This window comes from Melanaphis sacchari, unplaced genomic scaffold (assembly GCF_002803265.2).
Source record: "Melanaphis sacchari strain LSU unplaced genomic scaffold, SCAv2.0 Contig0_pilon_pilon, whole genome shotgun sequence".
Lineage (NCBI taxonomy): Eukaryota > Metazoa > Arthropoda > Insecta > Hemiptera > Aphididae > Melanaphis > Melanaphis sacchari.
In genome coordinates, this window is record NW_020270366.1 from 10,804,135 (window position 1) to 10,876,223 (window position 72,089).

Genomic DNA, 72,089 nt, shown 5'->3' on the forward strand with positions numbered 1-72,089 from the left:
TATATTTCCTACATTAAGAGAATCGTTTTCCCGCCATAAGTGCATTACACATGTTATCATGAATTATTAACTAATTAATTTGTTTACAAACACGGATAAAACGAGAGAAAATCGATTACACACATAATATGTACTCACTCATTCACTTATATCTAGAGAGATAAAGTGGTATCATCATATCAATTTATTATCACGAGTGGATAATCTGTTTTACCTGAATGCAGTTATTATAATTACGATTCTTAAATACAAATTTTAAATGATTGGTAATCACGATTTATTTTTGTAAACGAATGACGTCATATATTTAATAAAAACGTGCATAAATATTAAATCAGAAAATACTCGTGAAATCACCGTGATATGGAATACCCGAATACTACATAATTATTGGCGGATTAAAAAATATACATTTGATGAACATAAAATATTTAGAATATTTAGTATCTACAACATTTTGTATGTTTCTATATTTATTTAAAAATCATTTTAATCAATTAAAAAACAAATTGCACGCCAATTCATCTTAAATTCGAGATTTAAAGACAATGTTGTGTGGAGCCGGACTGAGGGTTATGCCAAACTCTCCATCCATGATAATGTTAATTTCTTTTTCGGATAGACCGTCTTCTGTAGAAACATTGAAATTATGAATTATATTTGCACCGAACAAATAGAGTATCCAGTAGGAAAGCGTGTCTCCAACACAAGCTCTTTTACCTGAAAACATTATTACATAATATTGACTACTTTGGTACAATCGTTTTAAAAAAAAATTAACGTTTCTTATTATCAATTACTAACCGGCTTGAAATGGCATGAACGCTTTGTTGTTTATCATATTTCCTTCGTCGTCCAAAAATCTTTTGGGTCGAAATATTTGAGGGTCCGTCCAATACTTTTCGTTGTGGTGCATTGCCCACTGTAATGGTAAAACCATGGTCCCTTTTGGTATGCGGTATCCCGAAATTGTAATTTCTCTGTTGACCGATCGAGGTATTCCAGATGGAGCTACCGGCCGTAATCGCATCGTTTCGAACACACAAGCTTTTAGCAATGGAATTTTTTCAATGTGTTCTAAATCTATTATTCCGCTATTGATGCACATCGAATCCAACAGTTTTTGTAAGTCATTCTAAAAATGTTTTATTTCATCAAAATGATATCAATAAAACGTTATGAGTGATTTTTTTATTAGCTTATCTTTTACACATGTTTAAGTTCAAATACAACCGTGATACTTTATTATACGCATAATTATATCTCTTAAATTTTAAATAATTATCAACATTTACTTTAAATTATTATTGTTATACTTCAAGATATTTTGAAAGTTATTTTTATTTTAGTACTCCTAAAAAATCTGTCTATCAGAGTATCATTAAAATATATTTATGTAATATTAAATATTGAAAACGATCATATATAAAAATTGTTTTATTAAATTTAATAACATTAATTATATTATAATTGGATACCATAATTCATTATATTTACATAAGTACCAGTGTAGTTAACCTACAAGTAACAGTTCATAATAATAAGCAGATGAGGTTAATGATTATACCTGTATTTTATTATTTTCTTTGCATTTTTTACGACAAAATATATAATCCATACCTATTTATAAAAAAGTTAGGCAAGTTTGTACGTTCTGTTGTTTATTAAGTGATGAGTGTGTCACTATTGTGGGTATATTATATTTAAATTCAATGATATCTCATTGTATACAAAAAACGAATATCAGTAGAGGTCAGAGACCGTTTGTTAACTTATTTATAAGTATTCAAAGTATATTTTGTAATATATTTTTTTTTTTATATACTTGTTAATTTATTTTACTTATAGTAATATGGTAGGTAGATGTGATATAAATTTTTTTGATAATTTAATTAGTATTAAATATTTTAATAACAAATCAACTTATAAAACTTAAAATGTAATAATATTTTTCTGTAAATACCGTAAAACAGTAAAAATAGACCCATAATATAAATAGATAATATCTTAAAATAAATCAATCATGTTATTGCATGTTCCTATTCAAATTTATAATATAATATTCGTGAAAAATTTAAGTTTTCACGAATAATATTTTTAAATTATATAAAAAAAAGTAGTTAATATATCGTTATTTATTGTTTGAATAAGTAATTTCATCTCAATTGTAAATTACTTTAATAGAAATTATTGAGATTTAACGGTTTTAGTTTGAAATACTTGTGAAGAATTTTATATTAAATTTTCAAAACTTAGATACGAAGTGAATTTAACGAATTTCGAAAATCTTCTAACTTTAATGCATATAAAAAAAAATATTGTGCCTATATATTTTTAATATTTTTATACATATACTTGTATAAGAAGAATTTATGTGGAATTGTGTGTTACATTTTCAAAAATGTAAGCAAATAATTTCTTTTAAAATTGACATTTATAAAAAAAAAAACAATTGAAAATTTTAATTATCTACAAATAGTTCAAAATATTTTGAAAATTATATCGTACTTAGAAAATGAAAATATAAATACTCGGTGAAAATTTTAAATTTCTGTAACTATTTGTTTTTGAATTATAATAAAATAAAGAAACCAATTCAATCAAAATTTGTTTAGTGTAAAAATTCTTATTTTTTCTAGTTTTTTTTTTTTGACTATAAAAAAATACTAATTTAATTTTGACTTCATTAATGTACAAACTAGATCTATTTTTTTTTATTCAAAACCACCCTCAAAGTTGAAAATTGAAGCATTTTATTGACAACTTATCATATACATTATACTCAAATAAAAAAAAAACATATTATTGTAAAATCAATACATTTATTGATTCGTCAGAATTAAAAAATAAAGTATTTATATAAGTTCATTACAATATACATTATACATAGTATAGTATAATACTTAAATCAATTATATTAAAAATATGCAATTTTTACCTGAATTTCTTTATTTAAAGCCATGTAAAGAAGAAACCATCTAAGGGTATTGACGGTAGTTTCTACACCAGCACCAAAAAGATCAGACAGAAGAAAACAACATTGTTTTTCGGTAAAGAAATGAGAATCCTTATTGTTTATTCTTTTTGTCATTTCTTTCATGAACATGGCCATCAGATCGTCACAATCATTAATTTCGTTTCCACGTTTCTCCATCAATGTTTTATATATGCAATGCGTATTTTTTACTCCCTCGATTACTTCAAAAACAGTATTTCTGTATTTAGGTATTATCCTAAGAAAATTACATCAACAAAATATTGTTTAACACATTTTTATACAGATATTACATAAATAATGATATTCATTTCTAACTTTAATATTGGCAAAACACTCAATGGAGTAGCTATGGCAAATTTTTTGGATCCATCTTCAGCCAAATTTCGTAAATAAATCCAATTAGGATCATCTTCTGGCCACGCTTTACCCAACACTATTAGATTTATGAAATCTCCTACTTGTACTAAAAAAAACGTCCCTGTGTCAATTGGACATTTATTCAACTGTCGTAATTTCTAAAAAAATATATATATATAATAAATAATTAATTAAATTTAAAAAAATATAATTGGTTTAAATAATTTATAATTATCTCTGTCTTAAGTGTTACCGAAATTGTAGAAGACACAGCGTTGGTAATAAGTAGTTGTAAGTGATTTTTCTTGTCTCCGAACTTAGACACGCCGATTACCTTAAGCCAATTGCACACAAATTTTCGCTGTTCTTTCCAAAGAGGTCCACGTGTAAATATTAGCCCTATACATTATTTAATTGTATCTACTTTAAAAAATGGCTTATAAAAACTATGATAACTACAGTGGAGCGTCGATGATCTATTTGTAAAATATCCGCTTTACGATTTTTAAAAAAAAAAATACATATTAATTATATATTTTTAAATTTATGATAAATTTTATGATTAATTTATAAACATAATTTTAACAATATATTTATTATAGTTATTTTATCATATTATACTTATATATTAATTTTATTTTTAATTATATAAAACATTTAAATTTTTGTTCTTTGTATATTTTTAATTATTGTTTGATTGTTCGCAATCCCCTCTCCCCTAGTCTCATTTAGTGCGAATAATTGAAGATCCTCTGTATATTTTAGTAAATAATTAAATACTATTCAACTTGGTACAGGCCATAGATGTTATAGATACCTACCATGTTCTTGCATGATTTCGTTGATAACTTCGAAGTTAGTACGATCTGCTAGTTCTTCCTTCGCTAATGCCATTCTAACCAGTGTCGGATCCGACATGACAACTGCAAAATGTTTCCCCATTTGAATACTGTAAATCGATCCATACTTACAAGCTAGTGCTGTCAACGTTTTGTAAGGTTCTGCAGGATTTAGCCACGGCAGATAACCGAGGATTGGAAGGCCCCAAGGGCCTGGGGGTAAATTTCTGTTAGAATGCCATAGATAACCAGCATACAACGCACCAAATAATATTACACCAATGATCCAAAACATGATTTAAGTTCCTTTAACACGAGTCAATAGATACATTATTATAGTACAATAACAGTTATTAGTTATCTAGAAAGTTATAATTTAAGGTTAGTAAAAATGTTCAGCTCTGTATATAATATAGTACCTAATGGTAAATTCTAACAACCTACGAGGAAATGATAAATAGCAATTAATTAAACTAGAAAACCTTTAACACTTAATAATGTTTATTTATTAAGATAAATAAATAAAATGTTTAGAATCTGTAAAATTGAGAATATAATAAAATTTAACGTAGAATTAAAATATCAAATTAATGGTGCGTGTAGAAGGATCACTGGATAGCCATACGTATTTATAGTTTCATAGATTCTTTTTATACTTATTTCGTAAGACACATCAGTTACGTCGATTGACATATACTGTTATTTACCATAAATCATAATATATTATACACTATACAGTAATAAATTAATGATCTTAGATTCTGGGCTCAAAAAGTATCGTGAATACATGTTCGGTATGGATTAAAACGTTACCCTTGTATTTTATAAATGTTTATAGTGGTTTTCTCATAAGCGTATATTATAAGTATGAACTATCGAAAAATACGCGGTTGATTAAGGTATATTTCGTAATTATTGTTATTATTTCTTATTAATAAATCCGTTGGATCCAAAAAAAAAATGTAAAAATTGTATTGAATAACATTGTTTAAATTAATATTTTAACTATAATTGTGCATTATTAAGTATAATAATAACTAATAGAATTAATAAATAGGTTTAACAACTGTAAAAATAGTGTAAATTGAAATTTACATTTTTTTTTTCATTTAAATTTTTCTAATTATATATTTTTTACATAGCCCTATACAAATAATTCAATCATCAATTTTCGTTAAGGAATTATAGTAATTATGACGTAACACTAATCGCCTGTATGACGAAAAATGTCAGAAGAATGATAGTATGTCACAAACATGGTTCATAACCTACACGTTTGTGAGTATAGATTTTTCCTATATTTGACCTCAACAGATAGCCTACATGATGATATATCTTACCTATATATTATCTGTGGTCGAATGAGATGATTTATGTTAAATGTATCATTATTGCTTTCAAATATAGAATTGATTAATAATATAATTATAAAAAAATACAAGCGTAAATCTTGCGGGGTAGTAACATTTGATACTAGGGCAGTAGCTACACACGTAAATACTGCTATCCACCTGATTCCTGCTGCAGTATGTCACACATAGTTTTTTTTTTTCATTTATTTTAATGTGCACAACTTAAACGTATTCTATTCACGACACATTTTGACCTTTTATTTATTTGTATATAGTTTTTTTTTTTTACCTTCCCCGTGTTTTGATCGCGTCCCGTTTAAAAAACTGGTTATAAAGTGGAGCATATTTATTATAATATTATTATCTGATTATGTCCCAAATGCGGGTGAATGAAAAAAAAATGTACACAAATTATACAGAATATGCCGCAGCGGGTACGGTACGGGAGAAAAAAACAGATTTCAAACGGTATATTTATACGATATCAAAACGACATAATATCATATAGAAAACGCAAAAAAATGTAAACACTAAACACTGGAGTTCGGAATATTCAAATGTTAGCATTCCTTGTTGTGGACGCAACGGTAGGTAACGCTCTACATATATATATTATATATACATACATATATTTTGTTTAACCGAATTTTAGGTATAATATTTTAAATTATTCTAAAATCTGACATAGAAAACAACAAAGTAAGTTTTTAACATAAAATATATAATTCAAAAATATAATAAAAATATTTGTACATATATTATGTAAAACTAAGTTATTGTTTTGTAAATTTTAAAATTGTATTATTATAAAGGTACACCGTACGAATTTTTAATATCATCCTAGGTACTTAAAATCGGTTTAATATAGCCGAATATACATATTTCTGTTAAATAAACTATAATACTAAATATATCTACAACGTGATTCACAAAAATGCAACATACGATACATTTTAATCTTTAATAAGATTATAGTATTTAGAATATTCAAATATGTTTATGGACCATACTTTTAGTACTGTATTATATTATATTTTTAACTTTTTATATTTTAAACTTATTATTCAAATGTGATCCACTTTTTTTATTACAAATATATTTTTAGATTTTTTTTTTGAAAATGTTGGTTCATATGAATCAAAAATTGAACAATTTATATAAAGTAGTGAGTTAATATATATTATATGTATTAATTAATAACTATTTCATGTAATTGAATATTTTTTACAAATTTTAAAACTTGGATAAAATAATATTATATAGTAATTACTGTCATTTTTAAATTATAATTAGCTTAAATTTATTATTTAATAGAAGATAACTCTTAATAATTACTGTTTAATAACTTAAAAATTATTCGTTAGCATTTTGATTTAAATATTATTTTACTGTCAATATTGGTAATGACTAGGCAATATCAGTAATTCCAGTGAGGGTACAGGGATGGATTTTGAAGGACCGAAAGACCAAGATTGACACACTGCAAGAGTTCACACTGCGCACATATGTAATTCATTTTGTTTTCATAGAAATATTTAATCTAAAAATTCAATTGTATAAGTTATCAAATAAATTAAAAACATGCGAGTAAGTTATAAAATCAATATTTATTAATTTATAACACTTTGATTCTGTGCATCTTTAATAAAGTAAGAGAGCGCAAATGTTGGATTTTAATTCATGTTTAAATATGTATAAGTTATGTATTTGTGCGGTGTGAACATTTAAATAAATCCCTCCAAAATTTTCACTTTAAGTCTATCCCTGAGTAAATAATAGTCATTTTAAATAGTAAAAAATATATAAGTAACTAATATAAGGTTAGTGAATGTCATTCATTGAAATTTATTTATTTCTTAAGCTTATCATCAACTTACAACTCATAAAGCTTGATATTACTTTTTGATTAATTATTTTCCATATTTTTGAGGTGAAAAAAGACTGAAGTTATGTTCGAATTAGAAAAAACGGATTTTGAAAACTAATGGGTAGAATTTTAGGGATGATCGTGTATAAATACATACAATACTAAATATTTGCGAAAGAAAAAATTTGGAAAGAAGTGTTTTTTGATATGTAAAGATTGGGCTGGACTAGTTGAAGACATGTGTCCATTGCATTCTTCTAACTTAATTTTTAATTTTACATTTAAACTAAAAGCATACAAATCATAAAAGTTGTCATGTAAATACTGAAATATATATTAATTTAATGCTAAATATTTGTCACAAAAAAAAAAACAATAATAAATTGCAATTTGATCAGATTATGTATACATATTTAAAGTGTTTAAAAGTTACCTCTATGAAAATAAATAAAATAATATACTTTAAAATTAAAAGTAGGATCTATTAAATATTAATTTTAATAATAATGTACAAGTAATTATAATAGTTATAAGTTAAAAAATTGTTCGTTTGAATTTTTGTTTAATCAGGTTTTTTTCAGTTTATTTAAACGCACAATACTCGTATTCTAATAAATAAATTAAATATTGATAACTTTTAATATTAATTTTATACATTTTATATATAGTGTAAATATAATATATTATTTACAATATGTCAACATTGTCTAACCGAATTTAATATAATATAACTTTAAAAATGTAGGTATATATATATTTAAAAAAAAAAATGTATTTCCTTAACAATTTACAACTAAAAAGAGGGGTTTTCATACTTCGAACACAAAGTTTATTTTATTATACGATATAATGTGTAAGCACTACGTAGTACATATACTTAAATATTCTGAAAATAAAAAATTAAATAAATTCATTATCAATGAAAAACATGGATACTCGCTCTTCTGTATGGTATATTTCGAGTAGATCACTATAATGGATATGTTAAATTTGAATTATACTTTTGAACCAAAAGCGATGACCGGAATGATTTTGTCCGTAAAATATCGTGCGTGTTAATATTATTTCTATATTAGATTTCAAAGTGGAATATTTTCATCAATATCGAAAATTACTTATTTATCCACTGTCACAAAAACAAACAAATCATGTTCAAATGCATATAAAATCACCGAACCATCTGTGATCCGTATGCGGGTGTCATTGATGTATAGAAACATTTTGACTAAATAATAAACTTCCCGTAGACTTAAACACTTTTAACTCCGTAACTAGATCCAACTGGTCACTAGAAACCTCATTTAAGATTGAAGCACTTTTTACTGCTCTATAACGCTATGATAGACAATAAAAAAAAAAAAAATTATAATGATATCAATGTAAAACTAATATTCATAATATGTACATTCATTCTCTCTACTCATAGAACCTAATCATGGGGGGGGGGGGTAAGCATCTTTTTGAATCATGCTATGTATAAAAAATCTTAACATATTCATTTAGTTTTTATTTAATCATAATAATCTTTTTTTCGAACGACATTTTAATATTTAGTATATTATTACTGATACTGCAGAATTACTTGTTTAATAATAGTTATGTATATAATGCAAACAATACGTAATTTTTAATATTTATTACTCTATTAATATTTTATATTGGATTGATACTAGACACTAATTCGACAGAGTTTATTTCAATGTATTTGTAAATACTCAAGTTAAATCTATAGAACAACAACAACAAAAAAAAAATGTTTATTGAAAACTTACCCGTCAGTAAACAGTGTTTTTTGATTGCAGTCAATGTATTGTAACGCGTACAGACAGTAGGCACTAAACTACAACATAAACCTTATTGTTGACGACGATTATCCGTACTGTAGAAAATATGACGATGTGTTGATGTTAATCTGATTATCTGAATTTATGACGGTATTGTGTCTGGTGCCTGCGCCGTCTATAATAATATATTGTGTATTGTCAAAATACAATGGTTTTACGAAAGAAAAAACACATTTTAAACGCGTGAAAAAAAGCAGAAAAACTACGAGCGGCCATCGAATTATTTTTATTTCATATCGACATTGATAATTATTGTGTATTTGTTTCAAAATTATTTGTCGGTATACAAACTGCATAAAAAGACCATGATGAAAATAATGTACAAAGTATGTAAGCACACTGTGGATTTCACTTTTAAAGATTCGTCGCCGCTATAGGAAAAAAAAAGAAAATATATTTCATAAAATTTGTTGTACACATTTATTTGACCAAATCAGATTCATAAATTTCACATTCTAAATACCCATTCTATTTGTAAATTATCATTTGTATGAATATCTAATGTACGAATACATTGTGGTTGTGGCGTTAAGCGCATGATGGAGTCAATTCGTAATACAATGGATTTTTGTCGAATTGAATAAAAAAAAAATTACGCATTATACATACAAATAGCATACATAACAATATTGCTATAAAAAATAGTCTAAAAAATAAATCTTTTAAATTGTTTACTCGTGAATTGTTTAATAGACAAAAATTATAAACATCATGTATTCACGTATTATTCATTTTGTGTCATGTAGTTCACCTCGAAACTTGAGAATAAGCCTAATCATGATAATAATTTAATATTTGTAGTGTTAATTTGTTGTTATTATTGTAATTACGAAGAGTTGATATTTTGCCAATAAACGTTTTTCAGAAATTTATTACCTCGATAAAAAAATAATTGTTAGTATAATAATTTAAGTATTAGAATTAATAACTAAAATCGTGGACCGGATTATATACTAAAAAATATTAATATTATCTATAGCTTATTAAATCATTTACTATTTATATTCAAACAATAATATTCTTCAATATTTAATAGCAAAGCTATTTCGTATTGTATAAAATATATTTTATACATATACGAGTATATTATGATTATAATATGTTATTTTAGTTTCAAAATAAAAATCGTATTTTTTTTCTTTCATACCTAGTGGAGGAGTCACCCAGAGTTCTATGAACTTTTAAACTGATTCAAAATTGTTCAATGGGAACAGACGTCGTGAACAATAAAACCTTGAAGACACATTAATGAGACGATAAGGTCGTCTGCAGGACGTAGTCTCGTCTACCACAGGTAAGATCCGGTTTTACTTTCATTGATGTAAACAAGTCCTATATTATGTACGAAGGGTCTGCAATTCCAAGAAATCTGATGCAAACACGTTTATACTCATTGGGGTGAATAGTCTATAAGGAATTCGGTATTGTTCCTACGTGCTATAAGACGAAAAAAAGGTTCGCTCCCCCAATGAGTGATTGGAATGTCGACGTTTTCAAAGAGTCATTTATTCAAATATTCCCATTATATATTATTATATACACCTGTTATACCTATTAATTGTTGAACCCACAGAATAATAGAGAATCGTTTTATTAACTATATAAGGGTAAATTCCAAGTGGTAGACTGTAGCCACACTCATAAATATATATATTATATATTGTTGAAAATAATTCAAAAGAGAAAAACATAATTATTTTTTCGGTTAATACAAAATTAATTGTATTAAAAAATTATATTTGTGGCTAGGTGTATCGACCATTTATACCGTGAATAATTTTTAGTATTAACAGTTGTGCATAAGACAGTGTTAATTAATGGAATATTAACTGATGTAACCTTATTAATAAATAATAATTAAAAAAGACATTTTTAATTTATTCGGATTTCAGTATACGTAATACATAAATAGTGTTAATTTAAAATTCAAAACATTTAATATCTACAGGTTAAAATAAAATCGCTTTAAAAACAAGAAAAAATTAACTTTTTTGTTAACTTTAATAAAAAGTAATACATTTTTACCAGTTTTTAGGTCATTTTTGCATTTTTTTTGTATTTTTAGGTCATTAAAATCCTAGCTCTAGTATTAACGTTTCTTTTAGATGAACTAAATTATGAAAAAAATAAAACAAAATTTTCGACACAAGTACATTTTCTAAAAAAAATAAATAGTGAATTTTAATGATCTACGAACTTGGTTGCTAATATTTCAAAACGCGTCCAAATCAAAAATCATTCAAATTTCTTAAGTGCCGTTAACTGTTACATATATAGGTACTTTAAATAAAGTCTGTCAAGATCACTATATTTAATTAAGCGGGATTTATAGCTACGTCGTCCATTGCGCGTGCTTATTTGTATCGAGTTGTGTCAAAAAGTTGAGGTCTAACTCTGGAAATATCTGGTTAGATTATGATAAGCTATAGGTAAATGATTACAGCGATGTCATATGATTACATCAGCCAATCAGAAAACGATAAAAGACACACAGACACGAGAAACGACGTAATTGTAAACCCGGCTTTATAGTATGTAATATTCACGGTAAAACTGTAAGAGTGATAAGCTGGTTACAGTGATATTTTCCTTTGTGGCTAGTCTTGGGAAAACGTCGTCGCCGTTCATAAGTGCATATTGTTTATTTTAAATAATTTAATATTGTTTTGCAGACCTAAATTATGATAATATTCTGGGGAAACGAGTCTATGTAATAAATTAATTAATAACGTCTATTCGTACGCATTATCACCTATATTACAGTCGCTCTGACGAGACCTGTTGCCTGTTTTCCGAGGATTACTGCGTGACCGAGGTTGTCATGCAAGGTAAGAGTGTAAACGCTCTTTAATCACTTGATATAATATATTTTAATATTATCATTCACAATCTCGAACACTTCTACGACTGTTTTTTTACTTCATATAAATTATAATTCAACCTACATTTTATTTTATCTTAAATTGATAGGTTAGTAAAATCTTGGTGAATCTTCGGCAGAATAGTTGCGTTAATAAGGGTTGAATTTTTGGTGGAGTCATTTATACGGTGCATCCGAATGGCATGGCAAAAAAATAAACATAAATTTGAATGTCCAAATTGCGTGCTAACTCTTAGAGGGGTCTATCTAAATTGCATGTCGTGTACCCACAAGTTGATCTTTTATTATCATGCATTTATGTGCACAACTTAAACTTTATTTTTGATTACGCACGAATAGAAACTGATTAGTTTCAAGATTGAAATATTTTTATATCCGAGTAAACATTTTACCGAATTATAGAAGATGACATTGTGAATATTAAATAAAACGATTGTAGTTTAAGGTAATCAAGTGAATGTATTTTAAATTTAACATTTATAATTTCAAATAAATAATAATATTATAACATTTAGTGGAGTTTTTGACAATACACAATAAGGTATATATATATTTTTTTTAAGTTAAACATAAACAAAATCTTATGCGGAAGCCACTAAAAATCAAAACTCATTCGAAGAACACAAAATTGTCAACACTCTCAGGTTTTATATCAAATTTAAACTTACTAATTAGTCCTTCTCTCATCAGTCTTAAATTTATTCACAGTTAATAGAAGTATTCCATAACCTTATCGACCAGATAACTTCCATTAAATTTAAGCACAGTTATGTACACTGTACAGTTATCACTTATCATCTATTAATGTACTACCTTATTTCTCTTCCTTTTATCATTATATTATTTTAAATTATCTATACCTAACCAACTACGACTTAGCATAACTAACATAACATTGTGTTTTGTAAAATTGTATAATTGCTTAAACTCGTAATAGCATGTGATATGCTGACACATCTAAATTTATTAAATAAAAAAATAAAATATATACGTATGCTCTCTGTATCTGCTGTCGGAGTAGGTTATCGTTTTCTTTTTAGTGCCCTGAGAATCATTTTAATTTAGTTATTTCTTCGAAATTGTATCTCCAGGAATTGTATAATCTATTCTTAGTTTTTACAAACATAGTATAATAATGATAATTATACAATTTTTATACTCCACTTAACATTTTATATTTGATTAAATTGATCTTAAAAATAAGAGGGTATAACTATTTATATAATTTCCTGTATTAATAAAATATTGATAATGACCTAATAAAATATATATATATGTTGTTATGAGCCTCCAATAATAAAAATTAAATAATATTTAAGGGCATTGTTAGTAAATGATAATTCAATTAATTTCAGTAACAATTAGTATGTATAATATTGAAAAACTAGAGAAATACTATATTATAATACTAGCTATACAGTTATTATACTTAGTAATTAATATAAACTTAAGTAGATATTTAAACTAAATTTTAGGGAATAAATTACTTAAAAAATAAGGTAAGCAAGTGAGTACCGCTCTGCTGTTCATCAGGTGTCGAATGGGTCACTACTATGGGTGTGATAAATTTAAATTAAATGATATATCATTCAATAAAAACGATTTTGAGCAAATGTGGTCTATCGGTGCATATCAATTAATAAATTTCTTATTCATGGTATGTTTTTTTATATATGAAGCTGGCGAAGTAATTTATTTTACGTTTATAATAATACTGTAGAAGGATATAATTATTTCCAAAAATATTTCATTTATTTTGCTATTAATTTTCAAGTATTTTAATAATATATATTTTTTCTATATTTGATCAACTTAAAAAACTCAAAATGTAATAACATCTTTCTGTAAATACCTACCGTAAAACAGTAAAAATAGATTCATAGTATAAAAAAATATAAAATATAAAATTTTCATAGCGTATAATATAATTCATAATAATATAATATACTTTTAAGTTTTAAGTTGTTCCCATGAATGTTTTTAAAATAAAAAAAAAATGTAATAATATCGTTTTTTATTGTTAAATAAGTTATCATAATACTTCTTTACTGAAGCAATAGTAGAATAATATTGCTTTTATTGCACTTACTATTTTTTTTATTGTATTCTACTATAGTGTATATTCTATACACACTAGAATAGATAAATAATTAGAGTATTTTCAATTAAACATGATCTGTATAATATACGAGTACTGAGTAGGGCATAATTATATATACGTGAACTTATATCGTTGAAAATACATTCACAACAGTTCAAAGATTGCCATCTAAAATAATTATCGTATATTGTATGTATTATATTATGTATATATATTATTTATTGTATATATAATATAATTTTCAGCATTAAAACTTGATCACTGTAAATATTCTATTTAAAACGAACATTAGAAATAACAGAAACACCAATATGATATTAAAATTACCTCATAATATGACCAAGTCTTATTGCTTGATTTATAGATACGTCAGCACGAATCTTATTAGCCCGTGTAAGAAGACTGCATGATAGATATTTTGTTGTGTTTGGTAAAAAAAAAAATGTTATTATTTATTAGTAAAAGCTCCGATTTTTCCGCCTAAGATTATTTTTCTTTAAATAGTTAATTTCACCTTGTTAATATGTTTTATAAGTAAGATAAACAATTTATGCATACTTCTCAACCACCCCTAAATTTTTCAATTGTATAAACATGCGTTTAACATATCGATACAGTGTACTGAATATTTCAACATTTTCATATATAAGACGTGATGTAACTACCATTTTTCGTTTTACGAATATTTTATAAATTCGCTTACGCGTGATCGAAACCACGTGTTTGTATACAATGATGATGATATAAGTTAAATCATTAAACTATGAGTAATACAATACAAAATTCCATGAAAAAAAACATCCGAAATGCTATTAATTCAATGCTTTAATTGTTATGGACATTCACGAAATAAACAAATTTGTAAAACGTCACTTTTAACCTTGTCTCTAAATTTATACTCCTAGTTCAATCGCCGTATATGCTAATATAATTATATTCATGGTCAATGGTTCAAGTCCGGTCATTTTTTTACGGTATTTACAGACGAATTAATTGTAGTATTTAATCCAAGTATGCACTGTAGTGTTACACAATATTTGTGTAAACGTGCACGTGTCTATTTTCACGCTAGAAGATTCATTTAAGATATTTTAATGATTTATAGGTCAGTATAGTTTTTTACCTGTATCATATAATATGACGCGTGGTATCACAACTAATTTAAACTACCTATCTAGAACATAGAGGTATTCCAATATCATGAGTAACCATGTGCTCAGGAGTCGTGACGGGGTTTTGTTATATTATGGTAAATACTTCATTCATATATTTTAATAATAATAAAAATAATAATCACAATAATAATAATAATAATAACAACACTAATAATAATATAGTTCGTTAACATATATTTTAAATATATGTAAATATATTATTGAAAACATAAGTATCAAAGACGTTTTAGAACCATATATCATACGAATTTTTCTCATTTAAACGTTTAAGTTACGAGTTGTTATTCTTACATAAAAAAAAAAAAAAAAAAAAAAAATGAAAAACGTTAATAAGTAAGTATATTGAATTATTTACCACATATCAATAACTATTGAAATCGGAAAAAAGTAATAATAATATTTGAGCAATTATTACATAGATAGTCATTTTTGGAACGCATTTATTAAGTTTCGAAAAAAATAGAAAACATATTATCATTTTTGTAAATATAATATTTTTAATAAAATATTAAGTTTTATTATTTTAATAGCTATTGTTAAAAACTTTATTCATTGAGATTTTGAATTTAAACCACACACCGCTAGCTGCAGTGTATAATTTTATGTGAAGTTTTAAAAAATATTTAAGTTATGTGATGTTATTTTGAATAAAGTTTAGCAGAAAAATAATTCACAAGAATTCATTTGAGACATACATCAATAGATACAACAAGATCAGGCGTGTAAAATGCTCAATTTACGCGTGATTCATCAAGGGTTGGCCTCAAATTTGCGGCTTGCAGACACCAGAATCATTAAAAAATTAAGTGAAAATAAAGAGAGAAAAAATAATTATAGTTTTTATTTTATGATGTAGTTATGTTTGAGAAAAATTATATGTTTACCAATTTTTAAAATTGAAAAAGAATTTAATACATTTTTATTTTTAAGAATAAATTAAAATTACTCAGAGGACACCCTAACGATGGTCAAACAATTTTCATTATTTATCAAAATTGGTTTGTTTTTCATTTTTATTTTATTAAATCATGTATAAAAATACGTTATTCACATATAAGCATTTATGATTAGTTGTTTTGTTTAGGAAATTTCAATTCTCTAATTATAAATCTATTTATTTTAAATAATAGCCTTTACTATGTAGTAGAGTAGGGCGTTTTTCGAATACAATTTTACTTAGATGATTATTTATATAACATTTTTATTTGAATAATTATAAAAAATGATTTGAATTATCTAGTTAAAATTGTACACAGTTCTGTTATGTTGTTATGTCCTTATTACATTATATATTCCACGTAAGTATTAATTGATATTTTGATATTTTTTGTTTTATTTTAGAAGTATGATTTCCAACAATTTTTACTTTGAAAACGTAAAATTATCTAAATTGTTGTATTTTTAGATTCCAGAGTATTATCACATACACACATTTTTACTGACAAGTATGCTTTTTTTGATTTCTATCTTATAACTACCTAGTTGTTGGTAAAGATATGTGTTTTTTTTAAACAATTTTTTGGGGATGAAAGTATTTTTACTAAAAAAAAAAATTATTTAACCGTAGAATCTGTTAAGTTATACTAAATATTTATTTTTAGATGTTGTACAATATTATATATGGAGGAAACGCTAGAAGAGGACTTTAATAAAAGTAGAGTAAAAGTTTTCAAGCCTTAACCTTTAATATATTTTCATAATTATAAAATTCTAGATAATCTTTTTTGTTTATAAATATTTAATAATTTTCTTTTAAATGACCATCATTCATTGAACACAACAATACTTATTTAATGTCGTCTGTTATACATTAAAACCTTTGATAATTTATAGCTGAACTATTATGCATCATATATGGTAAATTAGCTCATAATTTAAGGATTTATAAATTTATAATTTATTTTTATACAAGTGATAACAATATAAATGTTGGTGACTTTTACAATGACTTAACATTGTTTGCCATTAATAAGTTTCTTGTTTCTTTTTTATTAGGAATAACATTTCTGTGAACAACTTTTAGGCCTTATAACCTAATTCAAATGGAAACCGAGCTATGTACCTACTTAAAATATATTTTATTCGAGCCTGCAATAGTCTTACAGAATATAATGGTAATCGACAACTATGTGTAGTAAATATTTTACGTTAGTTTGTACGTCATCAATTTTAAATGGATAATACATTTTAAATTAATCTTTATTTTATTTTTTTATTCATATTGTTTCATTTTTTTTTTTAAATTTCTTATGCTGATTTAGAGAGTTTTCTCAATTTATATGCGTATTACTATTTAACTTTTTTTATTTACGAAACAATTATTTTCAATTGAAAGTAAAAAGAATTTTTTTTCAAGGTCAGGTATTATATATTATTTTTGCGATACTTTTAACATATTCAGAATAATATATTATGAGATAATAATATCAGACGCATATACAGTTCATGGACGATATATACAGTCGAGACGTAGAACGGAATCCCATTCAGACCTTGGGCACATTAATTACGTCGCATACTTTTGATCATCTGACATTATGTATACCAAAGAGGCCTTAATATATATATACTATCGAAATGTAAAATTGTATCCAATTTTTCAATACCTACGCAGTTTAATAATAAAGGTATTTGTACACAAATCATTTTTCATTTATAGAGGTTTTCATTATTTTTTATACGACTATATATATATAATTGTAAAAAATATGTTGAGTATATTATGAAGATTTGCCCTCGTTTGAGCCTCAAACAGGTACCTAACGAAAATATTTTTAAAATATACTTACGTATTAAACCACTGACGTAAGGTCTTTGGCGGTATTCCATTATAATATATTAACCATGGGTTACCGACATAAACGTATCGTATAAATATGTATTTCATGTAGGTATATTGTGTTATGTAAGTATTAGATAAATACGATTTTAGTTATCAAAGGTTAACCCATTTTCTTTGGATATTAATGAATACTGAAATTGCATGTAAATAAACAACATAGGGGTATTCTCTGTCCACACATTTACATAACTACACGATAAACGATATTAAACATGAATAAATTTAACTACGTTCTCAATTTTAACACGAAAATTTACAAAATATGCAATATTTAAAATAGTAAGTTATTAATATCAAAATTCTTTAAAAAAACCTAATATTTTTATTGTAAATTTTTTCGATATCTAAAAATGTATGTACTTACTTAAAAATTACGCTTAAACTACTAAGAACTTTTCCAACGTTTTACACAAATTATAAATTTAATGCAAAATTAAAATATTGACTACCTACTTTCAAAGAAAATTATAAATCAGGTAAAAAAACATTCCAGTAATCAAACTAACAGATATTAATGTATAGAGGTACAGTTTTTTTTTTGTTTTTTTTTTAATAAAACTAATTAACAAATTAAAAAATAGCCAATAGTATATCACGTACTTAAGTCACGTACTTACGTACTGATATATCACATCAACAAAAATCTAGATAATGTAAATTGTATTCCAGAATCTTGTACGAATCATCTATAATATGTGAACTATTCCAATAAGTTAAAACTAATTTGCTTGTGAGACAAAATTAGGCGCTACTAAAAAATGTACACAACAACGTCACTATAAAATTATTTACTCAGCTTTAAATTTTTTGTATACATTTTATTTATAACTGTATAATTTAAAATTTTTTATAAAATTAAATAATTATGAAAATATGTTTTTTAAGATATTAACACGTATGCTTCAAATATTTTTTAATTATCCGTTGACTCTTGTGAATCATGAACCATTAATTCCTATAAATTCCGATACTTGTATTATTATTACCATCAGTGAACTATTTAGGTATACCAATAATAATTGTTGACATCACTATTGTTAGGTTGATATCAAAATAATCATTTTAACGGAATAAATGTGTGTTGTAGGAGTAAAGTATAATTTTTTTATATCGCAGAATATTGTGGTTTTACACTATAATTCAATAATTACAGTAGGTAAATATATTTTGGTATATAATGCTTTATAATATAAATGTTGATTGCCAAAAAGTTTTTGATTAATTAGTTATTTCCTTAAACTGTATAGGTTTATGTCTGTATCATAGACTACTTTAGTATTGGACTTGAGAATTTATATTTAAATAATTGTTGAATTGAAGGAAATCTACTGTGGAAATTAAAGTTCCTGGTTTCCATACTTGATTTACAAGTCTTAATTAAGTACAACAAAAATTACAATATTTCTTTCGAACCTGTCATAATTAATATAAAATTATTTAACATAGTTATATTTAAACTGAAATATATATTATTATACATTGATATAGTTAAGTATTATTACGTAACATAATATAATGAATTTGTAATTATAAAAAAAGAATTAAGTTTTAATGTTTAAGTATAATATATAAAAATGTATAGGTTCATAGATAAAAATCAAAATATAATTTACTTAATACAATAAGTATGATTATAATTTACTATGCAAAAATGACAGTCTTATGATGGGATTGCACAAATAGACGCAATTATAATATACAAACATGTGTATATATAACTATTAAAATACAACTAATTTATTCTTAAAAAAATAAATATGTATCAGAAACTGTATACATTTTTGATGTGCAACAATTTGGCTATCCCTGTTCTATATGAATATTTTTATACGTGTACAAAAAACGTATAAATTGGTTATAATTTGTTACTCATCATTTTAGAAAACAAAAAAATATGTTTATAATAAGCTGATAAAACTTAAAAAAAAATCAATAACTTAGCTTTCATAATATTTACTGGGAAACATCCAAAATTTTAGTAGATATATAATAATTAAAAATTTATTGGAGTAGGTAATGGTTTTATTATCTACCGTATAAATGTCAATTCACTATGAAACATACTTTTGTGTTCTAAACTAGACAACCATGTTGATATAGACCGTGTATATGTATACACCAAGCACAGAATATTAAAATATATTAAATGTATCATATTTATGCTTGAACAATTTGTTATTTTGTTATTATTCAAAAATATTAATTGTAGAAACTTTAAACGTTTCTTGATTCCGTATATTGTCGTTTTCTACATACAATAACATTTAAAAAATATTTAGACAAATTTTATATTATTTATAGGCATTTGACATCTTTGAATATTTAAAAATGTTTATGATCGATTTTAAAACTTCAAAATTCAATAGAACACACCACATAATAGTTGTTCTTATTTCTGATTTAAAAATTTAAAAATTATAAATGCACAATTATTTTTAAGATTTTTCAAATTAAAATGGTATTTAGGTACTTAATCCATTAATCATAAACAATAAGTTAATATAACATCTAGTTATATGATATATGTATATGAAATAATATTATACTTATTATAGTAAATAATATACTACTTGATTAGTTCAAACTATCGGATTACTAATGACAATAATATAATATATAATAAAATATTTTAAGAAATATAGGCTGACAGACTGCCTTATGTCAGAATTATTTTTTTTTTTGTATTCAAAGGTTTATTATTTTATTTTATCTTAACATATTCAATATAGTGATCTACTCAATTACGAGGTATACTCTACATCTTCTATACAATAGAGTGACTTCCTGGATTTAAAATAAAATATTTTCAATGCCTCAGTTTTTTTTTTTTTTTATCACCATCCCAGCCTGCCATGATATTTTGCTTAGGTATTGGTTTTACTAATATTAATAACTTAAACCTATATATTTCATTATATTAAGACAGTTTGACGTCTCTTACTACTTACCAAAACAAAAAATGTTAAAGATGTTCTAAAATATAAATCACATCGTTGTAATAAAATATTATATAAGATCATTAACCTATCCAGTCGCCCAAGAATTTTTCAGTGAAATCCAATAACGATACCAATCCATAAATGCATTGACCCCTGAACTTAAGGCAATAAGGCCGATGACCGTCTGGCGTCTACAAATTACCAAGATGGTAAATATGTAAATTAATGAAAGAAGAACAGGGTTTGAATAACGAACTCAAAAATATATATATATACCTATAGTTGTCCTTGGATGTATGTTGACTTAACCAAGTCGTCTACAACTGTGATTCTTAAATCCAGGAGTATATTTCCCTTGAAAGATGAACGCTAATAACCTCAACATGTATACAGTATATACTAATATAAAGTAGGTAGGTACAGATTTTGTGAAAAACAGTGGTTTATTCTACATATATTTTCACAGTTAACGTTATAACTTTGGATTGGAAACTAAAAAGCTAAAGCGAGAGGAATTTATTATGTATTTATATACTTATAATAATAAATACCATGTTGTTTTTGTAAATACATAATTTAAAATTAATATTTTAGAAATGAAAATTTAAAAGAGTTAAGTATAAGATATGAAAATATTGTAAGCAAATAAAAAATATGAGATTTAAAATAAAACAAAAATATTGTTGTATTATGATAATAAAGGTATAGTAAATTTAAAAGTGTTGTCATATCATCATACAACTTTTCTTCTCAATATATCTAGCTAAAATTACATCGTAACCTTATCACATATATAAAAATTGTTTACCCCCTCCCCCCCAAAAAAAGAAAAAAAAAAGAAAAAGAATAATAGAAAAAAGTACATAGTTTACAGATGCATATACCTGTGTAATCTATTATAATATAATGATTAGAAATACTCAAATACGACCTTTTCAATATTTGAATACATATTATTAATGTGTATTAAAAATTAAAATCATTTGCAGATGCACAAAATAAAAGTATATTAGCTTTTAAAAGTTATATGCTACACAAATGAGTGTTTTTAATAACTTGTTTAGATCTGTGACGTATTAAATAGCTTTTTATAAATATTATAATTGTCCATACGTTTATATTGATCTCAATAAAATTTCATTTTTTAACTAGTAGTGGATGTTTATTTATATGTAGGTTCATTTATTGTCATAAAAAATATAAATATAACAGACAAAATCATAAAATATTGTACTCTTAGTACTTTTTTTGATTTACTAAGAAATTGATTATATTTTATTCAATTAATTTCGTTAAGTATTCTGTATTTTGAATTGGACTGTAGGAAACTGTTATAGGTTAGGTTGCTTATAATATTAATTGTTTAATAGAAAACATTTTTGAGTTTCAAGATGATATTTGGAAGGATATTATAAACAATATTCAATTTTTAATTAAAAGTTTCATTGCAAACGTTTGTTATTTTTTTTTAAATTTCTTGAAGACTATGATCGACAATGTTCCGAAACAATCCACATTATTTAACTAACTAAATATCATTAAACATTATAAAACAATTGTAAAACAATCGTAGCATAAATTCCTGTCAATGGTTCCAAAAGACTTAAAAGGAAGTATTGACGAGAGGTTAATACCAGGTTTCCGCATGACCCTATAGACTATTTGGCTATACAATACTACGTATATGACTGCAAATACTGCAGTTGTGAAAAGTATTCGAATGATATATTATTATATTCAATGTAGGTCATAAGGATTTATCATGTAAATTAAATGGTTAGCTCTTAAATATATTATTATATTTTACATCGCATATAAATATTCATGAACTTTTATAGATATACGAGTATCTACAATCATTAGTTTATTCAAACCTTCGTATACAGAGACATATAGAAAATAATAGTTATAAAAGGGGCGACGGGACGGCACGTCTTGAAGGCTTATTGAGATTCGAGGTAAAAAGAAGGTTAACAACTTATAATTATTGTTTAAGTTGTACGTACAACTTTGTATTCTATGAAAACTAACTTTTACGTTTATTTTATCGATATTTGATCACGTGCGACGATTATATAAATACATCTGATTGGATACTTGGCTTAAAGTAGTAAACAAATATTTTAGTGATATGCCTATTGATCATTTTTCAGTAATTATATATAAGCAATATTTTTATAACACATCAATAAAATGTATGTTTATAAACTTATGCAAATGAAGATACTACAATCTAAACATCCGCCTCTGATATGAGTAATTGACATTGAACTACGTAAAATAATATCCCAATCAAGTAAACATTCAGCCGATGCTTATATAACATGTCATATTGCAAGGTCGAATGTTTTTTAAATTGTTGTTTATATCTAACATTTAATAATATGTAATATTATAAGCTATAGGCATACAGGGTACAACGGTGTTTAAATAACTTAAAGAACTAAAAGTTTATTGATCTTTTTGGATTGTGTTCAAGATCCTTTCCTATTATTTTTTTTTATTCGACCTCTCCTCTTTGGATATATCTACGGACTGCAAAATACAAGAGAAAGGGGTCCTTGAACATTACAAACTTACACTCGACGCACGTAAACATTTATAAACAAATATTAATTTATAACATTATATTATTACGTATTATTATTATTATTGTTTATATTTTTATAATATTACAGTATACTGTATTTATTTAATATATTTTAATTATTTTTTTTTCAAATAATGTTATTCAATTAATATTACTTAACAGTTTTATCACAGAATTTAATTTGCAAATATATTTTTCTTTATTTAATTTTAAATTACTTATTATGTGTAAATTATCCAGCGTTATGATTTATTTGATTATTAAATCGTTAGTATAAAATCAAAATACTTAAAAATATATACTAATATTTAAATTTGCATGTTAAACAATAATTTGTTATGAAACAAGAATACCAAAATCAAAATTAAAGAACATTAATGATTGATAAATTTGTTATCTTCATTATAATTTAAAATGTTAACGGGAAAACACGCATTAAACTTTTGAATTTGTCTGTAACAGTATAATGTAGAATCTTGAATAAAAAATTATTTATTTAAGTTTCATAGTAAATATATATATAATAATATTCAGTTAAATTTTTATATTATTTTCAATATTCAAATATAACTAATTATAAATAAATACAATATTTTATATTTTTTAAAATTACTAGCATGTCATCATACTTTTTGTATTTAAAATTAAATCTAAAAATTGAATTTTATTTAAAAAGGGTAAATTATGATTTTAAAATATTTCACCTATCCCTACAACAAAATATAAATTACAAAACTAATTAAATTAGTCTCTAAATCTTAATAACATATTACATATAAGACTATTAGAATTTAAAAATAAAATTTTATAGTCATAATAAATATAATATTTATAAAATTTGAATGGCACACATGTAAATATATTAAATAATCTTAATAAATTTAAAAATTTAAAAATTTTGAAGGTACTTAGATATTTATTTATTTTCATATTATAATATCATACTATGTTTTGTTTTAAAGAAACCTCGAAGTCTTATAAAAATAAAAGTTTTTAATCATTTTCTGTTTTATATGTTATGATATTATTTAAAGCAGGTGAGTAGACTAAAATAGGTAATTAAAATTTTTATTATATTTCATGAAAAACTCTTAAGTTTGAATAAAAAACCTAATAATGATTGTGTAGTGGTTATAATTTATTTTTATGTATATTTCTAGCTTTAATAATTATTCTTATGTAAACTACTATAACTTGTGATAATAATATTTTAATTAACTAGCAATTTTAATGTTACAGAATTCAACTTCTAAAACATATGACTAGTCTTATGCTATATTGTATCCAATTACGTTTGTCTTATTCATACAATCATACAATACCAATATATAATAGTGTAACAATAACATTAAATCAGATTAAACGTAAATTAATTCTAATTTTATTATACCATTGTACATATTTTGGATTATATATATGTAATTAGATCTAGTAGGTACAATTTATAATAAATATACCCTATGACTATACATTCAGTATATATCTTGAAATTATCAAATACCGACATTATAGAAAACTATTTTTTTTACATATCTATAAGAATGGATCTTGATCTATAATAATTTGTATGAATTTATTTTTACTTAAAATAAAAAGAAACCTAACCTAACCTAACCTAATCTAACCCAAGTGTTATATTTTAGATATCTCCTATATCTATTACATAACGTTAATACTAGTAATACACACACACACACACACACACATGCACATACACTATATATATAATATATAGTGATATAATTTTTAAATTTCATTATACAATATGCCTAATAATTGTATTGTAATGGATATAACAAATATCCCAAAACGAACGACGGAAACGTGCATAACGTAATAATAATAGCAATAGTAATAATAATAATAATAATAGACGCTATGAACCTTGACTCAGTGCCCTTATGGCAGGACGTAAGGAGTGGGGGTGGGGGAGAGCGGCAACGAAAAGAAACAGTTAAAAACACACACACACATTCAAGTCAAATATGTAGATCACACTCACATGACACACGTCGTATACCGATGACTTGAGCGTTATTATAACATTATGTTATCGAGGAGAGGGTTTAACGGGCAAAGAAGGGGGGGAAAGGATACGCGTATGTGTACTGTGTATGCACGTGAGTCGTCGTGTCCTAGTGCACTAAAATACGTGTGCCGCCCGAGTGTTTGTATACGTCGTCGGTCGTGAGCACGGCTATGGTTCAACGACCCCCGGAACACCCAGCGGCGTGCTCGAACTGGACCACTTTCACTGTTTCCGGACGTTGAACCGGCGGCCAGACGAACCACCGGCTATATTATACATATTATTATATTATATACGAGTGCGAGCACACACACACACACACACCCACACACATACATACAAACAAACACACTCCACACACGCATACACCAAAGATCAACGAGCCGCCACTGACGTCTCGTCTCCCAAGAAAACAGGCCCGTTGCCGACCCGCTTCATCGGCAGGTCAAAGAACTCGGCGAGCGAGTGCGCGCACGTACTTAAAATAACGATAATTTTTAATATTGTATTATATACGCGCGACGCGTTTAAATACCGTATAAATATTATATCAATTATCAATACGTCCGTTGTTTTTTTTTTTTTGTCACGCCGTAGCTATAATAGAAAATAACAGAATAAAGTGTGTTATATCTTATATCTTATCGATTAGCCCGTCATATTAGGTGCATTAAAAAAAAAAAAAAAAAATCAGTAGGTATAGGTATATATTATAATTATACAAGAACGTTTCCTGGTATTTCTCTGTACCGTTCTATGTACGAGTCAAAGATTAAACAGTATATCGTCATGATAGGTATTTTAGGTAAATATTATTCAGTTGCATAACTAGAATCATTTTGTATGTATGTGCAGAATGATAACAATATGTATATTTTATAATTTACACAAAGATTAAAAAAATAAACATTTATGATAATTCATATTTATTATTTTTATAATAATAATGTGTCAATGTATAAAGTTTTTCATTTCATATAATTTGAGTATACTTAATAAACTCTAACAATACCTACTTATTGAATCCAGATTTTAAAATCTTTATCATAATATGTTTAGCTGCCTAATAGAAAACGCGTGATATAAAGCTTAAAGGACATATCCTAATCAATATCAAAATAATAAATATCATAAACTAAAAAGTAAAAACGAGTTAACATAGAAAAAAATGCTTTTGGGGGTGAAGTCATAAATCACACATTATTATCCGTAATTGTTCAAACTGATAGGGCGAGATGAAGCTTGAGTTAATGCCTAATGGTGAGAAACTGCAATTTTAGGGTAAATTTGAATGTAGGTGTGATGCGATTTTTAAATTCTCATTTATGTTTTTTGAACATAACGATATCGGAGACTTACCTATAAGTTTTAATAAATGTGAAATTTACTACTTTTATACATACCATGTAGAAAATAATATAAGCTATCGATTAATCAATTTATTATCTATAAAACAATACGTTCTAAAAACAATCGGTATGTACATTTAACGTAAAAATATATTTATTGGATGCGAGCAAATGGAATTTTTCAACATAAGACAATGATATTTTTTATTAAGTCTACAATGGTATTGTTAATCGCGTGGCGATTCAATTGTAGTAACAACCGTATAGTCGGACAGTCATGCATGCATATATTATATAGATGTATAAAATATAAATGTTTAATATCTATATAATATAATATATGAAAACCTTCTAATTCAACGTGACCAAATGAGTCAAATCTAATACATAATCGACAGGTTTATAAATTAAATTCAAATATTTTTAGTTTTGAATACTGAATAGTATAAAATATGGTATTGTATTAATCTTAATTATCATTAATAAATCACAAATCACAATGTAAACGCTTTCGACAAATGATTTCGAGTGGTTTAAAATGAATTTAAGTTGTTTACTATTCGCAAAAAATAAATTGTAATCGAGATATTTTTACAACAAATTAGAATATACCTGTATAGTGTACATGTAGTAAAAAATTAACTTTGTGTTTTGAGCTATGAAATTTAAATTCTTCGTAAAAAACTACTAATTCTGCTCTATATACTAGCTACATTAAATAAAATCTAATAAAATTGTTTCATAATATTTATAAATATTGATACATTGATACATATATTGATATAACATATATTTAATATATTGCATGGTACTAAACAGTGTTGTATTATGTTATTCTCAAGAAAACAAATGATTCGAAGATTTATCATCTTTAAATTCAATTTATCAGCTGCCCGTTCTATTTGTTGAGAGATTATATAGATACTTAAATGTTATATTATATAGATAGGTAAACGATTAATTTGGCAGTAACAGTTGGTATGCATAGGATGTAAGAAATAGTGATTTCTTTAATAGTCATCCTCTCAAAAAGAATAAAATTAAGGTTTTCAAAATAACTTTTTTTTACAAAATTTGAGGCATTATAAAATTATTTATCATGCTGTTAATTACATACGTTTTTTCATAGTATTATAATTTATAAAAATTTAATTTTGAACTATTATTTTATATGTTATACGAGTATTAAAATTAAAATGTTGAACTGATCCGAGATAATAGTGGACATACATTTTGAGGGGAATCTTTATACCACTACACTTCAATTATTATAAAATATCTAAATACTTACTTTTAGGATAAAGGTAATAATTAATTAACTGTTCGTTTGAAATTCGTTTTTCAAACAGTTTAAGTCTTAAGAAAATATTTTGTTTTGGAATTTGAATCAAAAAAATATATGCTCCTTTAAAAGAGTAATAAAAACTTAAAACAATATCGTCATATAATTTTTTTTCAAAAATGTTGTTTTGTAATAATTGCATATCATGTAAAAAAAAAAAAAAATATTTGGGAAAACATGTTTTTACTTGTTTACAGCTTAATTACTTTTTAAATTCAGTATAAATCACGCGAAATATCAATGTCAATATAGCATAATACAGTACATTAATAAATTATAATATGTAAACAATTATAAAATTGCATTTATTTTATATTTATAATAAATAATTTGGATACTTTTAATCTTTATATTTTATAATATACTCGTAAACTAGATGGCAGTAAGTTGACTGTGGGTGGGTATTGCCGAGTATCTTTACAGTCTTTAGCGTTGGCATATTGTCATATTAAACTATAGTTGACGAAAGATATTTTTGCGCTATTGTTAAGAAATATTAATATTATATAAATAGTCCATAATACTCATCTATACTGCATGTACAAACTTCAATTTTGGATGCAGCATGTTATACATAACACATAAGATCTCTAAATTAACCAATTTTCTATTATTTTTTAATGTTTAAACAGCATAAACTATCACAAATAAAATAAAATAAAGATAATAATGTATTTCCTTTAAAAAGTATAATTAAATTACGACTGGGCATATAAGTAATAAAAATAAATAACAGTACTAAGCACAAACAAAGAGTTCAGTAACACGAGTTTATAGTAAAATAGTTGTCTGATTTGCGATAACTTGAATTAATTCATGGAGCTACAAAATAATGTGTATAACATACTCGTGCATGTTTATATACCTATATACAATATACTTATACAAACCATGCATGTACTGATTTGATGTAGAAGTTTTCACGGATTTACTGTTAGCCAAAGATAATAATAATTATTATAATATCATTTTACATCATATAGCGGGTTCTTGTCGTAATAGAGAACACCGTCCATTACCTATCTTAAAACATTTTATTAGAAAAATAATTAATGTTTTTTTATAGACATATGTTAATAATAATTATACACTAAGTAGATAATTTTTAGTAAGTGGTTGTTCTTGATGGCGCTTTGTCATATTCTTTTAAGATATTAAAAAATAGCCTTTCTCAAGGTACCATAATATATCTAAAGTGCTTTATAAAACTTTTTTGAGTAATTAAAAAAAAAATTAATTTAAAATCAAAAAATTTAATTTAAATTCAATAACGCAACGTCCTTGTAAATATAGTAAATATTTAAAATAACTAAGTTTTACAAAGTTAAAATTTACAGAGCTCTGTTCCGTAATGCGATAATTGACGACCGCGGTCTGCCGGCCTAAATATAGTTGAGTACAACATCATATATGTACCAATGTACTATACATCCATATACTATTTTATTATCCTCAATTCACACTCCCATATATGGTAACTATATCTACTAACTTGTACGGCACGTGTAGTTTTCTATAAATAAGTAGAGAACATTTAAGTATCTAATAACTATTATAGGTATAGGTAATAAATATAGTTGTTGTGTTTCACGGGTTTGACAAATCGTGAACAATTTTATAATTGTTAATTTTTTTACGTAAAATTATTAGTTTAATACACGAAAAAAAACCTATAAGTACCTAAAGCAGTGATCTCAAACTCAAATTACCTACGGGCCATATATTTTTTCAAAAAAAATTCGCGGGCCAAATTTTAAGTATCACTTTTATACTTAAACACTAGAAACTAAAGACAAAATGAAGACAAAAATACATACAAAATCCATTTATTTACTTTTTATTACTACAAAATTATCATTGAAAAAATATAATGATCGTTAACTTAAAATAAAATTATAATTAAAATTTAAAAATAGCTTGAATATTTGATAATTTTTATTTTTGAGCTGCAATATTTTCATATTTTTGTTCAAAATGTATTTTTATTGCGGGCCACATAGAAGGGGTTCGCGGGCCACTTGTGGCCCGCGGGCCGTATGTTTGAGACCACTGACCTAAAGTATCTATATATTATTAATGTATAATTTTAGATGTGTCAAAAATAATGTAAGGGCCCAGAGACTTTGTTTTCAAAAAAAATCTCCTTACATATTCCATATAATAACCTATACATAGTCTATACAGGTAGTTACTCTTAAATACCTATAACATTATGGATTTCCTTAATCTATTTCATGTAATCGACTGTAGGATGAGAATATATAGTGTCGTGTTCATAGTTAATACGGTAATTGCCTACATATTATACTATTGTACCTAATCAATACGAGGTTATTGACATTTTTGTAAAAATGCTTTAATAGTCATACAGTATAATATACGTATTATACTATAAAATAAACGGTTAATTATTTATCAATAGAAACTATATTCTTTTGAAATGTATTTATGCTTCTCTAAAAAAGTTTAAGATTTAGGTAGGTACTACACGTATAAAATTATAACAATTAAATTACTCTTAATTTTCCTTATCTGAAACACTTATATAAGAAAATTAAACATTTTTATCAAAACAACTAAGCGTTAGTTTTCTTTTATTTGTGATTTTATTTAAATAGCTCAAACTTAGCCTACTCATCTCAATTTTAAATGCTAATTCATTGAAAAAAAGAATCATTAGATTTATACATTTGATATTAGTTATAATTTATTTATATAATTATTCATACATGTACATAAGCACTTTAAAAAAAGTATTCTGCTATGTATTACAAAATAATAAGTATTGGTGACCATTTAAAAATCAAAATTTTATGTATATACAACAAACATAAAAGGGTGAAATTAATAAGAGCAATAAAAAATGTTAAAATTGTATGGCATTAATATCAAATGATCCATAAATACGTTTTTGAAAATGATTGTAGTAAATAGTAGATAATATTTTACGAAATAATGAAAATATCGTTCAAATGGACGTACAAATCGTAATTATCTCACAGTCATCACTATAAAGAAGGAATTAAAACCATTTTAACGAAACTTAAATAGAATAGAAGTATTGTTATAGTCTCTTCAATTATATGTAGATTTAAAAATAGTGGTTTGACTTAATCGAGATGATATAAAATAGTACGCAGTCATGTATTGTCGGATATTTACACATAAAATACAATTTTCACTTTCAGAGTTAAAAAAAAGAAAATCCCAGCCTTAGTCCTTTATACCACATCATCGATTATACTGTATATTACTGTATGTCCGTATGTCTAATATAGTTATATAATAAAATGTAAGACTGAAGAAAAAGATTTGGGTTTTCAACATCTAATGAAGAAGGTGGATCGTTTTAGATTTTTTACTATTTTGGACTTGAAATAGCGAGATTATATTCTTGCATCAAATTAAGAACTTAAGGGTTAAAAACTTTAACTTCTAAAATATTTAACGCATGGCCCGCAAAAACGTATTATATCTATTGGGTATGACCTAACATATAGCCACATGGGTACCTTTTTAACTAACTATTCAGTATTCAGTGATTTTTTTACGATATTTTCACTCAAGTGAAAAATAATTACAAGGCGTCGTTTACTATTTATAACACACGTGTGTAATTTTTGATCAATAACATTTTAATTAGGTAACGAACGTACGAAACAATAATATTACGGTTTACGTTAATAATGTTATTGCGAATCAAATTAACAAAATTAGCTGCGACATCTAGGTTTGAACGTAAACATTGCGTTTAATTATAAAAAAAAACCACATACTTAGCTTCATATAAGGAAATAAGAATATTTCTCATATTAATATTATGTCTATGAAGAATAATGATTAATTATTTTACAATGATTTAATGTCCAACTGTTATATTCATAGTTGTTTTGTTTTCTTATTAAATGAGAATTTACTGAAACCAACAGAGTGGATAAAACTAGTAGAAACAATTTAACGATATTGGATTTGTGCGAGTAAAAAAAAAACAAAAATAATAATTATTAATTTAACATAAAAATGAATAGTATATTGTCATTATTATTTTATTACATAGATATTATTATTTTATCATTCTAATACCCTATTAGTAAATAACAAATATCATATTATACAGATACAGAATATTATTATGCCGACGGGTCTAATAATTTCAGTATTCAGCTCTATCTATCCATTATTTTAATGTAAACTCAATCGTCTTTATATCAACATCAGTGGGGCATGAACATTGAACATGATAACGAAACTAATAAACAACAATACAATTTATAATGTTTATTACATGATCGTCATGATCATAGCATAATATATTTTTATTATATAATATTACAATTATTTATTACTAATTATATATTTTTCTACCATCTATTTACCTACGGTATAAGCAATTCAACGTCATACAACGCGAAAATAGTCGGTTCTTGGGATATATTAACCTTTTTGTGATCGTTCGTGTTATGACAACAAACGACAAACATAGCAGTTCTATGAAATTGTGGAACTATAGATCATTAGAAAACACTAATATTTTGGGTTCCTACTGGATTTAAATTTATCGTAATTTTTTACAATATTTCAGTTTACAAATTAATCATAAGCATTAATTATGTCTTATTAATTCATATTTAGTAACCAATAATTGTATATTAATGCGATGGAGTTACTTAGTTGTATATATTATGTTATAGTTGGATATAATAAACATTGATTATTCGTGTTAATAATCAATTTTATATTATTGTGCATTTGTAAAGATTATACAACAAGTAAGTATTCTCTTAAATTAATTTGCCTACCTATTTTTATTTACCTCAAATGCCCTCAGTTGATTCGGATGTATATTGTATACCTTACATTATTATTTTCAACAGATACTCAGACATGGATAATCAACTAGATATTATGTTGGAGAATACTAATTCAGAATTTATTACCTTATCGTATGCTGATCACTCATTGGTCTCTCATCCCGAACAATTATCTGTTGAGTGTACAGATATGAGTAAGTATCCAAGTATTTGTATTAAGTGTTGATGATGTACTTAAAACAATAATGTAGACTTGAATGAAAATTAAAAAAAATAAAAAATAAAAAATAATAGTATAGCACGTTACATGTTATCGTTAAAAACTCTTTTGTCTTATATACCTAGTCTTATATTTTATACTACCAGTGCAACAAACATTGTCATATTTTTTATCAAGTTATTTGAATTTTTAGGGTCACTAAACTTGACTGTTAAGTATTTAAAGATTGTGATTGCTAATTTTTATTTTTAACCAAATCTATTATTTATAATTTAAAATTAATAATTATTATCTTAATATTAAAAATAATTTTTTTTTTTTTTGATTTTAGAGGTATAAATAATAATGTTATGTAGTTAAATATTTAATTCTAAAAGTTTACTAATGTAATTTATAATTTATGAAATATTATATTCTTTAGTTTTAGACCCAGTTAATTGTCAAAATATTAGTGCCATGACTCCATTAAACGATTTGTTATTAGGACAAACATTCTTAATAGAGACTAATGAACAACCATTATTTGTAAATGGCACAGAGGTAAAGAATTTTGATTTCAATTTTATCTATTTTTGATATTAATATGGTTTTTTCTTTTACAGTTAATTACTTTCCAACATATTGACTCTAACGGACAAATAAATGATATCCAGACTATTTCAAATAACACCGAATCTGATAAATTGACAATTGAAAATATTAATTTTACTATGGATTCTGATGATCATTTCCAAGAAATTTATTCAGATTGTAATAATTGTATAATAATTTATTATTATTATTTTTATATAGTTTTATTGCAATTTATAATTTTATAGTTAATAAAACCAATTTGGATATGATGAAAACTACTGATGACAGTAGCAACTTGAAAGAACATTTGCAAGTTTCGATCAACACTGATATAACTAGTGGGAACTACAGTTATTCAACTGCTATTAAAATTTTAGATGATGTTGCTAAAAGTCCTGTTGATACTAATGTAAGTTAACTTTTGATAAATTATTTAAGTAGGTATAAATAAATAAATATTATTAATTATTAATTTAAATCATGATGAGTAATTATTATATTTTATTTAGGGTCATTTTGTTTGTGATCTGTGTTTACACGAATTTAACAACTGGAAAAATTATAAGAAACATAAATTAGAACATTTAAATGATAAGCCATTTAAATGTTTAAAATGTTTAAAATCATTTAACTATAATGTAAGTTATAATTATTTGCTATAAATATATTGATATAATTTAAAATTTGTTTATGTATATTATATATATTTACAGAATAACTATTTACTTCACATTGCTTCTCATTCAACAAGCAATTTAAAATGCCCAAAATGTAAAAAAGAATTTAAACGCATAGCTAGCTTTAAGGCTCATTTAAAAATTCATAAAACTGAAGAATTGATTACATGCAGTATTTGTGATAAAATATTTGATAATCAGGTACTTAATTATAGTTGATTTATTCTTATTTATAAATATAATATTCAGTGATTCCTGTTTATTTTAATGGTGAATAATTTGTTTTGAAAGCCTAGACCTATGCCCATAGTAATTAATATTTGATTATACTGGAAATTCATTACACAATGTAATAAACATGTCGTTTTTATTATCAATGTACTATTTTATATTTCTATAGGTTTAATATATACTTTCTTAATTATGATAAAATAATAATAATAAAAACATAAATATTGAAAATTCAAATAATAAATGTTGCTCAATTTGTGGGTTTCACAATATATTTAATAAATTAAATAAAATAGTATAAGTTGTTTGAACTTCAAACTTTGAAGTGGGTTTATTATGTAACTTCCTTCTATAGACCACAGTCCTTACTATATTACAGCTAATAAATTAGTAAATGCTTTATAATTGTATATGTATTGTACTGTGTATATTATATTATATGATGTCATAAAATTACATTTTTATTTTAGTATCGATTGGACATTCACAAAGAAAATTGTATGCAAGAATATATAATTAATCCCCACGAAGAAACATCTGTTGCTTGTATTAAAACATGTACAGTTTGTAATAAGTTTTTTTCAACTTTACCAGAGTATAAAATTCACATCAAGGAACATAGAAAAGTAAGTAGGATTTATTATTTATTGTTTATAATAATTTAATCGATTGCGAGAAAAATAGATTGCAATGAAACAAATAAACTTGTCCATTTTTAAAAGTAAATATTTTCAAAAATACTTAATAATTAAAATAAAGTTTATTTTTATTTTGCTTGTTTGAGATACTGGCATTTTTTATGAATTATATTTCAATAATTAAGTTTATTAAATTAGTAATTTAAATATTGTTGATCAATTAAGTGGTAAAATTTAATTACCAATTATTTATTTTTTATTTTAGTTTGATTCGGTGTTAAAAAAGTATCATAAGGTTACTTCAAAATTAAAAAGGTTACATAAAACTAGTAATAAATTCAAAAGATTTAAATGTGATCATTGTGATTGGTCATTTAATAAGTCAAATCTTTTACGCCGTCATATGAGAACACATACTGGAGAAAAGCCATTTGAAGTTAGTTATTTATCAAATTATTACTATGAGATTGTTATTCTAGTAATATATAGGATTAAAATAAAATTTTTTTATAGTGCTCATTTTGTTCAAGATACTTCACTCAACAAAATTCATTAAATAGACACTTATTGAAACATAAAGGAATACGGCCGTTCAGATGTGAATTCTGTGAAATGAGTTTTTGTCAAAAAGGTCATTAAACAGTATGAATTAATTTATATTTAGCACATTGTTTAGATATGAAATAAAAATTATCATTTAAAATGTTATAGGTCATTTAATTAATCATATGAAAACATGCCATTCTGTTACGAAAGAAGAAACAAGAGTTCATAAATGTGTTTTGTGTTCTTGTGTTTACAATAGTACCAATGCTCTTAATAAACATATGAGTGTTTACCATGGATTGAAAACTAAAGACTTAGATAAAATTGTTGAAAATCATGTATCAAAGAGCTTAGAAACAGCTAATGACGAAACTATACATTTAATTAAAGGTAAAAAAAAAATAGTCATACTTAGATTTTTATTAGAAAATAATTTTTTAGGTGCATACATAAATGCCTTGTGGATATTTTGTTCTTGAAAATTTAATGCAAATCGTAGACAGTTTAAAGAGTTCATTGTTTAAAACTATAACATTTGAGGGTATCATGACCATTTTTGTGTAAAATATTATTTTATCTTGAAAATTGTAAAAGTGATATCCATTACTTTTTAATTAATACATGATTCTTACTTCATAAAGGTTTCTTCATACTGAAAATATTTTAAATTAACTGCATAATAAAAATTCCCCAAGAAAATTTTTTTTCCACATTACTAAAAAAAAGCTATAGAATGCAATATTCCCATTTGTATTTTTCAATGACAGTAATCGAATAAATATTTTTATAATCTTAAATAAACACATAACTATTCTATCTTTTCTTGAGAATTCTTATACTAACTATTATTTTAAATATACTTAGAAGTTCTAAGATTGAATAAAATTTAAAATTTCTGCATCAAATAGAATTAAGCACTTATGGATGATTAATTTTTTGTTTGTAAAAAAACATTTTCCAGTAATCTAATAGTCTTTGTATTATGTTTACATTCTACATTGTATTAAATTATTTTTATGGTTTTTATGTTTAGATCCCTCAAAGTTAGAACAATGGCTTAAAGAAGTAGCTCATGAATTACAAAGTGGTGATAATAATACAGAATTAAAGTAACCTAAAATTTTGAATATATTGATTTAAAAATGTTCTTATATATTTAATATTGCTTATTTTATAGGAATTGCAATGATCCAATTACTACTCAATGTGAATTTGGATTAAATATAATTGAAAGTGAACATTTAGATCAAATTTTGAGCCCAATTTCCAATATAAAAACTAGTGATCACATTGAAATTGAAAACTTGACATATTCTATTGCAGATGGTATTACATTTTTATTAGATGTATACATGTATTATAAAGCCTTGAATTTTAAAATATTAGTATCATTAAAATTTCAATAAAAAATTGGTGATTTGTTTAGTTAATTTTACTATAAAGTTTAAAATAGTAGAAACAATAAACCAATAAATTTAAAAATTGATTGTAAGTGGACGCTTGTGTTTCTGCATGTGTCATTGTTGTTACACTTACCTATACTATGATAATTTTTATGTGGAGAAGAATCTATTTTACTGTTGTTAATATTAAATTAAACTTACTATATAATTCAAAGGTATCAATACTATTATCAAATTGTACATTTTTAAAAATTTAAAATACTCATAACTTGTTTTATCATCGAAATATGGAAAAAGCTTATATAAAGCCTTGGATAATATTCCTACTCTTCATTTTTATTAAGTTTAATTTATTCTAATAAAGTAAAAAGTAAAATGGATTCTTCTGAATGTAAGATTAAAGTAATTAAATAAAGTAGTAAAAAATGATTAATACATAGGTAACATAACATACCTATGTACCTGATTCTTACTATAGTTTATATATAGTTATAACAGAACACAGTTTATATTCTTTTCTATAAATATGATAAGTAAATTTGTTCTAACATAAACTTTATTTTTTCATCAATTACCTCTAAACAATTTGTATATATTCTGAGGTTCAAAATGTTAATGTATAGTGGTCACAAGAGTTATAATACAGTTGCATGTTTCATCATTGCTAAAATTATTAATTAATTATTGATTTGATTTTATAGGTGAAAATTATATTGTTATGAAGGATAATCAAGACCAATCAATAATTGAAAATGCTATTGTCCAAAGCCAAGTATTTATTTTTAAATATTTATAACCTTATACATAGAAAATAGGTGATAATTTAGTAGTAGGCACTTTGAGCATTTTTAACTCAAGATAACTTTAATATTTCGATTATTTGGTTTGTATTAATTATGAAACAAATTCAAGGATAATAAATCAATTTGTATAGTTCTAATCAATAATATTCTAGTATTTATCATTTAATTTTTTTAAAGAATCTGATTGAATTCATTAAAACTTTAGATATAAAAGTATACAGCATATTATTTAAATTTTAAGGTTTATTGTTAAGTAATAACTATTATAATAAGTTAGACGAGTATGATAGAGTTCTATAACTATTTTGTTCAATTACAATTTAGCTATATAATAAATAAAATAATATGTCCTGATTCACGGACTAATTATCTCTTAGCCAGAACTACTAAAGCTACATATATGAAATTTAGTCAGTAGTTTTTGTTTCTAATTTAGGGGATCATTAAGAAAGGGTTTTCCAAAATAATTCATCCCTTTAAAACGTAAAAAGGTGTAAAATGAGGCAAAAATTAAAAATGTTATTTTTTGGTAAAATTTTTTCTTGAACAATGAACATAATATATATTTTATAACAGTCTTTCTAAATTATAATTGTTTTTAACTTATGGCCTGAATTTCATATTTAGTCAAAATCATTTAAATGATTTAAAAAGTTGTAGTTTTAATTTAATGGGGTTTAAAGCAGAGTAGTAAACCTATTGGCGTTATTTAATTTGTCACTAACAATGCTGTGTGAACCAGTGTTCACATATTTTGTTATATAATTTAAAATTTTTATTCTTTGCTGATAATGATAAGTTATTCATATTTTGTGTATTTTTTTTCTGTGGAAACAAATTAATTTAGAATTATTAATATTTTTTAGGGATTAATAGTGTATAATTTATCTTACCTATTAAAATTTTAAGTTTCAATTCCTAAAATAATTTATAGTAGGTTCTTAAATCAATTTTCATTTGTCTATACTAATTTTATATAATTTCTGTTTTCAATTAAAATTTAAACATTTTTCTTTCATATCTGTGTTTTTGATAAAAAAATAATCACTTAGAAAATATTTACTCATCAATTATTTCAATGATTTTGAGTTGTTTAATAATTAATAAGTTAAAAAAAAAAAATCTAAGTTAATATGTTATTGAGAAAAAAAAATCAAATTAATTTTTTAAACATGTTGTATTAAAAATATAATAGAGTAGTTAAAAAAAAAAAAAACACTTATGTCAGGTTGCATAAGACATTTTATTATTCAATGCAATTTAATAGATTAATGATGGGCTACAAAATCATGTTTAAGAGACCGTTAGCTCACTATTGATTCTTTAAATATTTAATGATTATTCATACATAGCATAATGATATTATCTATTAAATGGATATTATTTTGTACATTATGCTTATTTAGTAACATATTATAGTATTCATAACTTTGTGGTTAATATTATATAGTTGTTACCTTTTATGGTAAAAATGTCAAAGATAAAAACAAAATAATGTTGATTTATGAATTACTAATATTACACGTAGAGTACTAACATATACAGTCATAATTAGAAAAATGGAATTTAGTGTTCATTAGTTTTTAATAATATTATGAGTTTTTTTATATTACAGGAAGTGGAACTAGTAACAACTGCTACTGAAAATGGATCAATATCCTTAAATGTTATAAATGAAACCACTAAGAAAGTAGGCAATATATTTATTAAAAATGTACAATTTAAATTTTAGTTGCTAGGTGTTAGTTAATTTATATACTATTAAATGAGTAATATTAACTAAAGAATTATTGATATTACATAATGTAACATATTATACTGTCATAATTTGAGAGATGGGTTTTAATTTCTATTAGCTAATTAGTTCCTAATAAAATTAACTGTAGTAAGAAAATTAAGCATATTGTATAAATGTTGAGTCCTCCCTGTTGTCGAACTTAAATTTCTTATTTAAAGTCTTACTCTTGTAATTTTAACCTTATATACTGAAATATATATTTACCCGATATTAATATAATCTATCTATATTATTATATATATATATTTTTATAAGTATGTTTATATTATGTATTTTTATATTACAGAGTATAGAACCTACTATGACTGTTATTGAAAATGAACCAGTATCATTAAATGTAGTAAAAGAAACCATAATAGAGGTAGTATATTTATTAGATTTTTAAGGTATAAATTAAAATTACTAAGTATTGTTTAATTTTCATACTATGAATACTAATGAATAATGTCAATAAATAAATTATTGATATAACCTGTAATTTATTCAGTCAGAATTAAGAAATAATTTGAATTCTAGTCTATTAGATAATTAACCTTTAATAAAAATTGAGGGTAGTAGGAAAATTTAAAATATTGTAGAAATTTTAAGTCTTCTTCATAGTAGTTAAATTCAAGTTCATTTTATTAATTATTCTTACTCTAAAAAAAAATTTAAAAAGGTACAGTAATTTTTCTAATACACCAAATAAAAATTAAAAATTGACACCTTACCTGTTGAAATATTTATTTATTTGATAATAATAAAATTTTTTGAACCTTTATATATATTTCTTTTTTTTCTTTTTGAAGTAACTATTAATATTACCTTTGTATTTTTGACATTCCAGGAGATGGGACCTGAAATAAGTGCTACTGAAAATGAATCAGTATCAACGAATGTTTTAAAAAAACCCACTAAAAAGGTAGTATATTTATTAGATGTATACGATTTACATATGTACTTAATTCTGTGTCATGTTAAATAGCGTCCTTCAAGAAAAAAAAAATGCGGTGATAAAATGTCTAAAATGGATGCACAAAAGATTTTGTAAGTTTTTAAGCAATAATATTTTTAATGTTTGATTTAATAATATAATAAAATTTTAGACCAAAAAAAAAAAAAGGGCGTACGTTTAACTTGAAAAAGAGGAATAGTATCAGTAATGAAGTTAAGAAAAATACAAATCACACTAGTAGTAAATCTGAGCCAAAAATTGTATACATACCAAATATAACTACTAATTCAGAAAAAAAAACCATTGATGTTGTAAGTTATAAATACTATTTTACCATACTAATTTTAAGAATTTCTTTATATATATATTTTTTTTAAATATGAAGACACAAAAACCATCACCAAAAGTGTGTCAGTTCTGTGAAAAAATATTTAAAAAGAATGCTGATCTCGAAAGACATGTAAGAATACACACTGGTGATAAACCTTATAAATGTGACCAACCAGAATGTAATAAAGCATTTGCCACTAAGAGTTCACTTGAGTATCATATAATCACTCATTCAGGTAAGATGAAAAGAGCTGAGTGCCCTCAGTGTAATGGATTATTTGCTACCACCTCAACTTTGAAAGTTCACATGCGGCAGCATACAGGTAATTGGTTATTATTTTTTTGATTAAATTACTTCTATTTAATTTGTTTGCTTAAACATTTTAAAAACAATATTATATGATATTATAAGTATAATTATGAGTTTACTATAATATTTTAGGAGAAAAACCATTTAAGTGTCCTGTATGCGGAGATGCATTTCGAACAACTGGGCATTTACATGCACATATAATAGTTCATGAACGAAAAAAAAAAACGCAAATAAAAATATATAATTTCCATCAGATTAAAATTTTATTTGTGATACATTTTAAAGTAATTATATCAACAAAAATATTACTGATGATCTTGAAAGTAAATGCAGGGTAATGCAGCCTTCTAATATCAAAATTAATTCCCTTGAATAGATTTTGTTAATAATTTGTTTGTTTATTAACCATGAGTAAATTATTATAGCCCCCTTCTGATATCCATAAATTAGAAATTACTAAAAAATATTCAGCCAGCCCTAGAGTTGACTTGGTTAGAAAAAACACTAAACATATTTATCATTATCAATATATTATTAATTAAAAATGTTAACTACTTTTGATATTTTTCTATTAAACGATCTATCTATATGCATGTAATAGAAATAAATAATGAAATAATAATTTGAAATTTGAAGACCATTTTTTGTTGTAAGAATTTGCACAAACATGTATTTAGTTTATATAAATGTATATTGCTCACATTAATGTATTATACAGCCATCTATTGATAATTTTATGATCATATTCTATCGTACATAAATTTTTATATACTAAAAGATTATATATTATGTTCCTATTAACTTAACTCAATCATGAATTGAGATAAATACCTATGTATAATGTATATGATAATCCTAATATATTAATTTAAGACCTTACTAATCACTAGAGCTAGGATTTTAATGACCTAAAATATACGTTTAAATGCAATGAAAAAATGCAAAAATGATCTAAAAACTCTAAAAATTGTACTTAGACAAGCAAAAAAATGTAATTTTAAAACAATTATTATTTATTCATTTTTTATATTATACTAAATAGGTAAAAATTTGTTTTAAGAAGTAAATTAAACAAATATATTTAAATTTTATTTAATAATTATTTATATTATTTTTTCAATATTAATGGACTAGAGTAGGTAAATGGGTTACCTAAACAGCACATATTAAAAATAAATTAAAATAAATAAAAATGAGTTTAAATAAACATTATTAATCTAATATTTGTAAAAATGACCTTAAAAATGCAATAAAATGCATTAAACACAAAAAATGAAAAATAAAAATTTCACATTCTAAATTATTATATAACGAAACAAATTTAGTTTTTGGTTAGAATTGTATAGTAATAAGGAAAAAAACATACAAAATTCATCAAAATTCTAGCTCTACTGATCACAAATCATATTTATAAAGCTAACACATACGCTTATCAATATAAAAGTGTACTTATTAGTTATAATTGTATTATGTATTTTAGAATAATTTTATATATTATATATAAGTATATAACTGTTAAAATTATTTAATACTTATTGTGCCTGTAACTGAAGATACAAATTATGTAAATTAGTAAATGTATAGATTTTTCAGATTATTTTTATTTAACCTTTAAACATAGACAAATCTCCTTCATAATTAAGTTTATAAATGAATAATAGTCAAAAATATGTCCTGATTATGCTGTTGTAGGAAGTTAATAGCCCTAAGCATATTATACTGTTTCTTATCTCTTAAATTTTTTTTGTCCCAAAAAATGTTTTATTGTATTTACATGTTTGCATATGAGTAGGTATCTCATGAGTGCCGATAGGTAGAATGGTAGATATAAAAACTACAAAATATAAGTTTTTAAAGGAAGGTTATTTTGCGCGACGTGTTTCAATATTGACTTATTTAACGGTATTTTCACTCAATTTTGCTGCAAGTGGGGTACTTGCAGCAAATCGCTCAGTATTTGATAAATGTGATTTACGTCATTTTTTTCACTGTAAAAATGACCATCAGTCATCACATATGTCATTATTGATTGTGTTATATACAATCTATATAATATGTGTTTACAATGCTTACATTATAACATTATCGATCAGTGTTATACATATAATATAATATATAATGTTTGAATTAAAAATTGACAAACTCCCTCTTTTTTTGTAAAAAAAAAATATACGTGTATACCTTTTAATCAATAAGATATTTAAATATTCAAGTAGGTAGGTATACCTACATTATTTTTACTTTTTCGAATTTCCTTCCATTTTTTTTTTCTAATAGCACTGGCTATTGTTAATATTTCAAAAAAATTTCTATAAGAAATTATTTTAATATGCTTGTTGTTTTTTCCTGTTCAGCCGTTGTCACGGTAAATTTGTTATTGTCATGTTTACTTAAATAACCATAAATCGGTTAATAAATATTCATTTTTATGATTAATTATTGTTGATTTAATGATATTTTTTTAAAGGTTTTTTTTTTTTTGCGAATTATTTAATAATTGTCATAAACCGCTATAGGAATACCGTATGATTAATGATCTTATACTTAAATAAAGTTGTAAAAAATTAAAATCAGTGTACGATACCAAGATTTCGCTGTCTGCATAAAAGTCGAAAATCTGTGGCATCCGATATTATTATTAATATAATATGTTCGTCTTGCGTAAGCCGCAAGTTTCTATAATCCAAAAATTAATATATTTATATAATTGATTAGGTAAAATATTTAACTTTTCTGTGTTGTAAAATTTAAAAAAGAAACATTGTTTTACGAATAATTTAATGTTTTTCACGTTAGTTACAATAAATAAAGAATTTTAATATAATAATATTACCGATGACTATACAACGTAATACCTAACTAATAAATCTACGACCATTTTTGGATATTTATTCAAACATAAGTAAATATTTTTATAATATATACAATATACATGAACAACGTATAAAAATTGAACAAAATAGAGTACCTACTCGCATATAAATTCGAATGTCATTATTTTAATATACATATACATATAGGTATATATTTTTATAGGTACCTAGGAACTAAGCACACATTTTTTTCTTGATGCGCAGTTAGTCGTATAATATGCGCAAATTCAAAATAAAATTGTGTATTATATCGTATTGTCACTGTTCGTCCGGCATGAGCAGAATATAATATATTCATTTTCACTGTTTCACTGCGAATGTATCTACACTCGTTCACTAAAAAGTTTTTTACTAGTTTTCATTTATGTTTTCGAGCAAGATATACGTAGACTTTTTGAACCCATATTAACGGCACATCTTAGCCTCCGTAGACAACATATCTGACCCTTATAGCCTAACAAATTAAAATCGACACTATCACACCGACCGTTAGAAATATATTTGCCAATTCGTTATGCGAGTCAGGTACCTACCTAAGACAGATCTATACAAATTTGTGTTCGGTTGCAATAGTCAACAGTAGTGGGAAAACTTGTAAACACACATGCATAGCAGTATTAGATGTATCGTGATAGTCGAACGCGATATTATATACCTAACATTAAATACGACGTTTGAATGGATACCGTCGTGCAGGCAAACTTTGGCATGTCGTAAATACTCATAAATTACACTAAATGGCGCACGCGATCACGGCCTGCAGTTTCTAGTGATATATGTAATCGCATAACTTGCACAATACTGCTTATAGATGGAAATACAAATGAAATGGAAGTGACACGAATTTAGGAACTTCCGGCTATATCTAGTCATTCTAGTCTTAGTTTTAATAACCATGAACATCCTACAGGTATTCAGTGTTCTATAAATAGATTATTCAAAGATTTCAAAGTATTTTTTTTAAATTCTTGAAATCTTTTTTAGTTAAGTTTGTAGGTACTCGAAATTTTGTATGTGCCTTACATATTTATATTGGTTGTACATTACTAGTAAGTAGTAATATTATTTTGTCCAGTACCTACTCCTTGAACAATATTTGAAATTTGAACTAAGGTCATAATGAGTATAAAATCTTAAGGCAATAAATAATAATATAATGGCAAAATATGGTTATTCCATTTTTTTTCGCTAAAATCCATCTTTCCGTTTACCGCCAGTACAATAACACGTATTTCCCTTTTTTACCATCTCAAATTTCCGTTTTTATATTTTGGTAATCTCTTACTATGAAAACACTTGAGTTATAGATAATCGGCAAAGGGTTTTAAAATAATTTACAATCTATACAAAAATTAATACAGTAAGCAAATTTGATAACTTATAATGGTTAGTGACAGGTGATTAACATTTAAAGGTAGGCACTTAGTAGCATCACCCAGCCGGGTATATTTTAAATATTATTATGATTTTTTTTTTTTTTAGTAGGTCTCTAAGCCACTGTCTTTCGAGTCTTCTACGTACATTACCAAGAAGTGAATTGTAGGATAGTTTTTTTATTCATGGATTACTGTGAGAGTTTAAGTTGTTGTGAAATTTAGAATAATATAATATAATAAAAATAAAATAGTAATAGTATGTATAAAATTTTAAATATTTGTTATTATATTAAATGAATCAAATGCATATACCTACATACTTTGATAAATTTGTATTATTTAGAACCCAAACATAATATTACAAATTAAAAAAATTATCTTGCGAAAAATAGTTTTTTGATTTGTATGTAAAAAAATAATGTGCTAAATGACCAATGGTACTTTTTAGTACCAGGATCAAAATGTTAAACTGACCAACGGTACTTCTAAGTACTAATAGAACTTACTCAAATTTGGGTTAAAATATTTTTTTTAAAAGGTGCAATTATTTATCAATAGGTCAATTGTTATATTTTTATGCAAAAAAAAAAAAAAAAAATGGGAAAATAATTTTAATTCTAAGTCTGGTCAACAAAGGGTTAATTGATTGAGTGAAGAAATTGTTAGGTCTTTATGAAGATTATTGTTTGTGAAGTACCAAGGGGAGAATATTATTACTCGTTGGCAGATCGATTATTAATTAAATATATATATATATATTTTAAAACATTAAATAAATATTATTTTATTGCATACATAGTATAAAATGTTATTACAAAAATAAAGTCAAAATTACGTCAATAAGTTATATAACATCAAGTCAAAAATTAATAGTACCTATTGATTTTAAAATCATCTAAAATTGTATTTTAAATAAACCTTATTTTTTTTTTATAGTTATACGCTATGGATTTACAAACGCATATTGGCAAATTTCTTCCATTTTTTATCGATAATTTTAAAACTGATTTTTTTTTTGTTAATTCAAAATTTAGTTTCACGGTGTTTTTGGTTCACTAATATTTCTTAATTTAAGATTAACATCAGTTTGCATTTCTTTGACTAAAAAATCTAACCATTGTAAATAGATGGCGCATGTCGATAAAAATATGTATGAAATGAGTGAAAAGGGGGGCAAAAACAAACAGGCGTTTGTCTCGAGTGGAAGTTTAAAAGATGCAACTATGCAAATGCTAAAGTGCCTAAAATTTTAGAATATAAATGCAATCTTCAAAAATATATGTTTCTTCAAAATAGTCGGGAAATTGTTGATAAAAAACTAAAATTTGTTTCACATGAAAATATTAGATATTATAGTTTTTTTTTCGTCATTAATTAATAAAAAGTTTTCATTTTGTTTGGTTTTCACATCAATTAAATTTAATACGTCATGAGCATTGACTGTAATATTAAGATTTTGAGGCATAATTTTATATCGATTTTCATAACTTTGCTGGTTATATTTAATTTGGGAATGGTAATATCTGAAGAATTATTATTTTGTGCGATTTCAGTAAGAATAATTCTTTTTGGATTTGTACTTTCATTTTCAATAGCTTTTCTTTTACGAAGTGTATTCATTACTTGTTTTTAAATGCTTTTCTAGAACATTCATCATGATTGTGCTGTGGTTTATTTATATTGTTGATAATTTTACTATTTTTATTTGTAAAAATTTTTGTTGTACAGTTTTTAATTGTACACTACCAACGAATAAATTCTTAATTACACGAATCAATTCGAAATTTAAAACCAACTGCTTTTTACCACGATTACTATCAGTTATATTTTTCATTGTGCTAAATGTATGCTTTTCTCACGAACTTCAACACAAACTAATCGTAAAATATAATAGATATCGTAAAATCAATAAAAGATCAAAGCATATGGCAAAACTTTATCTTAATTGTCAGTTGTTGCGTGTATTGCGAACGTTAGCTTTCCTTTCTTTTCTATTAATGGAGAAAAGGAATGATTGCGAATATATTATTCACGCGATTTATAATATGATATTTAAATTCTTATAGTAAAGGGTTTCTACGTATATTCGTTTATCTTAAGTCCTAATAGATAATTATGTTACCAGCGTTTCATTGCTTCAAATCTCATCACAGAGTTCTTACCTTCAAACTGCTATTGATATTATATTCTAAGTGAGGGCAAATAGTACTTTAAATTACGTAATTTAATTTTTGTCATCAATAAGTTGCAAATATTGTCATAACTTGATGTCGATGATCATGCATGGGACTTGAATAATATAACCAACGAATTTGTAGTATATCTTGTTGTATTGTTTATGTATTGATATTTAATTATTATCATTGATAATAACAGTAATAACACTAAGTATCTTGTAGGTACATAATTTAACAAACAAATTATTATTATATTGTCCTGTGACCGTTTGGAGGTCGCCTCGGTTGTCAGAGTTAACATAGTTAGTTTTCCTATCCTGTTTTTGTTGTAATACAGAAAATATTTATTGATGCGATTTGAAATAATTGTTCTTGATCTTGACATAACGAATATTAAAATTATTATTATTTCTTATATAATATAGTAAAACTTTCAATAAATAAATAAATTACACAAATATTTTATAGTTTTTTAAATTTTATAGAGTGGATATGTTTAGCTACGAAGAGAGGTGATTCAAAGGCAGCCAGGGTGACTATGGAAATTAATGTAACAGGAAAGAGAGCGTAGAGAAAGACCTAAGAAAAGATAGAATAGAGGATGACATGAAAATAGTTGATGTGAATAGGAACACAACACTATAGAGGTGTAAGGCAATGGTGACCAACCCCATATTATTGGCAGAAAAACCAAAAAAGAAGATGACTGAGAAGGTATGTCCCCGCTTGATTCCCAAAAAAAGAGATTACCATTATTGTGGTCTGGTAATGATTTTAAATGTCTTACAAAAACGTTGGCACTTAAAATTAAAAAATTGAGACGTTACTCCTTATTTGGCAAGGTTCAAAAATAATTGTACAAATAAAAGAGGTAAATCAAACAGTATATAGTTTCGTTTGAAAGAAATGGTGAGGATTATACATTAATTTTCACCCAACACCCACCAATTTTGTGACGAAAAAAATTTGAAAGACTGTAGGTATATAAATAAAATAGGTACAATATGTTTAACTTAGTTCTATATTTAAATAATATTTATGGTAAAAATAAAATCAAAATCTTATTAATTAATTTTAAATTGTTACAAATAAAAATATAAATCATTTTCGAATATTATAAAATATAATATTAAATAAGTATATATGTAATTCGGAGGAGGTGTGGTTCCGGCTGGTTCTTTTCCTATTACCAAATTTTTTTAAAACAAACTTTTGCTTACGGAATACTTAATAACGAGACTCACAGTCACTTATTAATTACCTTGTATAAATATATATGAAAAAAATAATCTTTTATAGCGGATACTTTTAATTCTCCTATGATGTTTATTATCGAGATTTGTTTTCCCTGATTAAAATATTAATTCATTATTAATATTATTAATCGTTAACATAGATTTAATATAAATACTTACACTTTAACTGCGTAAATGTAAAATAGATAAATCATACATTTGTTATTGTTTAATTACAAAAATATTACAATAGATACAGATATTAAAGATAGTATATAAATATATAATTTTGAAAAATAAAAAAAGTTAATTGTTTTATTTAAGCTGTAAAGTATAGGTGCACTTATAAAGTAAGTAATAGGTTACAGTCACGCGAATTTATTCTAAAATATCACATGTCGAATCATTTAATTAACAAGATAAAAAATTGTAAACACGACACTTAAAACAATTGCATCTAGATAAGTAGGACTTCCTATTATTAAATGCACAACTAAATAAAACAACAACTGCATATAATGTGATTTTTTTTATAAAACTTATACAGATATACAGTAGAACCTCAATTATCTGAACCTTCGTTACACGAATCCTCTATTATTTGAACTTAAATTAGCATATCCAAACCTTAAAACTCGTTGAAGCACTTGTATTGATAATTTTGTTAAAAAATGTAATAAACATAATATGTTTCTATTTACCGATCTATGTAATGTATAAAAATATAATGTATGTAATTCTAATAAAATATTAATAATAATAATAATAATAACAATAAATAAGTAATATAAAATATTCTATATTTTTTAAGATGTATATTACAAATGATATCAATTGTAAATATAAAACGTAATTCAATTAAATAAACAATATATAATCTTATAATAATGTTCACCATTTAAGAATAATTAAAAATTCAAAATAATTATTTGATATTATATTATATTTTACAGTTCTACCCACCTACCCGATTTTAATATTTTAACAGAATTCTATTTTATCAAGGAAATAATATCATAACCGAAATAGTATTTAAAATATTAAGATGCTTAGATAGATTTATACCTAATTAAAATAAAACACCGGTGTTTTACAGTTAGAAGAAAAACACACCCCTTGATTGAAAAGACTTAATGTAAACATACCTATTAAGACTATAACATTGAACTTCTTAGTCACGAAAAAAATCTCATAGGTATTTTAAAAGTTATTTTTGTCTTTCATTTTTTGAGTGTTTTCCTCTAAAATCATTTTAGAGCGATTTATCGTCAACTATAGTGAGTATTTTATCTAGTAGATATTTCATATGATGTAACATTTCTAGTTTTTTTCATGGTAAGGTAATCAAATTTTATTATTATTATTTTTCATTTTATTAGTATTAATTATTAAAGAAATTAGCTCATAAGTTGTACAATGGCTTATGATTTAAATTTATTTTCTATATTATTAATAAGATATAAGTGGTATAATATAATATCATATTCACACTTTATTTTTATAATTTTATTTCAATTTTTATTGTTATTCGTTTATTTTATTATTGTATAACTTAAATAGAAACTAAGTTGGTAATAAGCAGGTTAGGTTTAACTATTGAATCTCAAAACTTTTGTATTGGCAGATTCTATGAATAATGTATATACGAGTACCTATATATACTGAAATTTCAATTTTTAACTATGGATTTAAAAATTAATAATAAATATATGTAAAATTTATTGATTATAATCAAGTATTATTTAGGTTATAAATATTTACAATTAATGTTATTGGTATAATATTTAATAATTTATTAATCAATAACCAAATAGTCGGTTTTTCGTCCGACAAACCTGTTATGTTAAGATGTTTTGTTTTTTTTTAAAAATATTTTCTAAGTACTCTGTTTAGTTATATTTTCCAATGTAATTGTGTACTTAAAATAGTGTTAGGTATATGAAACAAGTTGCACTATAGTTAGTGATAGTTCGGAGTTCTTACTAAATCGGTCTGGAGTCTGGAAACCTGTGAGAGTAGCCACTAATACATTTGATTATTCATATAAAGAGATACATAAATTATGTTCTTAAATATTATAATAATATTATATTGGTATAAAATAAAAATAAATATTAGGTGCACCCTTCTCTCAATAAATAATAAAACTATAAATACTTTTTTTTACTGGTTTAAAATTATCATTATTATTTTTAGTCAACTAATTTTATAATTATTTATAACTAATTTATTATTATTATTTTTTTTTTTGATTCAGTTTTGTATTCAAGTTAATTATAGGTACGAAAGTTTCGCTTTATTAATTAAGGCCCAAAATGTTCAATATTCAGATAGCTTATGTTGTTGGTGCAAATATCTTCTGAACATTTTTGGAGGAATAATTTTGTATGTATTAAACATTTTAATTAGTGTAGGCGCCTATGAATTATATATGTATATATATAATTTAAACCATACATTCAACTAACCATTTATTTTAGAATTTTGGTGAAGTGATTGATGTAGATATTGATTTTATAATGATGTAATAGTTTTTTTAATATTAAATTTTTAATTCATCATCTGTTTCAATATAAGGGTGAACAATAAATGAGTAATATATAATTTATTGACCTATAAAAATTTTTAAAAATTATGTCTTATGATATTATTGGTAACCTCTCTAAACGAAGTAACTTTAAAATGAGTTAAAGAATTTGATAATTAAAAAATTGTGTGTATAATGAAATAAATTATTAGAATTGATTTTTTATTTATTGAATTTTAAATTATGTTAAAAATATAAAAACAAATAATAATCAAGAAACAAAATAGTCATTGTATTTGAAATATATAATATTTATATATAGTTTTTATTTTTGGATTTTAAAATTCTCTTTAATTTGCAACATTATGTATTGTAAATACATAATACTATTAATACCTATTGCAGTGGTGTATAAATTATTTGTACTATAAAGTTAATTAAGACATTTATTAATGTTTTTTCTTGACTGACACCTTGTATAAATTATAGCTATAAGCCTCTAATATTTTAAGTAAATAATTGGATTGAAGAGAATCTTATTTCAATTAGATAATTATTATTATAACAATTAATAAAGATTTCAAAGTTGAAAGTTGTTATTATTATATTTTTTTTTCAATTTGTTGTTTTGTACCCTATATTAACGTAAACACAACATAATATATACGTATGTAGTATTATATAAAATATAATATATTATTTTTGTGTGTAATATTATATGTTCTTTTGTAATAATTGTTAAAAAAGCATTTAATGCAATCAAATGTATTGTTGTAAAACTACAAATACTTATATTATATTTTCTGCTAATACATATTTCGTATAATATTTAAAAAAATACAGCTGCATATATATTTTATTGACAAAAGGAAAATATATGTAGGTATACATATTACATAACTTATGAATAATAATTCAAATGACAAATATAATTGGGAAATTAGAGATGTGCCTGTATAATATTACATTATTATATTAAGAGTAAGCTGACAAATATTTTATTTTAATTTTTAGATAGAATATATATAATATATATATATATATATATATATATATCATTGTTTCTCAGGTAGGTTCTAGGCATACCACTATAATTACTCATAGCAATACTTATGACTGATTGGTAATACGAGTTAAACAAATATTTGTGAATAATGATGAACCCTAAAAAAATTTTTGGAAAATTAAATATTACATATAATTAGATGGTAGTATTTATTCACATTATTCTACACCTCCCCTATTTTGCCATTTATTTTATTATAAGTTACTGTGTTCTTTGAATTTCTTATAAATATTTTTTAGTTTTTTAGGTATGTGAATTTGTATAACAAATATGGACAGGAGAGAATATTATGATATCAGAAAATATTGTCCGGCGGTTGAGTTTTCATTATTATTATTGGTATTATACATTTATACCATTGATTATAGAGTAGGTATATAATCAATGGTATTACATTTTCTGAATAAAATTGCTTTATAGTTTAAACTGAATTTCGAATAAAATAAAATAGTGTAAAGTGCTGTATAAGAACAGTTACCTGTTTATTATGAATCCCGTATCGCAAGAACTTTTTTGCGATTCTTAAAACGAATATAATAAATAAGCAACCTTTCTACCCATATAATAAAACGTTAGGAAATAACGAATGTAAACTTAATTCGTATTTCGTACTATTGTTGTTTCTTTAATTTGATTTAAAATTCAACATATGATTTTTCTTTTTTCAGAGCTTTAGGTTATGTATGTATGTATATTATTATTTTTTTTTTAAAGATAATTTCCATAAATTATTTTCAAGAAAAGTAGTAATTTGAAAATTTCAGTTATATTTCGTAAATTTTGTGTTTTGCACTATTATAAAATAGTTATATTTTGTTCGTTCAATATAATGTAATAAACATGTGTAATTATTTATAAAGAGCGGTTTACAAGCATGATTACCCTATATTTCACTTTAATAAGCAGTAATTCAAAATCTGATTTACGGAATTTTTAAATATATTTTCCTGATATATTTACTAGTAATACTTTTAACTACTTAAGATTTTTCGTTTCATTTGAAGAGTGTGAAACTTCTATTTATAAAATAAGAATCATTTTTAAATACATGTAAATTTAATATTTGTTTGAACATGTTCTTTTATTTTTATTATTCAAACAATAACTTACAATTTTAAAATGATGATGGATTAAATTAATATACACTATCATTTGTAAAGCAATTAAAAAGCATTCTTATCTACCATCATCTAACTTTTTGTTTTATTTAAACTTTCTTTGTAAACATGTATTAACAAATACTTATTAATATTATAGATATTTTATATTATATGTATAAACAAGATAAGTTTTATCCTTAGTACATAATGATTTCTAAAGACTTTGAAACTATTTGTTTGAATTTCAATTTGGGTACATCAATATCTGAAAAAAATAATATTATTTACCATGAACAGGTGATTTTTATAAAATATTGTAAAAAATAAAAAAATAATATTTTTACGTTTATAATTTTAATAAAATTGAACTTTTTTTATTAAAATTCATAATATATAAAAGAACAATATTATTTCTTATAATATAATTTTCAAATAATTGGTATAATACTACTGAACTTTGTATGTTATTTTTTCGTGACAATAGCATTCGTTATGCAAGGTGCAACAGTTTTATAAATTATATTATGAAGGTACTTGAAAATATAAATAAAACTATCCTTATTAATAAATATATTAATATTATAGGTAGACACAAAAATACGTAATTCATATATAGTTATGCACGTGCTTATTTGACACCGATCAAATTATTTTGTAACGTTTTTACATACCAACATTTGCCAAAATACTTACGAGTATAATTGCCATTGTGGGGTTTATTTTTAGTCGGACTCAGAGAGTGAGATATTTTTTTTTTTGTATATTTATATATATTTGACATAAATTTACCCATATTTGAAAGACCTTTACAGCGGTTAATCCTGGAAAAACGATAGTTAGGACGTGTGCGGAATTATTACAATATTGGATGTATATTCCTTGTATATAATGTGAATAATCACACTAACACAGATTTTTATTTTAAAATGCACCAAATTTTGATTTTTAGAATTTTTGAATATACTTTACGACCGCATGTTATTTAATTATTTAAATTTTTTATTCCATTTAGATATATTTAAGGGCCGTCATGTGTAAAACAAACTTCTTTTTTTCAAATGAGAATTAATAACCTTTTTTCAGTAAATTATTATTGAATGATTTTTAGAAATTTTAGATAATATACTTATAAAGTTATATTCAAATCAAAATTTAAACTTATAGTTTCTGAGTTATTAAAATGTTTGAAGTAAGGGTAATTTAGTTTTTATAAAAATAGTTTTATAAATTGTTGTGAAAAGTCATTTCTTGCTATAAGTTAATTAGTTTAGATTTCTGAATTAAAATAAATACTAATAACAACAACATACCTTAAAAGCTCAAAGTTTTAAAAATAACTTAATTTTGAAATGTCCAGTCTTACATATACGCTAAATATACTTACATATATATCGATGTATTTTAAGACATGTGCAGGATATTTTCATAAGGATAAGGTATGCACTGTACACTATGCAAAATAATTTTAGTAAGGGTTACTTATCTTCAACTTACTACCTCTGCTAAAAACATAAAGGAAAATTATTGGATAAAGTTAAAATGTAAGCTAATTTAAAGTTTTTTATAGCTAAATATATGACTCATTTTTTCATTTAACAACGAATGAATTCAAATTATGATTATTGGAATTTTTAAATACACTAAGATTATATTTTTAATTTTTTGAGATTTTTTTAATACTTAAAAAGTGTTCCTAAAGTGCTTAAACATCTGTTTTTTTCAAATGAGAGCTTTTTTTATGAGTATAAATTATTTAGTGGATAATTTTTTTTAAATTTCTTATAAACCTACTTAATTCAAGATTCAAATAAGTTGTTTTTCAGTTACTAAAATGCTTATACTAAGGATTAAAGTTTTAAAAAGTATAAAATGTATGTAATATCGGATTAAGCATTTATTATACTTTTTATACTTAGACTATTTAAAAAAATCATAGTTTTCATAGCTATATCTAACATACTTTACATAATATATTGATTGAAGACAATTATTATTCACATCAAACAATTTTTTTTCTTTAGTTCGGTTCTTATTATTCCATTATTATCTTTTATTATTTACTTAAACTTTGCAAACAATGTTTTGTGTTTTGTTTTGTAAGCTAACGTTTATCAACTAAACTAGTTATTAGTAACTTGGTTAAGGATTCCCTTTCTTACTTCGCGTATAAATTAAACACTTATATCGTGTACCGTCCACTATCGTAAAGTTTTTCAAAGCATTAAACAGTAATTACATGTAAGATCTTATTAATGTCATTATTAAATACAATATATTTTTAATTAGTTAGGTAATACTAGTAATACCAGAGACGTAGGGAGTGTTTTTTTTTGTGGGGGGGGGGATAAGACATTTGTTCATTTGCATTTTTTATAGCAATACTTTTGTTTATACGAAGTAATATTATTATAATAAATTAAAAGTATCGATGTAATAAGATATCATTATTATATAACTCTCATGATTATACTAGTTTATATTATTCTTTTGTTGAAGATCAGTCATAGAAAAATATACGGGTATATATATAAATATTCCATGAACAACTGTCTATTTTACAACTTTCAAAGAGTTTGCAAATAATATGTTAGAATAACGTACTAAACTATTCTAAAAATCTAAAATAGTAAATATTCTATATTATATTACATACACAAAACGAATTTATGAATATATGTATATTTTCATGATATTATACAACTGTCATCCATTAATGTAGTGGTACCTTGTAGAGTAGCGTTTCTTAACCCTTTTATTTTGGCGACCCTCTTTATGAATTTAAATTTCTTAGCGATCCCCTGCATAAATTTTTTTTATATACTCACATAGATTATTATTAATAATCAATGCTATAAATACAGTACACTGTACAGTGTTTTTTATTTATTTATTTCATTAATTTTTAATTATTTGAGCGTTTTAATTTTTGTATTAATTTAAATTTTAAATCATACATTAACGACCTTAAATAATAAGGTAACGACCCCCAGGCTGAGAAATACTGATGTAGAGGACATCTCTCGTAGATGGTTCTTTTTTCTTCGTATAATTTATTTTGATATTTCTTATATTTATATTCCAATTAATTTAATAATTTATAAAATCAAGTTAATTTTATTTATGATAGTATTATTTTTGTTAACCGTTTTAATAATTTTAGTTTAATATAGTTTAAATCTTGTCTTCTTTTAAATTTATTATTTTGGAAATTATTTTTGTTTTGTATACATTTTTAGAACTTTGCCTGAACAATTTATAATTGTTGGTGTAAAGAATTTACAATATATTACGATGTGCACTTTACGCATTTGTATCAGCGTATTTAAATCAGTGATTTAAATTTACTAGTAAACTCTTCATCTAAACTTTTAATTGAAATTTAACTTTGTTTTTCGTGTAGATTTTCAGTTGCTTTTGAAAATTGATGTGAATAATAATAGTGTTTGCTCTGAATCATTTGTCCATCGTAAGGTTAATGGTTGTGATTTTCATTATTCATTTTCATCTGTAGTTGAAGATTCAAAAAAATTATTTTAAGTAAGTTGAACAATTTTTATAGAACAACGCCATTATTATCTTTAATCGTTTTTTCGTTAATTATATGATGATAAAATATTTCTATTTTATTCATGAGACAAAACTAATGAACGAATGTCGAATATCATGTTTGCAGATACTGAATTTACAATTTAATGACTAAAAAAAAAAAAATGACTAAAAATAATAATAAAGTATAAATCATAGTCTTAAGCTATAATTTTTTATAACAAATGATGTTGTAAAATAACTAATGATATACACACTAATTGGCGTATGACAAAAAAACTGATGGGTCGTAAAAACCTAGTTATTGCTTTATTATACCATATCTTTATAACTTATGGCTTAAACCAATCAATATTAGGTATCTAAATAATCTTGATGATATTATTTTTTTAATTTAGTTTACAGCTATTGTATATGTATTTAGGGTAATTAACAATATCTTAAATGAATTTATGTGTGTAGCTTTTGAAAATCGCTTAAAAGGTGATAGTGAATGTGTATCTTAAACCTTGACGCCCTCTACTATTGTAATCCTCCGGAAATGGGAGACTCGTATCGTCCACAGACATGGATAGTAGGTGACATACAAATAAAACATCTTTGTTTATTATGTCTGTGGTATCACCAGTAATGATGAAGCTGGAAAATACGTTCAAGAGTTGTTTTACTAAAATGTTGTACTGTACACCACAATATTATTATTATAACCATTATTTTTTAAATTGGGATATATTAATTTTTTTTCAACTGTCAAGTGAAATAGTGATCGAGTAGAAAAATAATTGGAAATAATAATTGGGCACGGTGCACTGTACCGTAAAACAAATTAATTTCCTTAATTTTTCCATCTTTTTTATCTCAGTCAAGCATTTAATAGTGTTCAAAGATGTAATTTTCTCTGTTGTAACATCTGTTTGTCAGAAAACGGTTCAATGATTCAGTTTTCCTTTCAAATATAATTTTTTTTATGTATAAATTGTGCTTGTCTTGGACATCTGCCCTTATAGATATTTTAATTAAACTTAAATTGTTATGAATGGATATGTATAGGTTGTCTACTTTCGTGTGTAGTGTTATATAGTAAGCAGTAGTTAGATAATATTATGACGGCCGTAGCCATTTTCCTCCAAAAACAAAATACCGTTTTCCTCCACTGTCCATTTTCCTCCAAAAAAGAAAAAAAAATTTTTTGACCATTTTCCTCCACTTTCCATTTTCCTCCAATAAATAAAATAATAAAATCGTCATTCTTTATCAAAATATTAAATTAAAAAAAAAAAATAACAAATCAAATATTTAAATTTTAAAGTATAATTGTAATATAATAATACACCGTACGCGCTGAACTTGGCAGGTGGCTAAAAAGAGAAATAATATAATAAAAAGTACTCACGTCAATAAAAATGCATCAATTAATAAATAAAATAATAATAAAAAATTAGTTAATAATATAATATGTAAAATAAAAGATATAAAATATAGTAAAATCACTGCAGTAAATAATATTACATTTTTTTATAATTATAAGACATCTCAGCAACAAATGAATACCTGTTGGAAGAAAATAAAAATTAGATATAATATGAATAATTATTTCACTTTTTGTAATTAGGTACATACCTAGACATTTCTCCGTTTTGTAATTTGATAATTGCATCGTCGATTGCTCCACGACGCTTGTTTGCTCGGTAATCCTTTGATTTTTTTGGAACATGTATACTTCTCATTTTACAATAAATATTTGTTTGAGTTTGCTTTATGATATTAAGCCACATAAATATATTAGGCTTTTCTTTATAAAAGTTTTCTTTGAAATGAGAGTGGAAAGACTCGCATGCATTAGTGGTTCTTGATAACGAAGAAGACGATTCTGCCCAAATAACTGGCGGAAATATAGAATTTTCCGAAATATACGTATCAGTTAAATAATCAGCGTACTGACTCACTCTTTGATCGTTTGGTATAATACTCATAAAATCTTCAATAAAACATTTGGAAACTTCTTGTGGACTTAGAAATGTGAGTCCAAACGTGTTTCTTATCCAAGACCCAATTTCAGAGTTTTTTTCCTTATAGTATTGAACTAAACCGAGATTTTGGATTTTCCGAAACCATGATTGTGTCAGGTGAAATCTACAGCCAACTATTAGTGTATCAGGCCATACTATAGAAACAGCATCATGAATAGCTTGCTCGAAATCAATTGTGATTGATTTTGGGTTTATTGTCAATTTTAATTCAATGCATTTAAGTATAATATGGTTAAATGTATTAATATATGTATCAGTGGATTTATTAACTAGAAGACAAAACACAACAGGTATATAATGTCCGTTTTTAAAGCCATGTATTGTAAACATTTGGTTAAAATGTTTAGCACTGTATGTAAATGTACCATCGCAATAAATATTTTCAGATTCACATAAAAATTTCAAGTTTTGGTAACAAGAAAATATTAACACATTTTTACTATCATCATTAACTAGTAAAAATTGTTCTTCAGAAGTAGTTTTAATATCCATATTGTTGATTGTTAAATGTACCTCTTCAACATTTTTCGGCAGGTTCGGCAGCAAAGATTGACGGGCAGCATAAATATTTTTCCTGATTTTATGAATATCGGTATCATCAAAATTTGAACAGTCGGCAGAACTTTGTCCTAATTCCTTAAGTATCACTTTTTTCGGTCGTGAAAATAAATCGTCAATTGCTTTTCGCTTACATGCATTATTCACTATTTGTCGATTTACTTTTTTTGGCGATGGCAAATGATTATGTACATTTTTTGTGTGACTCATCGGCTACTATTTCTTCATTTTTATCAGTGTATATAACTGCTTGACAAGTCGTTAAACAACATCGCCAACGTGATAATTCAGATTTTAACTTATATGCTAAGAAATACTTGTAACTATCACGAATTATCAAAGGTTTTCCTCGAGAACTTTCAATGAACGTCGCTTTTTCAGACATGTTAAAAATTAAAACTTGCTAAACTATAAAACACGTAATAGACACTATCGGCGTACGGTAAAGTCGGGTAAACTACTAAAAATATAGTCTTATTGATACGAGTATTTAGTATATTCGTGTGTCTGTTTATCTCAATGTGTTTAATCATAATAATCAGTGACAATTGTATTGATGATACACAATATAAATATATACGTATATACCCATATGTTGTTTGTACGTATCTTTATTAGGCTTAATCAAAGTTAAAATCGACTGTTATAAACCGCGTGTGCTGTGGAACACTTGGACTAGCGTTTTTCCCTAGCCGATAAAAACGCGACAAGAATTTAATCAACAAATACGCGCAAAATGTAATCTAGCCATACTCTATTTTTATAATAAAAACACTGACTAAATATTGGAGGAAAATAGACATAATTTTAGTCAAAAATAATGTGGAGGAAAATGGAAACCAACCTTTTTTGTTTTTGGCGGAAAATGGACAGTGGAGGAAAACGGTATCTCGTTTTTGGAGGAAAATGGTCCCGCCCATTATGACGTATATCCTATAGGGAAATCACAAAGGTTAGAAACCTTGTCTTGGTATTGTTTCGTTCTCTGTATTAATAGTATACAATATTCCTGTATGTACTTGATATATGTATAAGGTATATTATATTTTGGTCAGAACAGAATGTTATCTCGTTTATGATTTTAATGTAGGAAGTTGATACCTACTGTTCAACACAATTTTAATAATTGTAGTTCTTATTTATTTTTTTGAGTGAATGGTTTTAGTTTCCGAGTATAAGTTTTATAATAAATACTACTGGCATTTTATATTTAACTTAAATTAATTATTAAAGTTTATTATCTTATATTTTATCTTTAGTACATATACATATATATATATATATATAAACACTTTAAAAACTCAAAAACTCGTTTGAATTTTGATTTAGTTATATCGTAATTTTAAAAGATGCAATTTACTTAACAATGTGCGGTAATAAAGGTTAATTCTCGTCTTAACAGCCATAGATAGAACACTCATTTGAACGGTATAAAAACCAATTGTGTTCAATGGGTAAGTTAATAAAAACAATTAGTTTAAATTAGTTAAGTTTTATGTAGTTAATATTAATAACGTAAGTAATAAGTTAATAAATTAATCATTTTAATTTCCATCTAGGAGTTAGGTTACACAAAAAATGATTGCTATAATGCTATATAATTTATATTTTTTATTAAATAATAACTTAATATTTTGTTAAAAATACATCATAATATTTCTATTTTTATTATGCCCTAGCTATATTAGTTTAGGCATATTAGACGTTATTTAAAAAAATGCTATTACAACATATTATTATATTATTTTCGTCTTATATACATATGATATAGACAATTTGCGTTTAGTAAAACTCATTATGTCATTATGTGTAGAATGAACTTTTTAACTAGCTAATGCACATCTTTGTAGAAAATAAAAGTATTTGAAAACATTTAGGCTCAAAAAATACCAAAAATTATAATTAGAATAATTAATGAATTACTAAATATTGGGTTTAAAATGTTTTGCAAATCACTTTGTATAATATAATATTTTATATCATATATTTTGCACTAATCTATATTGTGTTCGATAAATATGTAAAACAAACAGTGTAGTTGTTATTGTGTTGTACTCGTATATGGTTTTTACTTATATTTTCACTAATATTATTCAAATTTAACTATTAATTGACTTACATTTATAATTTATAATTAAAGGATTAAAAGATTCTCAAAATGGTTATATATAATATGTAGAATATAGAATATAGATACATATCATTATACCTTTTTTTTTTTTTATGAGACAATAGAATATTGGATCATAATATATTGATATGATTATTTATATGCTTGTTGTGCTACACGCAACTTAGATTAGATAAATCAGCTATAGTTATAATTTGTTTAACAATTACGAAATCCTAATTATAACATCTAAGCATACGAACTTATTTTTATTATTGATCGGCGTATATACGCACACACATAATGTAATATACATTATACGAGTAAATTTACAAATACCTCCTACCCTCTCAAATAAGAACCAAATGTGTGTATTATACAGTGTATAAACTCATTCCCTTTGCTTTCGAATATTATTAATATTTATAGGCATTAAATATTATATATATATATATATATATATTATGCATATAAATTCACATATTCGTATTTGTGCGCAAGATACGGGTCAAAAGTTATTTAATATGTATATATTGTGTACATTATATATATTATATAAGTTTATATTATACAAATGCGTGATCGAAATAATTTTTAGCGAACAAGTTCGACGATTTGGGTTTATAATATAGGTATAAATTATTATTCTACCAGTCTATATGCACTGCAGAACGTTTGCGGGTCTGTGCTCATATTTATTTAAAACGTCATCTGACAATTGGCACACAACTCTTAAATACATATCAATGTATTACGTAGTACATAATAATAATATAAATATATTGGAAAGTTATTTTATATATTTACTACTATACATTAAAAACCACGCGTGTTTAATAATAAGTGTTTAAAATTATTACGGAATAGTATTATGAATAGATTACTTAAATTTTATGGATGATCCAAATAACATAAGACAATATTTCAGAAAACACAAAGTTTTTTAAAATATTTCTTTACATAAATGTAAGTCGTTAAAAGACAACATTTTTGGGACAAAATTATATTTTTTCTGCTTTTATCGTTATATTTTTTCAAGTTTTATACTCTTTTTGAATGGCAATATAAATTTTTAATTTCATTTTTTCGAGGCAGAATATTTTTTGGAGTATTTAAATTTATAAAATCAAGTTTCGGATGCGAAGTTAGTAGTTTATTAGTTATAACTTATAATTATTAAACGTATTGTGGGATAACTCTCTGTGTACCTCCATTCCATTTATCTAAACTTTAGATGTTTAAAACTCATAAAATACTCATTCAAAATTATAACAGCGTAAAATGTTTTAGAACATGGAATTAAAATTTCATGTGTCATTATAAAAGTAAAAGAAAATTATGATGATAAAAAATAGTAAAATTGTCTTTTTTTAACGACATAAAGTTGTGTAAAAAAAATATATTTTGTAAAACGTACATATATTTTTAAATAATGAGTGTGTCGTTAAATGGATCGCTCAGAATAAATATTTATTCATAGATTACATTGCACATAATACAGTATATAAAGTTGGTATTGTGCACTTATATTTAAATTTTAAACCAATACGTGTAGTTATAGAAATCATGTTATGTACTTGTGTATCGTACATATACTATATACTATGTATATATTATCATCTACTTTGACAGCATAAACCACTGCACGACAGGGTTCGTACACGATATACGGTGTAAATTTATGCAGAATGGCGATTGGTAGTGCAGACTTTGTTAGTTATTTCGGTTCGCCTCTAGGAAGTAAGTGTAAATATTACTATACACATATACGAGTAGATGGTAAAATATTACAACGGGTGTTTTCACGATATGGAATACACTAGCACACCTTTCACACCGTCTTTTCACGTCTTCATCGTCTTGCAAACACAATCACGATAACGATTTATAGCATAGGTACGAAGTATAAATAGGTAAGTAACACCCAAAATAGTATACGCAGTACCTGCACACGATCGCAAACACATACCACTCATCGACTTTGGTCCTTTGGAATTTTTCCGGTTCCTGATCGATACCTGCCGCATAACTACTATGTATATATTTTACCAATACGTATACGTATTCATATAAAGTGAGTTAAAGTTTCATCGATTTAATGACATTTTTCGCAGACGAAACGATAGATTACAACCGTAATAAATAATAATCGATCGGACTCGTTTCCTATTTGGACTTATTACCTATTTTATATCAAACAATCATTGTAAACGTATTTATACCATCGCTACGTGATGATATTAAGAATTCTTCTAGCATTTGTATCGTACTCATATTATAGAATATTATTAAGTCTTAATAATATAACACAATTTATGAACTTGCGAAATGGCAATCGTTTACAGATTTTGACAAAAAAATTGTACTGATTTATGATCTTCTGTTTTCTCCAAATTAATTCAACATTAATTTATATATATATAAAAAAAAAGATTACAAATGCATATATTAAACGAATAAATTTAGGTACATTTAACTGTAAAAATAGCCGATGAATATTTGTTCGAAATTTGATTTTTATTAACTATCAGAAAAATATTCTGCTCCGGAATATGAAATTCTGAATGTATTGGAACGTTGTCAATAAAAAAAAAAATAATAATAATAATAACCACTTTAAAAAGTTATAACATATAAAAAATAGTATTTTTTTCAAAAAAATTGTTGGTTGCTTTTTGATGATTTCAAATTGATTAAAATTATCCAAAATCTATAAGACATTTCAAAAAAATACATGTTTACTATAAAAAAATCATCATAATATATTATTATAATCAACTTATTAGTTACTGTGTAATGTATAACTATTTCACAAAAAACATACAGCGATATAGAAAAAGAAATTGAGTAAAGGTAATATAAATAATAATACTTAATTATTTAACTAATGTCACGTCTTTTGGTTTATAATAAAATTGTTGAGATATTCTCAGTTCTCTTGGCTATTACCAGATTTAATAAACCTACCTACAGCTCTGCAATTTATAAGCTCTTTAACTTTTGATTTGTTTACCTTGTTGCAGATTATTATTAGGTATTATTAAATTGCGTTACGGATGGTACAGTCAGCATTATATGCATTCATTCTCTTACGACAGCTGTGATACGTTTGCATTATCCATCGTAGAAAATACAATAATATATACTTGACCCAATTTTCAAGTAGTCAGGGCGCCGTATGTGTAGGCTGTGACATAATATCGTTATTATATTATATTGTCCCTGTCAAATGTCTCATCAGATTTATTCTATACGCTTTGTTAGTCATATTATATACTTCGATAGTCAACATAATTATAACATTATATTTGCTTTAATATCGGTAGGTATTGTTTTAATTTTTGATTTATTATCAAATTACACATTCCTTATATGCATTAAAAATGCATTAATCTTGAACTATAAACAGTGACGGTACTAGAGTTTGCGGGTCTCTGGGTAAAATAAATTACTACCTTTACAGGATTTTTGAAACACTACCTACGAGGCCTAAATTAAAATTTTAAAGTACTTGCATTCTCAGTGACTATGAGGATAGTTATTGGTAGTAAATTGGATATAGTTGGATGATTGAGAGATTAAAAGTATTTTGCTTAATAATTAGTAAAAACTATAAAGAAGGAAAACGAGAAATTACGCATCACTACTATATTATTTACATATATTATTAAATTAGATTAAAAAAAAAAAAAACTTGGATTAATTTTATACCACAAAACTTAAAATTCACACAATATATACATCGAAGTTGACTTAAATTTATAAGATACGTACAATTTTTACATCCCCACGAATAATGTTTTTGAATATTTAAATAAAATAATAAACATTATTATTTATTGTTAAAATACATAGTTTGGTTCTATTTCAATTAACAAATATAAATAAAAATGAATATCGTTTGTATATTTTTTAGATTTTTTAGTTCTAGTATGAGCTATTTATGAAGAATAGTGTATTAAAGTTTTTTAACTTATCTATACAAATTAAAGATTTTTTACATACTTTTTATTAAAAAATAGTTGTAGTTTATAAATTATATTTATAATTTTTTTTTCGTGTTTATAATGAATTAGCAATTTGCATTGAATTCAAGTATAATACCTCCAGATCCATTACAGATGTGAGTGATCTATTCAATGACGAGCCGAGAGGTACATTCAAAGTCTATGCATAATGAGTTCTTTGATTTTTTATTTCTTTTTAATTTAGTATTTTAATATTTTGCTTAACTATTTTATTTAAATATTTTGTTTAATAATCTAACTGTAGTATAGAAATCAATAAAACAATATGGCCGTTATAAAATAGCAAACAAGTTTATAAAAAAATTCAATAAAACTAAATTTTACGGAATACATATTTATATTTTACTATTTATGTAAGTATAAAAAAAAATTGTCAAGAATTTAGATTATTTTAATATTATATTGTATCCATAGATCAATAAAATTGTAATCAAAATTAAAATAAGTGCAAAATGTTTTTTATTTTTTAGCGAGAATTGAATCACTAAATACCTATTTGCTAAGATCAATGAATCCAATACAAAACGAATTTAATGCTCATTACTTATCTAACGATACGTAAAATGATTAAAAATGTAAAAAAAAGAAGTTTCTCTAACCTAGCATTCCATTAGCACTTAACTTCTAATATCCAGAAGTAATAAAGAATTTTAACTTATTTAGTCAAAATGTCTTTTTACATTGACGACACCCTTACGCACACGTGAATAGAAAATTTTTAAATGCATTTAAGTACAGAACTGTGCTAAATTAACAAACTATTTGTTTTTTATCATAGTGATGGATAAATTAAATAATCTATTTATATTAAATAAATGTATTCACTCTACCATCTGTTATAATAATAATAATAATAATAATAATAATACGCACACACTCGTTTTTCGCTTCTTATACCTACATGAATGATTTTTTTTTAACCATAAAGCTTTTAAATGTAATATAAAATTCTAAATAAATAACTCTTCCAGAAAATAAATATATTATATTATTTAAAACTATCGATTACACAAAGATATAATTATTTCAATTTTATGTTCAAATTTTAACGAAACGGAATATTTAAAATATATATTAATAAAATAAATAACGATTTAAAAAAAAAAATATAAAGAATAATGTGAACATTAGATGTATGTACAATGCTATAAATATTTGAGTAAATAATAAGTTGTTGTTCCTAACATTTAACCAACCATACGTAAAACTATACATATGTTATATTATTATTGTTTGGAGTTTTGTAAAAAGCTTTTTATGTATTAAACTACTAAAAATTCAATTCAACAGTAACGTTTTGATAGTCTTTCAGTCATTCATTAGTTCTTTTCAATGGTGCAAATGTATCTCTATATTGAAATCTTTTGTGTATTTTCTTTTTGTTCTTCGCTTCTTCTTATTTATTCTGATTTGCATTTTATCGGACTTCTGTTTTTTAAGTACTGTAAATACTGTCATACTATATAGTAAATATTTCTCGTTAGTCACTCAGAAAATAATATTAGAAAGGTTATTTTTACTATTACTATTATTATTTTTTGTTCGTCGCATGCAATCTTGATAAGAATGAGAAAACTTCATTTCCAACTTTTCATTCATCGGTATATCTAATGATACATGTCTACTCAATTGTCATCATTACCTCGAAACAATTAAAAAATCAGAAAAAGGTCGTTGGTACCTAACTTTTTTCAAGTTTATTAAAGTAAATATGCAAATGTAGTGTATAATCTTATTTTATTTTAAAGCAGGTAATATAAGGATTTCTAAGAATGTAAGTACATATAAAATTAAGAATGTAATAAATACTCAGTATTTATTTTTGTGTAATAAATTATATTATCATTTACATATAATATTTGCGTGCATGTGTTAACAATTCAACTATAATCGCATAAATATTCCATTAATTATTTCAATAACATAGATTAAAGTAGAATCAAGTCATTAATATTGGTTCTAATTTTCCTACGTGCGCGCTTATAGTTTTACCTTTGTAATCCGTGTAACAAATTAACCACGGTCTAAAGTGTATGCGTATATTATAAATTCACTTAAACAATTTTGTGTACTTAAAACTTACATAAATGTATTAACTTTATTTTAATGTTGGTTAATGATTTAAGTCAGTACAAGTTTACAAGTAGACAAAAATCCTAAAAATAATCTAAGTTATTATTGATTGATGTATTCAATGGCCAATAAGATATCTTGAAATTTTAAAGAAAACCATAGTAAATGTAATTATTATTGAAGAAAAGTTAAAACTATTCTATTAGAATATTATAGCTTTATAATTAATTTTTATAAAAAAAAAAAAAAAATTAAAAAAAATAATAAAAACTCCAAATTCTATTGTAAAAATTTTTAAATTATAAGTTGTAAATTAAAAAAAAATAATAATCTTTCGGGAGAGATAACTGTGAAACATTCATGAATGATTTGTTTGTATATACGTGTGATTCTATTTCCGAAGTGTATAAGGTTCACAAAAATAATAAAATTCGAAAGTATTTATATATTAACTATAAAGTTTAATTGAATGTGTTTAATATGAAACTACATGCAATTTAATAATAGGTATAAATGATATATTTTTTATCATCAATCATAATAGTTTATCATTATAATATTATATTTATTAGTTTATTACGTTTTATGGATTTAATTTTTATCAATTAATATTTTAAGTCATTATTACTTTTTAATACGGAAGTGTTTGAAAGCTATATGAAGTATATTCATACTTGATTACCTGTTCTATACACGATTAGTGGTTAATAGCCAGGTGTATTTAGTTTAGTTTCAAAAGTTAAAACTTTGTACGATAATAGTACGGTTTATAATCTTTGAATTTTTAAAGATTCATAAATCGACTGAGTTCAATTACTGCACTTCAACCATAATAACAAGGTTTATAGTTATAAATTTAAATTTAATCGTATTAACAGCTTTTAGTAGTGGGCTTTCAATGTAAAAAAAATAAGTAAAAACTAAAAGTTTTTAAATTTTATTTCTTGTCTCGAAACTCTAAAACTACAATCAATTGAAAAAAACGTATCAATGTGATGACAGAAAAATAACATGATAATTCAATACCATTTGTTTATCCATACGAACTCTTTAAACTTGTAACTTTTAATGGTACGCGTGAGGATTGCCACATATATATGAACACGCGATGCGTGTTAAACTTATTAATTATTTAAGATTGTATATCATGTTATATAACATATATATTACAATATTAACATATATTAATCATAATATGTTTATAAATTTTCTATATAAATATATAATGGTTATTATTTTAGAAGCAAAGCATACGTATACATGTATAAATTTAATAATACTACGCTAAATATGATTTGTCATTTTTTATAGACAAATATGCCTAAACAGTAAATATTTATATTGAATAAACTATGAATAATATACTGAATACGTTTATTTTAAGAGTTTATTTTTGATTGTATTTTTAAATACATCAAGTACTTAATCCTTTATGAATATGAAAAAATATTTAAATTTAACTTTATATGTATTATACTCATACGATACATTATAACATTTGAACTGTAAATTATAAGTTAAGTTCAATGTTATAAAAAACTTAATTATAGGTACCTTTATTTATAGTGACGTATAAAATATATAGGAGAATAAACATATTTACTTTTAACTCTTAACGGTTGGATTATTTTTTCTATTTATATACATTTGTGACTTATAAGCATCAGTTGTGCAAAAATAAATAATTTTAATTAGGTGATTAACATTATTTTAGTTTTAATAATATTCTGAGAAGTATACGCAGAAGAAGTCATTCAAGTGGTTTTAACGCGCTCCATCTCTGCTAAGTGTGAAATTTCCAATTAATAATGCTCACTAACAATTTTTCATCATATAGTATGATTTTATTAACTATATAAAAAGTTAATACCGTGTATATGGTAGAATAATAATGCATACTCGCACGTTACACGGATAATAAAGATAATGAACACTTAAGTATAAAAACTGAAATTGTGTATTTAATATTAAAAAGAATTTAAAATTTACTAGCTTACAACGATTAAAATAAATGATAATGTACAAAATAACTTTATATTAAAGTTCTAAAATCAATTTTTCATTGAAAATTATTTCTTGATAAAAAAATAAATTAATAAATAATTGTTTATATTTTGTTTTTTTTTTTTATAAAATAATAAATATTTATTATAAAACATATATTATTTAACTAAATAATACTTATATCAGCATAATTATATTTTATAATATGTACACAGCTATTTATTATCTTCAATCTTTATATATCTATATGAAAAACAAACATACCATGCATATTTATTAGTTATAGATACATATAATATTTAATTGTAAAAATTATTTACTTTCTTAGATTCCTATCAAATCAGTTTGATACTACGTGTTTAAAAATTATATATATTTAATTTATCAATAATTTTTCATTCACATGTATTACCTATTTAGTACCTATAAACCGTATTCCAGATTTTATTATTTTAAAGCTCTATTTAGTGTGTACTTACTATACATTTCTCAAGGAAATTATTATTTATGCAAATATTTACTTATATTTTGTTATAAGTGTATGTTATTTAATATATTTTGAAAATTTTTATTTTTAAATTCATTTTATGAACACTTAAAACTTTAAAAATGTCTTATGAAATAAATATTATAATACATAATATTATTATATAGGTATAAAAATTCAAACTCCGCTTAAATTCGTTTTTCGAATGTGATGATTAATCATTGCTTTCAAGTTTATAGTATAATAATATATAATGCTTTTACTCATTTGTGTCAGAATGGAAGAGTATAGGTATATAATATATATACGTGGAACAAGAGGAATGCCAAGTTCCAGTAGTTTCATATATCAACATGTACATAAATTTAGCCCCCCTCACTTTGTCCGATTGATTTCAAAATACCACCAAAAAATTGCATATTAATTGCAAATAATTGCAAATCCAGTTTCCCTAATTGCAAACCTTTTTTTATGATTTTTTTTAAATTCGTAAAAACATGAAAAAAGTTTTTTAAGAGGGCAATCCGACAAAGTGGGAGAGGGCTAGCTGAAAAAAATATAAAAAAAGGTTTGCAATTAGGGTAACTAGATTAGGAATAATTTGAAATTAATTTGCAATTGTTTGGTGGTATTTTGAAGTAGATCGAACAAAGTGGGGAGGTATATTAGGGGGGGGGGCTACATGAGTTTGCCCCCCTAATATAGAATTTGATTTTACTTAAAACTAGATGATTTTCAATTAGGGAAACTTGATTTGCAATTATTTGGTGGTATTTTGAAATCAATTAGACAAAGTGAGGGGGCTAACTTTATGTACATCGTATCACTATTATTATTAATTTTTTTTTATACAATTTAATGATATTATTATATTTTAAAAAATCAACAACAATTTAAATCATTCTTTACCGAAAACGTATAAAATAAATATTATTATAGTATATATTTTCATTTGTAAATATTTTATGTATAAACTATAAAATCATATTATATTATACGGGTTCGTTATAGAATATGTAACGGATAGGGGTATCTACTTGCTATGTATAGCTGGTAATTCAGTAAGGGTCATCAGGGCTCTTCTACATATTTTAATTTTAACTGTAATGATGCTTTA

The 72,089-nt window shown here is 24.4% G+C and overlaps 3 protein-coding genes across 4 annotated transcripts; 1 reads left to right on the forward strand and 2 right to left on the reverse strand.

Moving 5' to 3' along the window:
* Positions 1 to 327: 327 nt before the first annotated feature.
* Positions 328 to 33,524, reverse strand: LOC112595055 (cytochrome P450 306a1). Of its 2 annotated transcripts, XM_025340174.1 has the most exons (8): positions 33,443 to 33,523; positions 9,186 to 9,372; positions 4,177 to 4,500; positions 3,609 to 3,754; positions 3,314 to 3,513; positions 2,939 to 3,233; positions 805 to 1,135; positions 329 to 720 (listed from the first exon to the last, which is right to left on the reverse strand). In XM_025340174.1, the coding sequence occupies exons 3-8, from the start codon at positions 4,487 to 4,489 to the stop codon at positions 527 to 529; spliced, it is 1,479 nt and encodes a 492-aa protein (XP_025195959.1). In that variant the 5' UTR covers positions 4,490 to 4,500; positions 9,186 to 9,372; positions 33,443 to 33,523; the 3' UTR covers positions 329 to 526. The 2 variants fall into 2 exon arrangements, with proteins under 2 accessions (XP_025196024.1, XP_025195959.1); XM_025340239.1 differs by lacking the exon at positions 9,186 to 9,372 and having other exon boundaries at positions 328 to 720; positions 33,443 to 33,524.
* Positions 32,803 to 42,761, forward strand: LOC112594970 (zinc finger protein 665-like). Its single transcript, XM_025340059.1, has 21 exons — positions 32,803 to 33,274; positions 33,380 to 33,510; positions 33,958 to 34,076; positions 34,139 to 34,286; positions 34,355 to 34,518; positions 34,619 to 34,747; positions 34,823 to 34,987; positions 35,488 to 35,643; positions 35,921 to 36,091; positions 36,169 to 36,286; positions 36,367 to 36,591; positions 37,235 to 37,310; positions 37,379 to 37,527; positions 38,306 to 38,376; positions 40,023 to 40,097; positions 40,492 to 40,566; positions 41,032 to 41,106; positions 41,170 to 41,231; positions 41,291 to 41,450; positions 41,525 to 41,792; positions 41,912 to 42,761. The coding sequence occupies exons 2-21, from the start codon at positions 33,390 to 33,392 to the stop codon at positions 42,118 to 42,120; spliced, it is 2,736 nt and encodes a 911-aa protein (XP_025195844.1). The 5' UTR covers positions 32,803 to 33,274; positions 33,380 to 33,389; the 3' UTR covers positions 42,121 to 42,761.
* A 16,411-nt stretch (positions 42,762 to 59,172) lies between these two features.
* On the reverse strand, positions 59,173 to 60,480 carry LOC112599437. The gene is made up of 2 exons (XM_025346356.1): positions 59,303 to 60,480; positions 59,173 to 59,233 (listed from the first exon to the last, which is right to left on the reverse strand). Exons 1-2 carry the CDS (start codon positions 60,478 to 60,480, stop codon positions 59,188 to 59,190), a joined length of 1,224 nt encoding a protein of 407 aa, XP_025202141.1. The 3' UTR covers positions 59,173 to 59,187.
* Positions 60,481 to 72,089: the final 11,609 nt, after the last annotated feature.

Bases quoted from the DNA above. Each gene is read 5' to 3' on its own strand.
- LOC112599437 (XM_025346356.1), bottom strand. From the start codon at position 60,480: ATGAGTCACACAAAAAATGTACATAATCATTTGCCATCGCCAAAAAAA. The intron at 59,234-59,302 runs GTATGTACCTAA...TTCTTCCAACAG, and splicing joins CAAAACGGAGAAATGTCTAG to GTATTCATTTGTTGCTGAGA.
- LOC112594970 (XM_025340059.1), top strand. From the start codon at position 33,390: ATGGATAATCAACTAGATATTATGTTGGAGAATACTAATTCAGAATTT. The intron at 33,511-33,957 runs GTAAGTATCCAA...TATATTCTTTAG, and splicing joins TGTTGAGTGTACAGATATGA to TTTTAGACCCAGTTAATTGT. The intron at 34,287-34,354 runs GTAATAATTGTA...ATAATTTTATAG, and splicing joins CCAAGAAATTTATTCAGATT to TTAATAAAACCAATTTGGAT.
- LOC112595055 (XM_025340239.1), bottom strand. From the start codon at position 4,489: ATGTTTTGGATCATTGGTGTAATATTATTTGGTGCGTTGTATGCTGGT. The intron at 3,514-3,608 runs GTAACACTTAAG...ATATTTTTTTAG, and splicing joins CTGTGTCTTCTACAATTTCG to AAATTACGACAGTTGAATAA. The intron at 721-804 runs GTTAGTAATTGA...TAATGTTTTCAG, and splicing joins GTTCATGCCATTTCAAGCCG to GTAAAAGAGCTTGTGTTGGA.